General features: G+C 35.5%; 4 protein-coding genes across 4 annotated transcripts in view; 2 read left to right on the top strand and 2 right to left on the bottom strand.

Annotated features, from left to right (window-relative positions):
* The window catches only part of LOC123537275 (macrophage-expressed gene 1 protein-like), a 4,696-nt gene extending 2,079 nt beyond the window's left edge, over positions 1–2,617 (top strand). Inside the window, exons 2-4 of the mRNA XM_045320940.2 lie at positions 51–248; positions 521–720; positions 876–2,617. Coding sequence (XP_045176875.2) covers positions 51–248; positions 521–720; positions 876–2,160 — 1,683 coding nt within the window. The 3' untranslated portion in view covers positions 2,161–2,617. The remainder of the gene's footprint in view (positions 1–50; positions 249–520; positions 721–875) is intronic.
* A 2,372-nt stretch (positions 2,618–4,989) lies between these two features.
* On the bottom strand, positions 4,990–10,466 carry LOC123537282 (macrophage-expressed gene 1 protein-like). Its single transcript, XM_045320948.2, has 4 exons — positions 9,926–10,466; positions 7,259–7,456; positions 6,868–7,067; positions 4,990–6,584 (listed from the first exon to the last, which is right to left on the bottom strand). The coding sequence occupies exons 1-4, from the start codon at positions 10,391–10,393 to the stop codon at positions 5,228–5,230; spliced, it is 2,223 nt and encodes a 740-aa protein (XP_045176883.2). The 5' UTR covers positions 10,394–10,466; the 3' UTR covers positions 4,990–5,227.
* Positions 10,467–17,310: 6,844 nt separating this feature from the next.
* LOC123536486 (macrophage-expressed gene 1 protein-like) lies at positions 17,311–23,102 on the top strand. The gene is made up of 4 exons (XM_045319691.2): positions 17,311–17,930; positions 18,522–18,719; positions 18,892–19,091; positions 19,686–23,102. The coding sequence occupies exons 1-4, from the start codon at positions 17,463–17,465 to the stop codon at positions 21,037–21,039; spliced, it is 2,220 nt and encodes a 739-aa protein (XP_045175626.2). The 5' UTR covers positions 17,311–17,462; the 3' UTR covers positions 21,040–23,102.
* A 15,985-nt stretch (positions 23,103–39,087) lies between these two features.
* On the bottom strand, positions 39,088–69,485 carry LOC128550007 (uncharacterized). The gene is made up of 10 exons (XM_053527834.1): positions 69,386–69,485; positions 68,675–68,836; positions 67,369–67,462; positions 63,014–63,077; positions 56,319–56,422; positions 55,331–55,654; positions 50,498–50,712; positions 49,702–49,792; positions 49,089–49,206; positions 39,088–47,648 (listed from the first exon to the last, which is right to left on the bottom strand). Exons 1-10 carry the CDS (start codon positions 69,482–69,484, stop codon positions 47,450–47,452), a joined length of 1,470 nt encoding a protein of 489 aa, XP_053383809.1. The 5' UTR covers position 69,485; the 3' UTR covers positions 39,088–47,449.
* Between the last annotated feature and the right edge of the window lie 2,604 nt (positions 69,486–72,089).

Below are 72,089 nucleotides of genomic sequence, written 5' to 3'. Positions count from 1 at the left end.
AAATTAGTTCAGCAATGTTGGTTTAATCTTGTTTACCTTTTTTCCTTAAGGCTCGCTATATTCAGTATAATGCAAAGATGGAACCGGATACAGCGGTAAATAAAGTTTTTCAAAGCCGTCTCCGAAAGATAGCAGCTCATCTGACACTGAACCGTACAGATCTTGCACGCTACGAAAGTCAGCTTCTTGTACGAGACTTTGGAACACACGTAATTAACAGCATCGATGCTGGAGCTGCCCTTGTTCAGGTTTATTTTTCTTTATTTTATTATTCATATCGTGTTTCTTTTAAAGCCAATAGAATTAATTTGGAAATTAATATTTCTTTAGTCAGACAGAAGCTTTATCTGCATGTATCAAGGTAAGACACATAAAAGTTTAACATTCGGTCGCAGGTAGTAGTGTGCAGGCGAAATGTACACGTAATTGAACTATCCACTAAGTAATTAAAGGTGAAAATTACACTGACAGCACCGTATGCTCTTACTTACTGCTAAATATCGCCATTTTGATTACACAGGTGGATGAGCTATCCGCGCAGTATATGGAAAGCAAAGAAACACAAAAACAAGACGTTCTTGCCTCTGCAACTGCTAGTTTCTTTGGAATACTAAACTTTGATGCTGGATACTCCAAGTCGTCACAGCAAACTGATGTGGATGGGTACAGACAAAAAAGAACGAGTTCGAAAATAATGACATTTGGTGGTCCTTTGTTTAGGTAACATTATATCTGCCAATTTGTTTTAACAAGAGAACGAAACATGTTGTTCTATATTCCAAAGGCATTTTATCAAAACATCTCGATTGATATCGATTATCTGTATAAATATAACTATATATACTGTCCATTATGTAAATTACTTTCTTCTTCAGGCCTATGAATTTTACAGCTGACAACTGGACCGAGTCAATTCAGACAGATTTAGTCGCGCTAGACAGATCAGGAGAGCCTATCTATAATTTCATAAACGATGTTACTCTTCCCAGTGTACATCGTTCTATAATATATGATGTTTATGAAAAGGTTAAGGATGCAGTTCATTTGTATTATGAGCATAATACCCGCCGTGGATGCACGAATGCAAATTCGACAAATTTCAATTTTCAAGCCAACTTAGACGACGGCACTTGCAACAAAACAACGGAAAGCTTTACTTTTGGTGGTGTTTATCAGATTTGTAAAGCAACAGGTTATGCGGATCTCTGTGAAGGTAGGAACCAGACCAATGTGTTTACAAATGCCTACACCTGTCCACAAAACTACGAAGCTGTCCTGTTGCAAAACAATACGCAACTGGTATCAAGGTCACGTCAAAAATGTAACAGATGCTGGAAATACTTTCACTGCTGTCACTGGACTACTGAAGAAGCACGAGCAGATTATGCAGCGTATTGGTGTGCTGGAACTGGTTCAAGAGACGCTTTCAAAGGTTTTCTTTTCGGTGGACTTTATACGTCTAGTTCCGTCAATATCTTCACTCAAGCTAAAACGTGCCCACTTTATTACTACTCCATTAAACTTTTTACCGATCTCACAGTCTGTATAACCGACAATTACGAATTGGGTACGCAGCATGCGTTACCATTTGGGGGCTTCTTTAGCTGTATTACAGGAAATCCTTTTACCGACGTTAAGAGGGCTAGGTTTGGACTTCAAAACAACAACAAAACTGACCTGGAATCCTATATGCTTGACCAAGGAGTTCAAGAATACATGCATTTTTGTCCGGAAGGCTACAGTCAGCACCTAGCAACAGTGGATGTCGAGTGTAAGATCTATTATTGCGTTAAAAGTGGTGCTATGGCAGGAAAAGGTCTTCCGAAAATACAAAGGCCGCCTTTTATGAACGCACCTAAAGATGGCTACTCTGATCCACTAGACACAGATTTTGTAGTAAACAGTAACGGCGAGCTCTGGACTATCAAGCAGAGAGCAAACAAAGAAGTGCCAACATTCTTAGCTCAGCAAGGATTAGATTACCAGCCCGTAACAAACAGTCCAACATTAAAGCGTAATGTTAACCAACCGAATCAAAGGCCGAATACTTTATCTGATGCAGGAATTGCCGCGATATCGGCCTTGGCAACGATCATAAGTGTTTTGGTTGGAACAGGAATTGTTGTTAGCATAAGACGCAGTTTGAACCGACGATACTGACCTGACCACACCGAGACATTGATATTATGTTTACCGGTCACATGAATGAAAGCGGCACCAAACGTGGTACATGAACTAAACCCATTGAGAAATTATGTATATTATTTTATCAAACATGATATATAATGAAACAATACTTGTAGCTAAATGAACGCAAAAAATCATTTTTATAGCAATAATACTATAATAGGTTTTGACCTTGATTAAAATGCACACACACTTTGTAATCATTTGCTTTTATTTCTTCATTCGAAATTCATACCATTTAGGCAATGTCCTGATTTTACTTACTGTAATATTAGATTGTTTTAGTTTTTGTGCTGATTTTAACCAGTTGCCTTGCAATTTGTCATACTGTGCTGAATTTACCTTGATAAGCTGATTGTACGCCAGTTATATAATGATATAGACATTTGCCGCAATGTAATGATTATTCCCGCAATAAACATAACGTAATTTTGTGCTTTACCTTTTCACATTATGTCTAACATGTCAATGGAACCATGTGACGTTAAGAATAACGACACGAGTCATGTTGTCTTGCGAATGCAATGTAATTAATTTATCATACATACATACATACATACATACATGCAAATATTAGTTATCATCATAAACTGGCTTTTTGTGTTTAAAATAGTATGAAATATTCAGAATACATTAAGCTATTAATTTCAATGTTTCATCATGAATCCCCCGATTCTTCAATCTCAGTCATATTGTTTGGTTCGTCTCAAACGCTGTGGCCTGTTGTCCGAGGAATCACCGTCTGATATTAATATCATTGCAGATTCACAAAAGAAGGGCAATGTATATCATCCTTCCATCCTTCTTATTTTCGTCTTGCTGCTCTTTAGTCGTATGTGGAATTTATGACTGTCTATTCTCCTACTAGCTTCGTCGTTTTGAAGTGCAGAATCAAAAATTTTCCTTCCGAAATTCTTATGAATTTTCTACGCCGTTGAAGCAGTTAAGATTTCAGAATGATCTTTTGCTTTTAAAAAGACAGATCGTAGTCACTTTTCTAGTCTCTTTATGGACGATTCCGTGCATAGTATTAATTATCTGAATATAATTATTATAAAGTTGACCTGATAACTTTGAAATTGGAGGTGCTCAATCCTTACTCAATTGATGTCAGCCACTCATTAAGAACAACACTCATGTGAGGTTTGATCTTAACTAGTGGCACTAGTTAAGAAGATATATTGAAATCGAGAAGCTTACCATAAAAACTGAAACCAGCACAACATTTGAACCATCTGGCCTTGACCTTTAAACACCTGACCCAACACTTGCGGATATATGCCCCTTACAAAGGTCAATCTTTATGTAAAATGTGATGATAATAGGGGCATTAGCTAACAAATATAATGGAAGTAAGAACCTTGCAATATAATTTCTCATGACACCTAATCAAAATCGGAACATGATTGCTATCATGACAATTTAAGAAAGTCCCTAGAATATACACGATATAAGCATTAAAGCGTAATATAGAATAGGTCTACCTATTATACTTATACGTCTAATATATGCTGAAATATTTAATCCAAGGACTTCAAAGAATCCTCATGCGTGGGATGCAAATGGGCCTTTTTCACCAAAATTGATTAAAAATGTACATTGTACGCATAAATAGGGTCAAAATATTTTATACTAAATATTTATAGACCTCAGGTGCCCCTCCGTGCATTATGCCATCTCGAGCGGGCACCTTGGTAGAATAAATTAACTTCAGAAAGCGTACCGGACAGCTTCTTCACATGAATAATTTAATGCCCTGAGTGAGGCTCAGTGCCACATTGATGAGATACAATTGATTTGTAGTAAAAGACCTGTACTACTCAGCCATGGAAACCCCTTTTTATTAGATAGACCGAACGTACCTTGTGATTTTACTTTTAAAGCAAGCCGTGATAAATTCGTCCATAACAAATCGAACTTAATAAAATGTCTCTGACTTTTACATAGTTTTCAATTTCGGCGGACAAATATATACTTTACTTAAATCTATACTTGATACTGCTAATGGCAACACGCACGTATCAAACCTTGCTACATATATGAATCCTGGTTGCTAGATAATATACTTGATTGCAATATAAACCCCTCTTGGAAAATTTTGTAACCATGTATATGAGAAACATGTACAGAGTGCGACACGTAAACGTAAGTGTAAACATCGATTGATAATCTATGGAGTATCTGTATGTGAAGACATATCTCCGTTTTATGATTTCGGCATCCTGCGGCCATTAGAAAAAAATATTTTTCATATCCGGAAAATGCCGAAATCACTTACGAAGATAACATTAACAAACGGAAATTACTGATTGTCATGAGAGGTCCACTACACTGAAGTGCAAAGAAAGTAATGGTTATTCTTTACACTAGGACAGGCAGTACAGATTTATATTCCATCATTGTGCTTTGTATTTTTTGAAAACGTTGCGAAGATTAAAAGCAGATTTATTTCCTAAATATATGTTAAGCAATCGCCACTGACATGCTTTCTAGCTAAGGAATAATAATGCTCATTTCTACCAACTGTACTCGCCAGATTTTGCAATGTGTGTTTTTTTACTTCTCTCGATTTCTTTTGGCCTGATGATCTTCAGAAGTAGTAACTGCCCTTTAAGTAATTAAAAACATATTTTAGAAACTAAACCTTTTACCTATGCGTAAAAGAATTCCGTCATGGTTAGGTTTGACTGAAATGAACTTTTAAGGCATGCATATTTACAGCGTTTAATCAGACTATATTTGATATTATGACATACAAACAAAACAATAGGTCGAGGAATTGGAATTGAACTGCCAACAAAGTTGTATGTTCCTTCAATTTATTTTCCATACAAGCAATGTACACAAGGAGCAAACTAGGACGAGCTACAGCATGAAACATATTTTGTAAAATAGAACCTCTTTATTGTTCCTAAAACGGAGAAGTAATTATTGTTTTCTTCATATGTATTACTGAAAGTACACATGATTTAATTTGCAAGAAAATTATCAGAAAATACCTAAAGAAATAAGGAACGTCAAGTCAATTTTTGTTTATACTTTAAGGCTGTGTATGTATTGTTTTTGGTGTACCACTCATTTTTCCGTAAGTATTAGTTATCAGGATTTGGTGATCGTTTAAATCCGAATTTCGATTCCTTCTACGTCTCATGGTTACAATGATTCCTGATCCCACCAAAATACAAAGAAGGGTTGCTGAAACGGATATAATTGCAATCCATTCGCTAGACAAATTTCTTGGACTCGTATAATGGCCATGCTCCTCTTCGCTAAATGACTGCGTAGGGCTTTGTGTTGTTATGTAGTTGCTCAATCCAAGCTGCTCCAGAAACATAGGTACATCTTTATTTGCCCTTTCTTTGATAGTCCAGAGATCTCCGTCACTACTAACAACGAATGCGGTGTCAAGAACATCCATGTACCCGTCTCTAGGCGCTTTCGTAAACGGTGGTCGCAGTACTTTTGGAAGACTTTTCTCGGACAAATCACCAGTTTTAATACAGTAGTTGATATTGCATTGATTGTCAACCGTAGCCAAATGTTGACTGTAGCCTTTCGGACAAGCATGAGGATACACTCCCGCATTTGTCATATATGATGCCAACTGACTTGTCTTTCCGGTGCTGTTATCAATTTCAAGTTGTGCTAACGGATTTCCTCCCCGGCAAGTGAAGAAACCGGCAAATGCCAGTGAGTACTCATAACCTATTTCATAGTCGTCGCTAACACATACAGTCAGATCTATCAATATTTGGAGCGGGTAATAATTTTTGGGACAACTTCTACTCTTTGTGTAACTGTTGACCATATTGGATGTGTATAGACCGCCGAATAGGTATCCACTGTCTGGTGGCTCTTCCCCAGTGGCAGCACACCAGTACGCGGAATATTCTGCTGTCGCACTATCTGTTACCCAATGGCAACATTGGAAAAACAGCCAGCATTTGTGGCATTCTTGGTTCGATCTCGATTGCTGCAACATGCCTTGATTTAGGAGCATTGACTGGTATCCATTAGGGCAACTTGCAGAACCGGTTTTGGGATTATTTTGTACCATACCTTCACAAAGATCGGTATACCCACTTCCTGAACATTCTTGGTAAACACCGCCGAAAGAAAAGTTTGTCGTTGGAGGCATGCACGTTCCATCATCGTAGTTTGCAGGAAAACTGAAATTTGGTGACTCTGGGTTAGTGCAGCCACGACGAATATTGTGTTCATAATATAAGTTCACCGCATCCTGGACAAGATCGTAAACATCTTGAATTACGGACTGATGAACGTTTGGGAGACTTCTGTCATTGATGACATAATATATTGGATCACCAGATCTGTCCAGTGCAACTAAGTCGGATTGAATAGCGTCAGTCCAGTTATTGGCTGTAAAATTCATTGGCCTGGAAAACAGGAAACAATATACTGATTAGGTACTTATAGCATATTCAAAAATCGACAGGATGGAATTCTTAACTATTTTTTTTAAATGAAAACCTCCATCTTTCAGACTGTAAAACTTGGTATGCATGGTGCGTGACGGAAATACATGCAAAATTTATTATAAATGATTCAAATTCATTCTACGGAAGAGATGAATTTCATGAAATTAAAAAGTTGATCTTTGAGGCTAGTAGATTGCAAGCTCAAACGGGGTATCATAATTAATAAAAAAACATAATGAACCTGAAGATTGGTCCACCAAACGACATAACTTTTGAACTTGTTCGGCTTTGTGCGTACGCGGTAGTAGCGCTTTGCTGTGACGTTTGAGAATATCCTACATCGAAATTGACTATTCCAAAGAAGTTAGCACTTGCTGCAGCCAGAATGGTTTGCTTCGTCTGTTCGTTGTTTTTTACATATTCAGCTGATAGTTCATCTGTCTGTAAAAAATAATCAACACAGTCGACTTTTATATAAAAAGAAACAAACTCATATCAACGTTTTGCTACAATTCATGAATAAAACAAATGGCTAAGGAATGCAATCATGCAAAAAGTTGAACAGAGATACAAGGATACATATTACATTCTTCATGTTTAATCAAATTAAAAACAGAAGTAGAACATGTCACCTGAACTAGAGCAGCCCCCACGTCTAAACTTGTAGTCACGTGCGTTCCAAAGTCTCGAACAAGTAGTTGACTCTCAAAACGAGCCATGTCTGTGCGGTTTAGAGTTAAATGTGCTGCTATCTTGCGAAGACGTGCTTTAAATGCTTCATTTAATGGCGTGTCTGGCTCCATATTAACTGTATATTGAACATATCGCACCTGAAAAATATCATATCTTATTAGCCCTAACCCTGCTAAATTTCGATAATGAACTTTTCAATTTGGAATGTACCATTAACTGTTAAAAGGGGTGCTTACCAAAAAGAGACTGCATGACTGAACAGTGAAGATCATGATCAGATCGGTTGCCCGAATATGCAGGCTGATCATGATCTACACTGGTCACTGTGTCGTCCAGCATGATGAGGATTAATAACCATTCATTAAATGAAGTACAAAATTACCACACTAAGGAACATCCTCTTAGACAGTATTAGTGATTGCATACACTGACTGCTTTTCAAGGTCTGTTACAACCCTTCTTTTACAAGCTTTGCAAACCAGTAGAGGGATCTTGTATTTTATGGTTTCTACCATAAATTGTCAGTTTCTTTGATGTTATGCTAGTAAATTGAGGGTGGTGTTGCACATAACTTTACAGCTAATGTACAATCTTTGTAGTGTTCTATGCTTCTGAAGAATCTTCTTGTAGATTTTATTTGCCTAACAGCAGCAGTGGTAAATTGCCGTGTTGCAGCCGTTAGAAGTTTTCTGGGGTCTCCGTGGCCGAGTGGTTAAGGTCGCTGACTTCAAATCACTTGCCCCTCATCGATGTGGGTTCGAGCCTCACTCGGTGCGTTGAATTCTTCATGTGAGGAAGCCATCCAACTGGCTTAAGGAAGGTCGGTGGTTCTACCCAGGTGCCCGCTCGTGATGAAATAATGCACGGAGGGGCAACTGGGGTCTTCCTCCATCATTAAAGCTGGAAAGTCGCCATATGACCTATCATGTGCCGGTGCGACGTTAAATCCAACAATCAGTATTTTTTCTGATCATTGAGTTTATTTAATGAGTATGATTGGTAGAATTCCATTTGTGCTTAGTTATTTACTACTTCTTATAAACAGACTCAATCTATCATTTTCCTTAATTGTGTTCTGTGCTTCCGAAAGGATATTCTTTTATAATTTTATTATACTTCTTATTTGAATTTTTATGTGACAGATTTTAGATTTGTAATTGTTGGTATTGCTTTGAATGCCTGCTTGAACAGCACATCAATACATTCAGTATCGAATAAGGTCAAGGGAGTTCGTCTGCTCTGGCTTTGTTCGGTGATTCTTTGAGCCCTTCTATTATTTGATAATAGAGATTACACATGAACACCCTCAAACGTCATTTAATTATTGCTATTTATTAAACACAGTGTGAATAAACTGTTGTAGTAAGTACTTTACTTTTTTCAACATATTAAATCTCTAGGTTTTGAAGCAACGAGTAGTCATTTCTGGCTTCATTTGATTTATTTGAACAAGGTGTTGTTTGCAAATAAAGATCAATTTGTAGGTGTACTAGTATGTGCAAAGTTCATAATCAAAGTTATCTACTTTGACTTTGATCAATTTAAAGTGGTGTCAGTTTTGAGTGTCATTACACCTTAAAGATAAAGTTCTATGAACGTGATTATTCAGTCACTTTACTTCATTTGAAAGGACACCCATTGAACCAAGTTTTGAGTTAAAGATAAAGTTCCGTGAATATGATTATTCAGACACTTTACTTTATCAAACATTTGAAAGGACACCCACTGAACTAATTATCATATGACAAACAAATTCTATGTATTAGTTTCCAAATCGGTTGTGTCAACCATTCAGAAACGCCCCCATCCTGCAGTTATAAATCTATCTAGAAGTGGGTATACGGTAATCAGGTTCGGTATCCTTGCACATGTCTCTCCAAAAACATGTTACTATAGCAATTTTAATCTACTATGTATTTATTTAATCTCATGAAGCCTCATTGCAGTAAAGACTGAAACGGTGTTAAACCCAAAACTGACAGAGTCCTTGTAGGAAAAATGTCCACTTTTCTGTAAAAGGGTTTTAAAAATGGAAAATCTGCAAATTATCCTCCTGGAAAATAATTGAAACTATGATTGAAACTTTATGGTCAGAGATAATATGTGATTCAGGGCTTTTAATGAAACTATATACACTTATTTTCAAGATATTTGCCCATTGTCTAATAATACGCTAATTTAAAGCAGTGATGTCATTTTGAATAATTCGCATGTCAACAGTTTTTGCTGTTATTTTATATCTAAGGCAAGAAGACATATTTCACCAGAAATATATTTTCCGTGTATACATTTTCAAAAGTACTGAAATGGGATGACTTCGTCGTTCTCATTGTTGTACAAATTTTACAACTCACCCATATGAGGAAGTCACAATTTGTAAAGTAGTTGGTTCTTTTTTGTTCAAGCAAATTTCTGCAATAATGTCAGAAGAAGTACCAGAGTTCATCCGCTAACATCTAATAGAAGAAAGAACCCATCAAAATTGTGACTTCAACCCAACGGCACAACCCAACGCAGTGGAAACATTCACGGACACAATTTCGGTAACTTTTTCAATAGCGTGACTTAAGACGTTTTAGAACACGAAGAAATATCAATATACATACCTGTAAACGAGTGGTGGCAGTCTTATCATTATATTGTTTACTCTTTACTTCTTCATATTCGTCAGAAAATTTCCCGCTGATTGCTACACCATCATATGCCCCACCAGCTCCCACATTTATTGTCCTTGACAGAGTACTAGTGAAATCATCCCAGTGCTCAATCAACTCTGCGTACGAATCAATTTTACTGTTTTTCTGTGGAACTGTTCGTGTACCATCCGGAATAAGAAATCTTCCGTCTTCGGTTGTTTTGCACCTAGAGTAGTTAAGGCCCATCACCATACCTAGTTCTTTGTTTCTCAAATTGTCCCATCCACCGCCGGGAATAACCTCAAACCTTACAATTTGGCTATTCATGCCCTCAAAACATCGCCTAGGGTCACCGACTGGATAAACGAAGTCATTTATGGCACCTAATATTACCGAAGGCAAACATGCCAAACACAACAAAACGAAAGCAGATTTCATGCTTTTGATGAAGTTTAAACTAAACTGCAAACTTGTTAGCAACACTGAGTTATCTTACGGTTGGTAATTGGTATCAACACGGATAAAGTCTAAAACTTATATCTTATACTTCAAAGGTGTCTGTAGATTAGATATAATACTTAGAAGGCCTAGATGTAAAATTAACTGAATAATGGATTAGAATGCAGCATTAGCGTTGAACGCGTTTGATACGTGATGGAAAGTTTGTTACAATTTTGCGCATGTTGTTATGAAAATATATGTTAAGATAACCTTCCAACGATGTAACAAAATCATTTTAAAGTCCTATGCTATTTAAAGGGTTTCCAGGATTTGCAAAATAAGTTCTTATAGGCCTAGATCTTGGTAGTGGGGCAAGGGATTTCTGTCTACATTAGCACAGTCAGGGGCTAATGACTATCACAGTATGGTTCCAATAAACGAGGGTCATAACTTTATCGCCTTGGTCAATATTGTCTTCTGCTGGTGAATATCACATCATATTCAATGCCTCAAGAATCAACAGTTGTTTCATTATATCAAAGTTCTTTTAGGCTAAGTGGTAGGAAGACAGAAATACTTTTAATTGTTAATTTTAAAACTTAATATATTTAATAAGTATCAGGAAACAGTAATAAATAAATCTTGTTGCTTTCTTTATATCGAAAATCTTCTTTTCATTCATTTTTCTCTTCTCCGAAACTGCTAATGTCGTCTGTTTTGATACTCAGTTTGATAAACACAAGTCAACGAACACTTACTTAATTACAGTCAGCCGAACGGTACACATGAGGGCCATGATGGCCCTAGATCGCTCATCTGAGTTATACCGCTTTTGTAAGATGGCTTTGCAAGGAAAATGTCTGTGGAATTATTTTGAAATAGTGCCATGGTTTATTGACAAGAATATTTCTAAAAGTTTCTACTAAATGAATTCGGGCAAGTAATGAGTGCTTGTTGGTGCGGGTAGGGGATGACGACCTAATATACTAAGAGATAATATAATGGCGGTCATATTTTTTGACGAATCGGCATAATGTGTACAATCTTCGTAAAGTGTCACCAAAGACACATTTGAGTAAACCTATCTTAAAATCGGACCAGCAGTTTCTAATGATGAGATTTTTAAGGTTTCCAGGTCAATAATGCAAATCCTTCTTTATTTCATATAAAAAACGACAACTTCAGGCCGCATTTACGTATCTTTATACAATATCACTTTTTCCTACACTTATTTTTCATGGACGTTCTATCATAAATTAACGATAAAAATTTTAAACAAGAGGACCAAGATGACCCTAGGTCGCTCACCTGAGAAACACAACATAACACACCATAACAGTGTAAACATGTTTGACCTAGTGATTTCATGGAAAAAAATATTCTGACCAATTATCATTAAAATTGGAGCAAAAACTCTTGAGTATAAGTAAGTATTTTCTTTGATTTGACCTAGTGACCTAATTTGTAACCCCAGATGACCCATATTTGAACTTGACCTAGATTTCATCAAGGCAACCATTCTGACCAAATTTTATGAAAATCCAGTGTAAAATGCAGCCCCTATTGCATACACAAGGTTTTTCCTTGATTTGACCTAGTGACCTAGTTTTTAATCCCAGTTGACCCATATTCGAATCTGACCTAGATTTCATCAAGGCTATCATTCTGAAATTTTTTTATGAAGATCAGTTGAAAAATACAGCCTCTATCGCATACACAAGGTTTTTCTTTGATTTAACCTAGTAACCTACTTTTTGACCCAGATGACCCATATTCTAACTTGACCTAGATTTCATCAAGGCAATCATTCTGACCAAATTTCATGGAGATTAATTGAAAAATACAGCCACTATCGCATACAGAAGGGTTTCCTTTGATTTGACCTAGTGACCTACTTTTTGACCCAGATAACCCATAATCAAATTCAACATAGATTTAATCAAGGTAATCATTCTGACCAAATTTCATGAAGATCAATTGAAAAATACAGCCTCTATCGCATACACAAGGTTTTTCTTTGATTTGACCTAGTGACCTACTTTTTCATTCCAGATGATCCATTTTCAAACTCGGCCTAGATTTTATTAAGGTTATCATTTTGACTCAATTTCAGGAAGATCAATTGAAAAATACAGCCTCTATCGCATATACAAGGTTTTCCTTTGATTTGATGTAGTGACCTAGATTTTGACCCCAGATTATTTATTTTTAAACTTGACCTAGATTTTATCAAGGCAATTATTCTGACCAAAATTCATGAAGATCAATTGAAAAATACAGCCTCTATTGCATACACAAGGTTTTTCTTTGATTTGACCTAGTGGCCTAGTTTCTGATCCCAGATAACCCATTTTCAAACTCGGTCTAAATTTCATCAAGGTAATCATTCTGACCAAAATTCATGAAGATTAATTGAAAAATACAGCCTCTATCGCATACATAATGTTTTTCTTTGATTTGATCTAGTGACCTAGTTTTTGGCCCCAGATAACCCAGTTTCGAACTCGGCCTAGATTTTATCAAGGTTATCATTCTGACCAAATTTCATGAAGATAAGCTGAAAAATACAGCCTCTATCGCATACACAAGCTAAATGTTGACAGACAGACGACATACGCCAGACGACGGACGCCGGACATCGAGTGATCAGAAAAACTCACCTGAGCATTGCTAGGGTGAGCTAAAAATGGGAGGCTGAATATGTCGAAGTGAAATGCCAGTCAGTGTTGCTCTGCCCTTGTCCGCACAGTGACCCCCCTACTTTCGGTTTCGATCTGCAAAACTCGTTGGTGTATAAACATGAAAACCGTCTCATTATATGCAGATTGTATCTTAGCAGTGAAAAGGTGTGATTAAAGCATTCGTTCTACATTTGCGCCAAAAAAGGGGGAAAATTAGGATCTATTTACTTTGGATTTCTTTCGAACACCACGGAAGCACACTTTCGACGGAACTACTGACCTTATTCCTATACGTTTAGGAAAAGTGGCCACGCCTCCTTGCCTCTATGCTTTAACGAATCAGTATAATTTGAACAATCTTCATAAAGGGTCACCAAAGGAACAGTTGTGTAAAACTATTTTAAAATCGGACCAGTAGATTCATATAGAGTAGATTTTTAAAGTTTTCACTACTTGCATATAGGGAAAAGTGTCCACGCACCACTGGCGGTCATGTTTTTCGAAACGTTACAGAAGGACCACCTGTGTGAAAGTATTCTACAATCGGGCCAGCAGTTTCACACAAGAATATTTTTAAATTTTATACTATATACATATACAGAAAAGTGAACGTGCCCCCTGTAGGTCACACAAGGACCATTTTATATGGATTTTGTTTCAAAATCGGACAGGCGGTTTAGAAGAAGATGTCGTTTCAAGTTTTTGCTATTTTATCACTGGCGACCCCTTTATGCAACCAAGCGGATCCGTACGCATAACTTTCGAAGAAGACTACCCAAGGAACATCCAGGTCTAGTTAAATTAACTTCCATCACACGGTTTCTGAGGAGATGTCGTTTGAAGAAAAGTGTTGACGGACGAACGGACGGTGGGCGATCACAATAGCTCACCCATAGCACTTTGTGCTGAGGTGAGCTAAAAGCGGATTGATAACGGAACAGAACATAACAGAAGTTTATTTTTGCTCTGAGGCCACTGGCTCATGCAAACGTATTTACAAAAGACCAAAATACAAGGCATACGCACATTCATGTACAAAGTAAAAGAAAATGACATATACAAAGTAACAGAAACTGACAAATATCATACACAAAGTAACAGAACCTGACATATATCATGTATAAATAATATATTAAAGTTTTAGCAACTAAACATTAGACTTTCGTTTCTCAAAAGCATGATATAAGAAAGTAGCAATGGACCATATCAAAGTTTCATTTTTTGTTGACATCAGAATATTAAATTTGTTATGCGTTGGACTACAGTAGTGTTTTTAGGTAAATACATCATTCTTAATTCCGAGTAAAATTCATAACAAAGTAAAAAATGGATCATCTTCTATAATATTCTTATCACATTTTCTACACAATCTATTTTCTATTTCTATTTTTCTAATTTTCTATGTCGACCAGTTTCAATCTCAAGATCGTGAGAACCTATTCTAAAATTTGTGTACATAAACCTAATTTTTTTGATGTCTAATATATCTAAATACTTTTCATATGAGAAATGTTCTTTGAACATCATATAAAACGACATTTTTTTATTTGAACTAACTGATACACGCCATTCTTGTAGGTGAATATCTTTTAATCTATTTATAAATGCTAATAAAAAGTGTTTTTTCTTGAATCAACTGATTGGTTTTCCCAAACATATCCAGAACCATGTTTTTTGCAGATTATCTCTTACAGCAGATACCCAGTTTTTGTGGCCACTTATATCATCATTATACATCATTAGATAACACATCTTAACTAATCTACTGTTTGGCATTTTTAAAAATTTTAACCAATATTTTATACATCGTTTACATGATTCTATATCCAAAGGATATCTGCCACAATCACCAAGTACCGCAGCATTAGATGAATTTTGCCTAGAACACATAAAACGTTTGCAGGCATAATACTGGACACGCTCAAGTTCTTCAAATTTAGTTATACCCCATAAAGTAACTGAGTGCATATTTTAGTGTCAAACAGTTTAAAAAATACTGTTTTCTTGAACTGGCCGCAATCATATAAAGACTTTAAAATTGATACAAGAACTCTCTTTCCTTTAATACATAAGTCATGTACCATACTACTTATAGAAAGTTGTCTTGTAAAAGTTAAGCCAACATAACTAAATGCATTTACAACCTCATGAACTTTGTTTTTATACATCCATTTTTCAGTTTTAGCAAGTGCACCACCATTTTTAAAAACAACAATTTTTGTTTTAGTTTCATTCACTTTAAGCTTGTATGTGTCACAGAAATTAGATAAAATATTTAATTGCTTTTGCAAACCAGTAACAGTATCAGATAATAGGGCAATATCATCCGCAAACATCAATGATAAAAGCTGTAACTCAAATGGATGTAACTGAACTCCTCGTACATCACTTGCATCTAAGACGTGCTGTAATTCATCTATATAAAAAGGGAAGAGAATCGGACTGGCCAAACATCATTGTTTTAGTTTTATTGAACTTGTTGTTGTTGTTGGATTTAACGTCGCACCGACAGATGATAGGTCATATAGCGACTTTCCAGCTTTAATGGTGGAGGAAGACCCCAGGTGCCCCTCTGTGCATTATTTCATCACAAGCGGGTCCCTGGGTAGAACCACCGACCTTCCGTAAGCCAGCTGGATGGCTTCCTCACATGAAGAATTCAACGCCCCGAGTGAGGCTCGAACTTATTATATAATCACTTCTTACATTATTATATGGAATTAATTACATCTTCTGAACATACTGCATAGTCAATGACACTACATCCTAAAGTAGAGGTATGTAAAATGACCATTATCTTTATCCTGGCCAAAACGTCCATTCAAAATATATAAAGAATACACCTTACACAACTCTATAAAAAGTTTACCTTGTGAATTAATTGTTTTATCACAAGATGAACGTATCTCATCAACCGGGCTCTGAAGTAAAGTAAGTTATTATACTCTTCCAGTTGGAAAATGTTATGATCGACATTTATGCATTCACTAAGTTCACCGCATCTGGTATTCAAATCGCCCATTATTATAAGGTTGCAATCATGATAATTACTAAAGATAGAATTTAGAACTTGTTCTAATAAAGTGATACCTTTAGATATTTTATTGTCATTAAAAGGAGAGTTCAGTGGTAGTAGATAAGCAAAAAACAAAAATGTATCTTTAGCCAGCTGTGTAAATGAGTTTGAAATTTTCAATATAATGCCTACATCACATTCAGGGTTAACACGTGTTTAAAATTTAACAACTCATTTTTAACATATACAGACATACCTCCTATGGCTCTACCAAACACTACGTTTTTAATTGCTGGTAAAAAATAACAAGTATGTGTTCCAAACAAACCTTGTGTTACATTATTTTTCTCTTCCCAAGTTTCAACCAATGCAAAAATTTCAAAGGATGATAAGTAAAGCATAAAGTCATGAAAATCAGTTTTAGGTAAAAAAAAACCTTCTATATTCCAGAAACACAATTTCACTTCATGTTTGCTTGAGCTTTGACCTGATCCCTAGTCCACATCTACCCGACCCCCATCCCCATTATGTACTACTGTCGTGTCTAATTGGCCCTGAGGATTTTTGCGCTTAGCGTTTACAAATGTTCTGTTAATATTGGTATTAACATCTTCAGTCGGTATATGTAGTTTGCCCTTCTGAAAATACCCAATTTTTCCTTTACTTTTTAAATCTGCTAATGTAGATCTTTGCCGTGACGTTAATTCTTCTGATATCCTAATACCATTTGCAAGCAAATTCTCTCGGCCTTTGAACAATTTATGCTTATAACTTTGGTCAAGGAATTTCTCATTTCGTTCGACCGTTCCATACCCAACCTATATACCTCCGATATACAGTCAATACTCCATGTATCATCCGAACAGGCCACTCGTAACACTTTATCTAATAGTTTTGATTTAAGTGAATGTTCAGTTTCATCTTTATTCTGTGGTAGGCCAAATATTCTCAAATTGTTTTTAAGATTTTGGCGCTCAAGTTTATCGACTACATCCCCTAGCTTATCAAAATCAAAACAGGAAGTTATTTAATACGACGCAGTGTTCTATATTTAAGAAACCCACTGTGCTATTTTTGATCTTATATTTCAAATATAATGCCTGGTTGAAAGCGAACCATCCATTGGATTGAAACAGGTAGAGTTGACCAATCGAAGAAGTCTATGACTATTGACTTTTGTTTCCCGGCTTCTCCTATTACACTAAACTGCATTCTGGAATGCAAAATAACGGAAAACAATATATGTCCGTTTCATGTGACTTTTTTTCTTATCTTTAGAATTACAAACCCTATTATCCTAATCGAATGTGTCATTGCTACAGGGCCGACTGCGGACATCAGTTTTGATTTTCGTTGTATACTGTACAAAATGGAGTTTGATTTGTCATTGCTCGGTGTCTTTTGGCTCCTGATAAATCTTGCTTCCTCTTTAGATACTGACGAAGTACATCCTGTTGGTGACCCGCGGAAATGTTTCGTCGGTAAAAATAAGATATTTAGGTTTGAAGTCATTCCCGGCGGCGGATGGGATAACTTGATAAATAAAGACACCGGTATGATAATGGAACTGAATTACTCGCGATGCAGGACTACCGACGATGGTAAATTTCTCATCCCCGACGACGTGTACACCATCCCTATAAAAAGTAGTAAAGTGGAGACGTACGCGGAGTTAATTACACACTGGGACAACTACACTAGCACCTTATCAAGATCGGTGAATGCTCACGGTGGACTACATTTTTCGTCGGTATCAATCAGTGGAAAATATTCCAATGAGTATAAGAGTGTGAAATCACGACAATACTACGATAAGTCGATGACGACCCGAGTCCAGGTAGGTACCTTTCTTTATTATTTTATCTCCTACTATGTTATAATGCCTAAACATATTTCTTGTTATAAGTGCACCGATTTAAATATGCTGCTTATTGCAATAGTGTATGATTTGTTGCAGATATGCTATAATTTGTATTTATAGGCTATAAAAATACATTTATATCCAAAAAATGTGATTATATGTAATGATTTTCTATTTATATTCAATGATTTTTTATTGATATGCATATTTTGCAAAATTACATTTATATTAATAAACCCGTCAATTCTATAGTCTTCTTGGACTTTTGAAGATTTTCGGGCATATTCATGTATAGCCAAAGCAAAAAAACGATAACGTGCCAAAACCAGAAATCTTGCCTTTTCACCCTGGCGCACGCGACAAAGCGAAAAGACGATGTTGGCAGAAATCAGTCACCGTCGCATAGAATATTCAAATTTTGTATAATTATGTCCCTTTTCTTCTTAAAAAAAAACAAGAAAGATCGGTCAGAATATATGAAAAATGATTAAAAAAATAAAAAAAGAGTATCTAGTTGGTAGCCAGACTACTAGCTGGAAGCTCTACGTTACAACTTATTTACTTCAGGCTCGATATGTTCTGTACACAGCTATGATGGAACCAAGTGCCGTTATAAATGACGCTTTTCGATCACGTCTGCAAAAGATAGCTACTTATGTAACTCTTAACCGTACAGATCTCGCACGCTACGAGAGTCAACTTCTCGTACGAGACTATGGAACACATGTGATAACGAGCATAGATGTAGGAGCTGCTCTTGCCCAGGTATGTTAGATAGCAGATATGTGCGCCAGAAAAAAGATATATAATGGCAAAACATGCATTCTGTATTTCTTTCTTTCCAAACTCATCATTTTGTTTCAACTTTCACTTTAATTCGAGCCTTTTCAAATTGGGAAAACAATGACCAGAACTGATGTTTGTTCGTTTTTTACAGATAGATGAGGTATCCGCAAATTATGTGAGGAAATATGATTCACAAAAGCACAAGGTAGTGGCTTCTGCCAGTGCAAGTTTCTTTGGTGTTTTTGATTTCGGTGCGGGATATTCTGAAACTACTACAAAGGCAATGATTGATGAATACAAAAAAGAACGGACATCATCAGCTGTAATCACGATTGGTGGTCCTTCATTTAGGTATCTTTTAAATTATTTATTACCTCTCTATACATTTTCCGTTCATATACAAAACATCTTGCATCTTAATAAACTCGGCATTTTCTGGACCCATATCATTCTTAAATTCGTATCATCATATTCTCAGTGTTTCTGAATCCGTATCTCTCTAGTCAGTCTGTTTGATGATAAATAAACTTTTATTTTCCTATCTGGAAAATATTTTGGGAAAATGCCGTTTTCAAGGCCAGATAACTCTTTCAGTACTGGTGACCTATGACTTTTATTGCATATTTTGTTTCTTAGATGATTATTCTTCAATATCCAATGTTTGAAGAAATTCTGTTATTGGGAAAAAATCCGCCCATCTCGTATACAGAAACTCTAGCGTACACCTTTAAAAGGCTTCGGAATTTTTCGAAGACATTAAACCAACATAGAAATTAAATTTCGGAATGAACACATGTGACGCCTCGAATTGCGGTAATGAATAGGTTGAACAAATTTGCATAACCTTGACTTGCCATAACCATGATTCTTTATTTTGTGTACAAATCAACTATAAATCTTATTTCTGAGTTCTTTGTAAGCATTCCATTTGTTCTGCATTTTCAGACCTAAAGACTTTACTGCAAACAACTGGACAGACTTTATTGCAAATGAAATGGTTGCGTTAGACAGATCCGGGGAACCGTTATACAGCATCATACGTGACTCAGACTTTCCTAATGTCCCTCAGTCCGTAACTTTTGACGTAATTGATTACGTAAAAGAGGCAGTGCATATATACTATGAGCATAACTCTCACCGCGGATGTACAAACCCCGATTCGCCAAATTTCAGTTTTCAAGCAAACATGAATGATGATTCGTGCCATGCACCAATGACAAATTTTACATTTGGCGGTGTTTATCAAACGTGTGAAGCAAGTAGTTTCCCTAAAAACCTGTGCAGTGGCAAGACTCAAAAGAACCCCCTGACAGGAAGTTATAATTGTCCATCTGGTTACGAGGCTGTGCCTCTCCATCGGGAAAATACACCGGTGTGCCACAAGTGTTGGCTTTTCTTCACGTGTTGTTCAACAACAAGCATTTCTGCTTACTGGTGTGCGGCAAGCGGTCAAGTTGCAATGAACAGCGGTTTCCTGTTCGGAGGACTTTTTACATCCACCGTAGTAAACGTTTTGACACAGCACCAGAGCTGTCCACCAGAGTTTTATCCTCTTAAAGTTCTCGGAGATCTGACAGTCTGTGTGAGTAACGATTATGAACTAGGATACAGATACTCTCTACCATTTGGAGGGTTTTTCTCCTGTAACGCGGGCAACCCACTGTCACTAAAGGAAAGGGTGAATTCTCTTCAAAGCAGTGGAGAAGTTGATTTCTTGACAAAGTTCATGATGGAACAAGGTGTAGAATCATATCCTAAAACCTGTCCAAAAGGATACAGCCAACACTTAGCTGTTGTTTACGAAGAGTGTAGTATAAACTACTGTGTAAAGACGGGAGCGCTGTCAGAGCAAGGTCTTCCAAAGGTACAGAGACCTCCATTCATGAAAGCTCCTAGAGACCAGTACACAATGATAGACGACAAGGACAGTGTATTCAGCGATGATCAAAATTTTATGGCAAGACTGAAAGAGGTTGTGCTAAATGCAATCTCAGAAGAAGGGCTAGACGGTCAGTACACAGAACTGACCCCAGCAATGAAAGGGTTTAAAGGCAGTGAGAAAACAACGGATACAAGAAGGCTTTCAAGTGGTGGAGTTGCAGCGATATCAGTTTCCGCGACCCTCATCTGCGTTTTGATCGGCACCGCCATCGTAATTACGATAAAGCGCCGCAAAAGTAGACCGTATAAAGAGGTTGATCCGTGGGCTAGCTCAACGGAGGACGGGAGAATTTTACTGACCGGTACAAGAAATTACAGTCGTATGGATGATACACCAGTTGTTGTTTCTAGTACTTAGGTCTAAATGTGGCAGTTTATCGCAATAGTAATTGAGACAAATTCCTTAGTTGCATAGCTCTCTCTCTCTCTCTACTACAGTGTCTGCACTATGACCTAGTTGTTGTTTTATGAAAACTATTGTGATCGGTCTTAATATTATAAATGACGAAATAGGCAGAACTCGGAAGAAATTTAAGTTGTGAACATGCACTAGTATTAGTAATTGTTTCAGTCAAGTATGTTTAGATATGCATGTCATCGTTGAATTTTTTTTTAATTTGCATTCCTTTAGAAGCATTTAAATTTGGCACTTCTCTGGACTTTAGTACGAAAGAATATATTGACCGAAAAATCGTTATTCATATACACAAACGTAAAGACGAATTTAGTTAATCAAAGCAAAAAGCAGGACGGATATAAAGACATACCAAGATAACATAAATTTGCTCCGCATTCATGGTATTTACACCATAAAAAGAAAGGGGAATTTAGAAAAGTATTTCCCCTTTTTAAACCACTTATTAAACGGAAAACCTAAAATCCATTTGATATCATGGTAGTTTTCTTCCGCATTACATATTTTCTCCACTTCACGCTATTTGCTTAAGAAAAGTTATTGATCAGTTGAATGTTTGTCGTTGTGCAGAAAAGCACGCGTGTTATACTGTATGTCATAAATGCAAGAAGAAATATTTTAAGGTGTCCGATCCACAAATAAGCAAGTTTTATATACCAGTGCTATCAAGATATATCAAATATTGGTACCTGGTAAGCTCATATAATTTTGGTATTATTTGAAAATGTATTGTCTACTGAAAAAGGAGAATATAAATTACATGACAAAAATATGTGATAGAATTTTTATTTTTTTACTTTCTTGTCTTAAATATACTTCAACAGAAATCCAGTTATTACAGTGTAAGATTTATCATTTCGCAGTCAAAAAAAACATGACTGTACTGCTTCATGCATACATTATTATGGACATCTTATTCACTAATTTTTGTTCAGCAGATACACCTCTTTCAAATGATACTAAAAACACATTAGTACGGGGGCCAATCAGTTCTACCATACCCCCCCCCCCCTCACCCCTTAGACTTTTTTCATAGGCAGGACCAACTCTTTCAAAATAAAAAATGTTCCCATGAAAAAACTCTTTTGAACTATATATGATTTCATTGTTTCCATGGCAACCGTTCATTTTCTAAGTTTCAAATCAATTTAAATGTACCAAACAGCTTTGATCTGGTCATTAAGTCTCTCAAGTGTTCTTTAATATATTATTTTGTTACTCTTGTGGTATTTTTTATTTGCTAAAAACTGGATGTACTCTGCTAATTTGCATAAAAGGAACCAGTGTCACAAACAACGGAAAAAATTCTGAGACCATAAAACTGAATACAAGAGCTGTCCGTTGGACAGCGCGCTCAACTATTCGGCGATTTGACATTAAAATGAATTTATGTCTCAATAAGAGACCTCTATTTAAAAAGGAAAATACACCAAGATATAAAAAGACCCTACTACTCATAGGGGTTAAAAGTCAAGTATGAAAGGGGTACTGATGATGATGGTAAAAATGTATTTTGAGTTTCAAAACATTATCTTATATATGTAGTACCAAAGTTATGCCCAGAAGATGAAGTTTGATAAAAACTTTAAGTATAAAAGGGGCATAATTTGGTCAAAAATACAAATCAGACTTATGGAGATTGTTATCACACATGCAGATATGATGATTAAGATACATTTTAAGTTTCAAGTCAATTTAATTCAAATTTTTCATTATATGGCCTCCGGCCCAAATACAATATATACAACATGAGATAAACATAATGCATGAGGTTATGACATAAACAGCTAGACAACATGGTCAATGTTAAACCACGTATTATAGTTAACAATACATATCAAAAGTCATATCTAACTGAACATTTCTAAATATCTGTTCCTCTCTTTAAAAGAGTAGTAAAGATACATGGCAACTTTTCTATATAATTAAATTCACATTTTCGTCTGAAATCAAAGCATAAAACTTTTGTATGGTTGGATGTTGACAATAATACATAGGTAGATATCTCGCACGAATATTAGCATATAAAGGGCATGATAACATGAAATGATATTCATCTTCCAGTACAGTTTCACACTACAGACATACTCGATATTCTCTAGATATGTTATAATGTCTACCTTTTTCTATCATTAAACAATGTGAAGAGCTACGGAATCTTGCCATACGATTTCTAAATTTCTCAATATCTATAGCAATAATAATTTTTTCAACTCCAAAACAATATTTATAGTTACAATAGTATTGCAGTTTAATATTGTCTCTACACCTTGACTGCCAGTTTTGTATGAACTGTTCTTTTAAAGTTTGAACATACTGAATCAAAAATAACCTTGGGTTTGCAACATTTTGTGTTTCCCATACATATCGAAACCCATTACTGTATAAGTTACGCTTAACATCAGTAACCCAGTTTTCATACCATATATTGTCATAATACATAAGCATTTCATAACACAATCTTGTATATCTATCTTTGGAAGATTAAGTAAACTTAACCAATATTTAATAAATCGTTTTGAAGACTAAATGTGCATAGGACATCTCCCTGTATCCCCAAGCACAGTATCATTACCTGCAGAGTTATATACATTTAAAAGTCGTTTGCAAGCATACACCTGTACTGTTTCTATGCATTGTGTGTGTTTTAAACCCCAAAGTTCAGAACCATATAACATAATAGATGCAATTTTCGAATCAAAACGTTTTATATGGCAAACGAGAAAATGTTGAAGAGAACTAACAAGGAGCTGCGTTCAATAAACGCTTGATGACCCCGGTGGCATCCTTGTCGATAGATTTTACATCTAAGTCCAAAACGAGGTCACGGTCAAGGTCAAACTGAGGTCAGGTGATGTTTGAAGATGAGGAATGGTCACAGGTTACATCTGTATTAGTATCAATTCATTCCTGTAAGGGGTATTGATGCTAGACGAAACGGTCCCATTTGGTTAACCAAGAGATGGCCCATATAAAGTCCAAAATGAGGTCAAGGTCAAACTGAGGTCAGGTGATGTCTGAAGATGAGGAATGGTCACAGGTTACATCTGCATTAGTATCAAGTCATTCTAGTAAGGGGTATTGATGCTAGACGAAACGGTCCCATTTCGTTAACCTCGTACGAACGGGCGGACGAACGAACGGACAGGACGATCACTATATGCCTCCCGCATCAGTAGATGCCGGGTGCATAAAAATGTACATAAGTACCTTCTTCGTTTTCACAGACATGTCCTCTGCCATTTTATACATTGATAATCTATTTGAAAGAATATACCGACATAAGTAAAACTATTGACAATTTCAAGCTGTTTGCCATTATATAACCATTTTTCTCTTCTCGCCACCCTTCAATCTCGTTTAAATACAAGTACTTTTGATTCGGTGATGTTTACAATTAGTTTGCTCTTTAAACAAAACTCATATAAAACATTTAATTGTTTTTGTAAGCCACCAATAGTATCAGAAATCAAAGCAATATCATCAACAAACAAAAGCAAAAAAATTTCAACAATATCTGGAAATAACTGAATCCCTCTGATGAAACGGGGCTTAGGCTACAGGCCTGACCTTAATATGTCTGATACACCCTCGTTGGTTCTTACACATGCTTTGACTGATGAATAAATGCCTTGTATTGACTTGTATAAGTGACCCTTTACACTTTACAATTTCGTTTTAATACATTATACAAAATCGACCGATCAACTGAATCAAGGGCTTTTTGAAAGTCTATGAAAGCTACATATACAGGTTTCCCTTTCATACATAAGTATTTATTAACAATTGAATATAAAATAAAAGCATTATCAACTGTAGTATAACCCGCCCTAAAACATGCTTGGGATTCCGAGAGTTTGTTATAAGCCTCAACATAAAACGTAAGACTTTTAGTAATTATTGATATATACACTTTACTAAAAACATCTAGTAATGCTATACCCCTGTAATTATCAGGGTTGCTATAACTGCCCTTTTTGTGTAGTGGTATAATGACTGATTTTGCCCAGTTATCTGGAAATTCACCTGGGTTTTTGGTAGATTTATTTTCTGTTTAAATATCAGGCTATAAATAAACATGAATGAGAAACAAATACAAATTTAATGTGCCTCATATCTAAGATGAACTCTGCCTGACCTAGCTTGTGATGTAACCATGGGCCGGAATACCTTATCATTGATAGATCTTTTATAATCTAAATGGTCAGTGTGAGTGGATACAGGTTGAATAAGAACTGCTTGTTCATTGATAATTCATCCGTATTGTTCATGAATGGGACTATTTTGTGTAGCACAGGAACATCCTTTGGATGTGATTCGGAATAAAATAAAGATGCTATATGATTGTCAGAAATACACTTGTAACTTTGGTAGCGGGATAAACACGCAACCAAAAATTAACTTTTCAATATCATCAAAATTTGTATCTATATCAAAAGTGACACATACATTGTCACATACATGGTTATTTTCTACAATATTCGAAAATAAATTACTAAAATGATCATACCATTTGTCCAATGATATATTCTCTGATTTAGGTTTATTTAATACCCGTTTGATTTCACTCCAGAATTTTTTGGAGTTATTAACAGAGGACTCGACTTTATTTAAGTATTTTCTGTTTAACAACATTCGTTTATGTCTACACACATTTTTATATCTAAATTTACTTTGTACATAAGCATTCAAATTCTCATCACACTTGTCTTTCCTGAATCTTTTCAAAAGCTTTCTAGTAGTACGTTTTGCCTGCTTACATTCTATTTCAAACCACTCATTGCATTTAATTGGTTTGCCTTTTCTTCTAACCTTTTGAAAACTAGTACTAAAGTAGTACTACTGTTGCAAATCACAGTTTCAAATTCCTGAATTACTGAATTTATATGTGTTTCATCATCTGACAACATGGTTTCTAGATTTGTAAAATACCCATTTAGGATGTTTTCAGATAAACAATTTAAGTACTCCGCACAATTATCCTGATTTAGGTCATAAAACGTATCAGTACGTTTACAATTATTAACAGGTATGTCACCTTGATCTATCTTCAAACCCAACGATAAAGGAACATGACTACTTTCAGTGCACGAACTGATCTCAAACAATGTAGTTATATCAAACAAATGTTTCGTCACAATATAATAATCTATGACACTACATGCGTTATTGCTAATAAAAGTGAAGCCATCACCTCAATCATATCTACCAAAGCGGTCATTCACAATATAACATGAGAACACTTTACAAAACTCTAACAACTCCAAATTTATTAGTTTTGGTGTCACATGATACCCTTTCAATGCCAATATCACTGTCAATTATATCGCTAAACTCTTCTGACTCTGGTATATTGTCCGGACATACTGTGTAGTCAGGGAGACTAGCAGTTCTGGAATTAAAATCGCCGCATAAAAGTAAAGCAGTGTCTAAAAAGTTATTACTTATAATATGGTCTTCCAGGTGTTGCAACGCAGACATGACAATATTATTATAAACTGGTGAATTTTCTGGTGGTATATATAACGATACATAAAGTACATCTCGATCTAAAGACAGTAACTTGCTATATTTTAATATTGTACTAAAGATATTCCTGAAAGCAAAGATTGCCAAAAAACTTTAAGCATGAAAGGCGCATAATTCTGTCAAAAATACAATTAGAGTTATGGAGATTGTAACCACATATGCAGATGATGATTATAAAGAAATGTTTTTAATTTCAAGTCCTTATCCTTTAAAGTACCAAAGATATGTCTATAAACAAAGCTTTCGAAAAATTAACATGAAAATAATTCCAAGTAGAACACCTTGGTGACCTTGACCTTGGGTATAATAAGCCCAGCACCTGCACATACTTTGTTTGTATGCTGGACAATGTTTATGTGAATTTACAGTAAGATATAAGCAATAGTAACAAAGATATGACAGAAAAACAAAGGTTGCCGGAAAACTTTAACCTTAAAAATAACCTCAGTATAATACCTTAGCGACCTTGACATTGGGTATAATGGGCCCAGCCCCTGCACATACTTTGTTTGTATGCTGGACAATGTTTATGTGAAGATACAGTAAGATATAAGCAATAGTAACAAAGATATGACAGAAAAACAAAGGCTGCCGAAAAACTTTAACCAAGACAGCTCATGCCGACGCCGGGGTGAGTAGAATAGCCCCACTATTCTCCGAATAATGGAGCTAAAATGATATAATTAATTGTTATCAATGAAATAACATTTTTTATGTGGCCTATAATGTTTGCAGACATAGAGTTAACACTTTATTGAAGGAAGAATAAAAATGTAACATACATTACACACGTTTTGTTATCATTTCAACAACCTTGTTGTATTGCATCAATTATTTAAACAAGAGCACCACCTTGCGGGGGCTGACGCTCATCTGATTTTTTTTGTATAATAGAAAAATTGTCCTACCCATGATTTTCTAAGTCCAAAAAGGGCCATAATTCTTGCAAAAAGCAGGATGGATTTATGTTTCCTGATGTACAGAGTCAGCTTATGACGGTGAACAACTGTTGCAAGTTGTTTCAAAGCAATAGCTTTGATAGTTTAGGAGAAAAGTTGACCTAAACATAAAACTTAACCAAGAAATCTGATTTTCTAAGTCCAAAAGGGGCAATAATTCTTGAAAACAGCAGGATGGAGTTATGTTTCTTGATGTATAGAGTCAGCTTATGATGGCGAACAAGTGTTGCAAGTTTCAAAGCAATAGCTTTGATAGTTTAGGAGAAAAGTTGACCTAAACGTAAGACTTAACCAAGAAATCTGACATTTTCTAAGTCCAAAAGGGGCCATAATTCTTGCAAAAAAGCAGAATGGGGTTGCTGTACAGGGTCAGCTATTGATGGTGAACAAGTGTTGCAAGTTTCAAAGCAATAGCTTTGACAGTTTAGGAGAAAAGCTGACCTACACATAAAACTTAACCAGGCAAAGCCGACGCCGACACCGATCAAGTGATGACAATAACTCATCATTTATTTTCCAAAAAAATCAGATGAGCTAAAAATATTCCAGAAACATAATTAATATTGCTTATTTCGTACTATAATAATACAATATGCTTCTTTTCTTGTCAGACATTGTGATTTATTTCCGTAACACACTTTAAAATAAGTTACCACTACCATTGCTTTTTAAAAAGATATTTAAGAAGAAATTGAAGCCCAAATTGTCACAAACTGATTTATTTAAACTGTTAGCGGTAAGTTTTAAGAAGGTTTTCTTCTGTTATTTCAGAAATTGTCTGAAATGTATATTGCACCATCCATGTAACTATAATTTTAGATGGAATTTCAATAAAACATACAATAATATTCATCTGTGCATTCATAATATTATGATCATACAGCTGATATGTGCAGTCTTCCTGTGAGTAAAAAAGTCGTATAAAAAGTATTTTTTTTTGAATTTTAGAAATAGTAGCATTATTAGAACATACACAAAACCAACCCTAGCTCGATAGGACGAACCATAGGGTCTTGAGTCAGATATCTGGATGAGACCTTTGCTCTCCATGACGATTATATAAAGATATCGTGTCTGAAGTCAATAGACTTACACCTGTATAATATGGAGAACTTAGCACTTGCCTGTAGAGAACTGAGTATTTTCGGTACAGAATCCAGGGACACTTGTTAGGTTAACTGCTCAACATTACATGACTGAATTTCTGTTGCAAAGTGGTGCTAAACCAAAACTAACAAACAAAAGAAAATATGCAGGTATTTAAGTAAAAACTTTTGATTTAAAACTTTTACCAGGTTGACAAAACTGTTTTAGTGATACCAAATCAAGATATAAGAAATAAACAAAACTTTATAGATATGAATTAAAGAAGACTATTGTAGTCATTTTTAAACATTTACAAGAATGACAGAATGTACAAAATATTTTTTTTAATATTTTAACTTGTACAGACAAGGACTAAATTGTATTATGTGATTGAATATTCCTGGATATACCGGAAAATAAAGAGAAACTCTACTAAGAGAAACTATGCATCAATCATAACAAATAAAGGTTGATTATCAATTAAGTTACGTACCAAAGTTTATGACAAAGGCATGACCTGTCTTTGTCAAAAGTTCAAACTGTAGCAAGAAACTCGAGAGCATGATACAAATTGCTTTAGAATCAAAGTGTAATCAAATGTCATTCATAAAAAAAAGTGATTTTTTAATACCCTATGATCTTCTTTTGTCAGTTGCTTTCTATTTTATAAATAATATGTTATAAAGCAACATATTGTTCATAACAGCTAACCAACAAGAGAGCAAGTATGCTATATTAGGTAACATTAAAGTGAAAGTATCGTAAGTCACATCTTAATCAAGGCACGCAGAATGTGATTCTTGTAGCACTGCTGCCTCAAATTGTATGCAGTTCAAATTTTTCAGACTTTCCATCTGATTTTAGATTTAGATTTTAACAAATCCATACAATTTTACTATAACTGAACACTGTTTAAGCTAGTGCTAGGGGTGTGAGGGCTATTTCACTACATCTAACGAACAGACAGTCAAATCAAGCCAGCTGTTATTTTGCTTGGTTGTGTTGTTATGCTTCCAAAGGATCATCTTAAAACAAGAAATATCTTTAAAAATGATGGTCGGCGAATTGAAATAAGGAAAGAAGTTTATGAATTTTTCATCTAACATTCATCTTTCATCTAACATTTTTCAAATTGCAAAACTAAACACCGCACTTTAACAATTTAAATGGTTCTCTTTTAATTTTTCGCAAAGGTTTCGTAGGGTTGCAATTTTGTTTCGTTTATCCTTAGACAAATAATTACAGCAGTAGTTTGATGAAGATTCATGAAGCGGTTCATGAGAAGAGGTCATTAAACGTGTTTATATTTTTAGCTAAATTGGTCCCCATCCCCATTTGTAACAAAAAAAGGAGACCTTACAATATTGTTACACATCGAGTTTGATAAAAATCCATTACATTTTAGTGGTTAATGCGAAGAAAGGCATATCTACTTTTAGCTATAGTGGTCACTAATAGGGCCCAAGTTCCTATATAAATTAATTTGGAAGAGGACCTTATAATGATGCTCCAGACCAAGTATGACAAAGATCCACCAAGCTGTTCATGAGATGCTGTATAAAGGCATTTTTAGTTTTAGCTCTAGCAGGCCCTAAAAGGGGTTAAATGTCCCAGCTGAACAAAGTTGGCTGCGGGCCTAATAAAGATGCTACAAATCAAGTTTGATCAGAATACATGAGAAAAAATCAATTAAAGGATTTTTTTATTTATTATTTTCATTTATTTCTAAAATAGGCCAACTGATCCCGCTTTAACAAATCCATATTTGCTATTCATGAATCTTTGGACAATGATGTCACACCTATAAAAAAGTGAAGGTCAAGCAAAACATACAATTGTAATTATTTCAATATTTCTGTTTCATAAGCAAAGTTTGACCGTAGTCATACCACATAGATAAACTGTATACAGCTTACCTTCATTTCAGTGTAATGAGATTCAGTCATTATATAGCATATATATAATAAAACAGATTTCAACTGAGTTCAATATTTGCATACCATACTAAAGAAAAATATTCATATATAATAAAATCAGTTAGTACTCATTTTAATATGCAATCTGAATAAGTCACAAAAGCAAGAAACCTTTTCATATACAGACGACAATTGTAACAAGGAAAATCTTTTAAAAAGCACTTCTCTACATAAAAGACTCTTATTACACCCTTATTCATGTGATACGCAGACCGTATTCAGCTCTTTCTTTAATTTGATATATGTTGGTATTTGAACAGGTTTTTATCATATTTATTAAACTTACTTATCATTTTGAGATATATCAATATTCTTGCTAAATATACTGAGCCAAAGTTAGCTTTAAAACTGTGAACAGCGTCGTTTAGGATAAACGTTGTGTCTACAGTTCACTCAGCGTAGCACAATCAACAGTGTGAAAGAAATTGACACTCTCGTCCAATCAGGCAGAGTGTTGCATAAATCTTCCATTTTGATAAATTATCTATAATGCGTTATCAAGTAGTTTGATTTGCAAACTGAAGTCACGTGCCATAGGTAACGAAAACGAATTTAGACGGCGTCGCCGAAAAATACTTGCTATCACAAAAAAAGTCCTTAAGTGCCATGTGATGGTTGTAAATAGTCTACTCATACTCAGTTTGAGTGTTGTTAGATTTTCTGGTCCTTTTGGACCATGTTTACTAAAACAGAATTCCTCTTAAGCCAGTGCTAGGGGGCGTAAGGTGTGTTTCACACTTCATTACCTCTCATAAACAGACTTGATCCAACTGAGTTTGCTATTTATTTGCTTGGTTGCGTTCTTTGCTTCTAAAAGATCTTCATAAAGTCTATTGCAAAACTTTTGAATAGCATTATGTAATTGTTTTCTTAACAATTTTGGTTTTCAAGCACTTAATATTGTTCACATTCTTGACAGCTTTTTGCAATTTCATAAGTTTGAATCTAAAGATTACTTAAAGTACCTGAATATTTCATTTTGTTTTTTAGTTTTTGTTCAGTGCTGCTTTTCAAAAGTGAATATTTTATTAATAAGCCCATAAGTATCTCAATTCAATGCATGTTTTTCTGAAAGTCAAAAACAAAATGCTTTATTTCCCACGTAAATAACTGCATAGATACACTTCACAATCACACAAAACAAGATAAATATTCCATTAAAAATACATAATCAATGTAAAATGTAATTATTGACAACAGTATGGAAGCCATCAAATAAAAGAACAACATAATTAAGAAACTGATATTAGTATAATTAAACTGATAGATGCATCAATTCAAAATGAAAATGGAACATTGAATGTGTAATGAATGTTTAAGATGATTTCTTGGTTGACAAAAGTAAAGAAAGAATGTTAGAAAGAATACTTTTAAAGTTTTAACAAATCAAAGATATCATAATATTGATAACAATGATTCAAATTTCTTCCTACATACTTCTAAATACAGCAAAATACAGTGGTAACGTATTTTAAAGCGCCGTTATGGAAAAAATCTCAGTGCTTGAGAAGTATGGAACTAAACTATTTTGTAAGAGTATTTAATAATTTGATAACTAAATATTCCTCTACTATTTTCTGAGAAAACAATGATACAATAAAACAAGATTACTGGAATGGTAACGTACATGTGTAAAGTATGTTACAAACAGATTCCTCCTTCGAATAAGTATTTACACTCTATTTTCATATGATATAGCTCAAATAACAAAAGTTTATTGATCACAGTTTATTTCATCATGTTGCTTCAGTTTTAGTTATATCTTGTTTCCAGAGATGTCTGTTTTACCAGATTAATTTTATGCAAATTAGCTAAAATATCTAATGTAGAAAAATTAATTACCTTCAGAGTAACAAAATACTATTCTAGAAAACACTGAGAGACATTAAGACCAGACCAAAACTGTCTGATCTATATTTTCTACATAATTGATGTAATAAAACAAGGTTATTGAAATGGTAAGTAACATGTGTAAAGTATGTTACATACGGATTCCGCTGGCTTCGAAAAAATGGTTCGGCCATGGGATGTCGAAGGCGTCCCGCGAGTGCCGAAGGCAGGAGAGTGGGGAGAGCAGGAGAATGGGGTTATCCCCCTCTCGTAAGTGGGGTTTGGTGGGTCTCCCCCAAGAAAATTTTAAGATTTGGGATGCCCGTAAGTGCGTTTTCCTTGCATCTTGAAAACATTTTCCATTAAGATTTTCAGTCAATTTTATAACAGTTTTCAAGGATAACTATCTGACATTTGCGTAACACTGACCACGGCAATTGTTCACAGACAGATTCATACGAAGAAGACAGTCCTCAATTGTCTTTGTTAGGGTATCCAAATCAATAGTCTACTTTATACAATCCAATAAACAACTCATGGGCTATAAGATCATCATCGACATGTCTTAGAACTAGCAGAAACATCCGTAGTTTCATCAGCCATGGTAGAAAAAAACACTGAGTTTCTAATATCCTTCGCTACGTCCCTCAGTATTGCAAGTGCCATAATCTGTAGCATTTCGTTTTGAACATCTGCGCAAGTGTACTTTTCATTCTTTTGTTTTAACCATTCTAACACACGCGAATCATCTTCGCCGCGAAGCTTCAGAAGCTGAATATAATTCCCATCATTCTCATCTCCATCACCATGAGGTAATCCTTGACGACTGAGGAACTGTAAATTTGACAAGATATTTCTTAAACACTCACGATTATCACTCTTTCCTTCCGCGTGGGCATTGACAATGTTTCAGCTATGTCCTTAGTCACTTTTGGCAACGTATCACTTTCTCTACCGACTCATGATGGCACCCGGACGACTCATGCTTTTTGAACGAAGTTAAGTATACGGTTTCAGAATTTTGAGTAGATAGAAACGAAGTTTACATTTTTTTATAGTTGGGATGTACGTCGGCATTCAATTTTATTTAAAGCAATTATTTAAGATTATTCAAAATAATTAGAAGAAACTAGCTTTGGGTTAGTTTTGTTTTATTCTACCGCAAAAAAAAAACAACACAATTGTTTTCGAATTTTTTTAAACATACAACTATTTTTTTCCATCAAAGCAATTATTATAGATTATGAAAAAATCGCCCTTTAGATCATAACGGATTAAAGATATATCAGATAAGCTTTTAATTATGATTAATCCAATCAAGCAGGGTCGATACGTTTGACACGAAGTGTGCTGAAGTTTTCACACCCCGCGGGCAATCATGACAGATACTGCTCTTTGCGGATAATTAGCATGGCAATATTTCGGCACTTTTAATGTAAGCAAAAGCTGAAATTTTATGCGAAAAATCTGGTACAGCCGATATCATGCTCGGCCATAAACGTGGTCCAGCCGATATCATGCTCGGCCAAAAAATATCATGCGACGGCTCTGACTTCAAACAGGTTTTTAAACTACATTTCCAAACAATATAGCTCATTTCCGTATATGAAAACTGTGTATGTCAAGCTATTTAATATTGTTTTTACTTCTGGTATTGTACCAAAGGATTGGACAATTGGATTAATTAATCCAATTTACAAAAATAAAGGTGATGTATATGATCCCTCCAATTATAGACCTATTACATTATTAAGCTGTATGGGGAAACTATTCACTGCAATTTTGAAGAACCGCTTGCAAACATATAGTGAAAAATATAGTTTAATCAATGAATACCAGGCAGGATTCCGTAAAGGGTATTCTACTCTTGATAACATGTTTGTGTTAAATACTCTGATCAAAAAGTAAAAAGAAGTTATTTTGTGCCTTTATTGATCTTAAAAGTGCTTTCGACACAGTTTGGCGCTCAGGGCTTTGGTGCAAATTATATGCTTTTAACATAAATGGTAAATTCCTGAATGTGGTAAGAAATATTTATGAAAATGCGAAGTCTTGTGTAAGCACAAATGGTAGTAAATCTATTTATTTCCAATGTTCAACCGGGGTAAGACAAGGTGAAAATTTATCACCTATCTTTTTTTCATTGTTTTAAAACGACCTGCATGATTTCTTTTCCGAAAGTGGACTAGTAGAAGGCGTCAGTTATAACATAGATGATCTGAACGAAAATTATATGAACTTTTAAAACTTTTTGTCTTATTGTATGCAGATGATACTGTTATTTTAGCTGAATCTGCCAAAGATTTACAGGAAGCTTTAAATGTATATGGAGCATATTGTGATAAATGGAAATTAGTATTAAACTCTACAAAAACAAAAATAATGGTGTTTGCAAAAGGTAGAAATGTAGAGTATAATTTTAGTTTCAAAAACGAAAATTTGGAAGTTGTAAATGAATACAAATACCTTGGTATTACTTTTAGTAGAAGTGGTTCATTTTTAAATGCAAAAAAGCACATAGCCAAGCAAGGAACTATTGCAATGTATACCTTAATAAAAAGGCGAAGTCTTTATATTTACCTATTGATATGCAAATTGATCTCTTTAATAAAACTGTAAAGCCCATTCTTTTATATGGGTGTGAAATTTGGGGATATGGAAACATAGATATAATTGAAAGAGTTCAGCTTAAATTTTTGAAATACATTTTGGGTTTAAAATCATCCACTTCTAACACTATGGTGTATGGTGAAACTGGAGTAAAACCACTCTCTTTAGACATTGAAACAAGGTTAATTTCATTTTGGTCAAATTTAGTTTTACCTAAGAGGTTTAAATTGACACATGTTATATATAATTTTGTACTTCGCAACTTTTCAGTGTTACAGCCAAATAGTAGATTCCAATGGATAAAATGTATTAAGAATATACTTTTCAAATGTGGAATGAACAATGTTTGGAATACACATACGTTTCCAAATTCAAAATGGCTGATTGCAGCAGTCAAGCAAAAACTATCAGATCTGTTTTTAAACCAATGGAATTCAAGTTTAGAAACTTCTAGTAAATGTAAAAATTATAAATTATTTAAACATAAATTCGAGTTTGAGAAGTATATCATAAACTCAGCCGAAGTTATTTAGATATCTGGTAAAGTTTAGAACACGAAACCATAAATTACCCGTAGAAACTGGATCTTGGCATGGCATAGACCTTAGACTGAGAAAATGTACACTATGTAACTCCTCAATAGGTGATGAATTTCACTATCTTTTTGAATGTAGGTTTTTTGACAATCAAAGGAAAAAATATCTTAAAGCTATATATTATAAACGACCAAATATTCATTGTATTGATATGGTTATATACATAAACTGCCATACCATCCCAGAGTATAACAAACTATGTTTGATTATTAAAGACATTATTGAGACATTTATGTAATAATAATATGCCTTAATATTGGTGTGTGCATGTGCACATGTATTCATTTGCATGTATGTATATGTCTGTGAATGTATATGTGCGAAGTTTCATTTTTTTTTTCTTATTACTATTTCATCTTATTTATTTTTTTTTTGGAATGGAATTTGTTTTTCGGTACTCTCCCGTGTCTACTCTTTTTCTTTCTTTTATGGGTATGTAATTTTGCTTAGAGAAAAACTTTTCACATTGTGAGCCTTGTAATTTGTTAACAATTGTTTGCCTCATGTTGTCAATATCTTGACCTGAGTGAAATAAAGATATTTGTTTGTATTTGATATCATGCTCGGCCATAAACATGGTCCAGCCGATATCATGCTCGGCCAAAAAATATCATGCGACGGCCTTGACTTCAAACAGGTGTTTAAACTGCATTTCCAAACAATATAGCTCATATCATTGTTATTTTATTGATAACAATTAATTATATTATTTTATCAAATTTTAGTGCTATCTTGTTTCCTGAGACGTTGGTTGTGGTAGTGATTATTTTTATGCAAATTTGCCAAACATACCTATTTTGGAGTAAAACAATTACCATCAGTGTTACAAAATACTATTTAAGAAAACAATGACAGACTTTCAGAACAGATCAAAACTGTTTGGTACTTTTAAATTGATTTACAACTTAGAAAATATTATTTTCTAATAAAATTCTGTCATTTTGTAACATTCTCATTAATATTCATGAAAATGCAAATTAGTTAATTAACATAAAAATGCTTCTATTTTAAGGCCGATGTCTTACCTTCATTTTGATACCAATTTTATTGTTTTATCACCAAAGCTGACCAAGATATGACTGATTATCAACTATATGATTGTCCTTTCCAAAAAATGAACAATTGCCATGGAAACAGTGGAATCATATGTAGTTCAAAGAGTTTTTTCATGGGAACTTTTTTTTTATTTTGAAAGAGTTGGTCCTGCTGAGCAATTTGGTACCTATGAAAAAAAGCCTGGGGGGCATGGTAGACCTTATTGCCCCCCCCCCCCACCTCCACACACACCTACTTGGGGTAACCAGGCATCGAAATGTTACCTATTTGTGGATCGAATACCTTAAAGACCTGCTCCAGTTCTACCTTTTAACCTTAAATTGTCACTGAAAAAGCATGAAAATCCTGACTATGAACAGTGACGCCTGTCAAAAACAGAGTCTACTATATGTAAAAATCTATATAAAATACCTGTGGTTTTGCGTGCCAAAGTGTGGCGCGTGGCCGTTAACTGTTACCTATTGTAATCATAGGTTGCAAACACATAATAGAATTTGAATAGGCGCGGAGCAGTGATTTAACAAAAATCCACATTACAGTAGAGAACATATTGTTAGGCTGACCTCCGATTTTGAAGAAACATGTATCCCATCCAAATCCGCGACTCTAGTTACCTGCATGCCACAGTAATATAGGACAGTGATAATTACGTTACGAGTTGGGACTACATATAGCCTAGCTTTTGAATGCTGAGGTGAACTCTTCATTTCAAATATTGTTATCATAGAAAGATTAAGTTTTACTGTTTCCCTATAAACATATGATTAGAAATCAGTCTTAATCCGTGACTCTAGTTACCTACCCTGACCGTCCGCGTCTGCTGTAATATCTGTTGGACTACATGTACACTAGCTGTTTAATCCTTGTCTAGAGGTGAACTATATACCTTCAGAGCGTTATTTTAATAAGGTTAGCTTTTAGTGAACTAAAGGGATGTTTTCCTTTAAAGTAATATTATGATAAAAATCATTTAAGTGTTGACTGTATTAATGTATAAATGGATATTTATCCCTTTTATAATACATAACTCTAAACTAGTAGTAGAAAAAATAAGATTAATTAGTTAAAAAATGTTGCAAACTTATAGTAAAGTTTTTGCTAGGGGGAAAGTACGGTCACTAACTTGCCTGTCCGCATACTAGTCTCCTTTAGAGAACACCAACTTCCAAAGAAATACCAAGTAACAAACAACACAAAAACACGTTAAAGTAAGAACCTTCGCCTGGTCCGTAGATGACAAACGATTAAAGTCAAAATGACTTGCCTATCTGTTGATTACATAAAATATTTAAGGTCAGACAGCCTGCTACCTTGAATATCATACTTTTACACTAGAGCTCGACAAGGGCCGTTATATCAGTTTTGAAAATTCAAATAACAAGACCTTTGAAATATTTCATCAGAAGATGCTTTTGTTCATAGTACATTAAATTTCAGTTAAGATCTACGTCTTTTACATAATTGCAATTAGATTTGTGACTAATAACGGATGTTTTTCAACAAAAATTAAGGTTGACTTTCTTTGTACTAACTTCTTAAAGTGGAAACCTCAATATTTGAATTTGGCTTATTGGTTTATCAATGTTCTTTAAAGAAATTAGATACAGACGGCAGACGCACCTCTAACGTTCTTTAAAACTCACCAGGATCACAACACAGGCTAAAATAGTTTTTCTGGTTTGTTTGCATATTAACAGACCAATCACGACTGACAATTAGTACTGTTGAGATGATTTATTTATTTGGGTTTTACGGCGCACCAACACAGTATAGGTTATATGGCGCCAAACAGGACTACAAATTTTGGTTTCACATCTCATTTACATCGAAATAAAAACATGAGGTATGGAATCAAAATATGCATACCTGCTGGAATCACAGAGTTACCACAAAACCAAGTGTTAAGACCCTAATAGTCGCCTCTTACGATCATGCAAGGGTAAGGCAGTGAAGTCAAAAACTTCTTAGCCTACTATTATAGTCCTTTAATGGGTTGATCGTCTCCAAAGACATAAACGTTGCCTGAGTGTATCAAAGGTCAAAATAATACTTACTAAATGAGCCAGAATAATAATGTACACTTATTAAACGGCAATGACAGGGTTGAAAGGTTATTAGCACGACTAAACCTATATTGCAGGAGTGCCGATATAGGTTTAGGGTGCTAATAACCACGTAAGGAACATCATTGCCAATTCACAAGTTGTTGTTTCACAAGTTGTTTATTATATACCTGAACACAATAACGATTACTGGATTGCAAGACATATGTATCTTTGGGTTCCTTTTAAATTTCATGGTGAAGCGATCCAGACAACACGACACGCTAACAGAAAACAAAAGGTTCAGTATAAAACAATAAGATATATATATTGTTTAATGTAACAAATAACTGAAATATGTTAAAGAATATCTATATAAATGAAATATATAACAAGAGCTATTAGAAAAGCCCATATGCCCCAATGATGGCCTGTCGGACGTATTAAGCTTTGCAGCTGACCTTTGGCAAAATGCAAGAGCTGTCATCTACAGACCACAGAATATCTGGTACGCCAATGTAGTTTGACTGTTGTGTGACTGCTGCAGGTCCAATAGAACTCTGAAACAATTTTAAGTTCCAAGGTCACTGTCATCCTGACTTTTAACCCAATGACCGTTAAAACTGTAGAATCATCTGTCAACCGCAGACTGTACCATTATTTACCGACATGAACAAAATTTAGATACATTTGTACTTCAAATTTTTCAAAGAAAGTCATAAAAATACTGTGGGAAAAGGTGACCTGTATGATGTAACAAATAGAAATGAAAATGTTAGAGATATTACTTATTATGCTATAAATAATCCAACTAAATTATTTATTTAGAATATTTTATATATTTCAACAATACTAAAAAACAACAACAAAACTGAGGTAGTCATTAAAATGATCGAACAAATATAAAAACTAACAAACATACCAAGCAATATGCATATCAAAATTACGAACCATAAGTCAATTACTGGGTGGAACTAAATTGTCATAGTTTTTTTGTACCAACAGACCCCGACATAAAAATCAATAAGGGTCAACCATTACCCATGTGCAATATACCTGCCAAGTCTGAGGATCGTATGTCGGGCATTTTAATGACGAAGAGCAGAAATAATCTTTAAGTTAGCAGTTACTGTGATCTTTCACCCACTGACCTCAAAATCAATTTGGAACATGCACTGCCCATGGGAATGTGCCTGTAAGTTTGAGGACAGTAGGTCAAAATGTTCTTTAGATATCGAGAGGAAACGGTTTTGTACTTATAGTCCCTGTGACCTAGACTTTTGACGTCAAAATCGATAGCGGTCATGCACTGCCCGTGAGCTCTGAGCAATATGCATCTCAAGTTTGAGGATTATAGGTCAAAACCTTCTTAAGTGACTGAGCAGAAACGAAATTGTAAACAGATGGATGACCTTCGCTATCACATGATTATGTTGTAATACAAACAGAATTCATATAAAGCTATTATAACAATCACATTATCATCAGGATTTGAAATGCAAGATCTAGTGCTCACCAAAGAAAGGTTGGTCTTGCATGTAAAATAAACCTTTTACCCATTTTGTAGTTCTGCTCCTGAATACAGCCTGTATAATGTGATCTGTGAATTAAGCTATGAACACAGCCTGTAAATCAGGCGGCGAACAAAACCTCTGTAATGTAACATGTAATTCAGGCCATGAATAAAACCTGTATAACGCGATATGTAAATCAGGCCATGAGTAAAACCTGAATAATGCGATATGTAAATCAGGCCATGGGTAAAACCTGTATAATATATTATATGTAAATCAGGCCATGAGTAAAACCTCTGTAATGTAATATGTAAATCAGGCCATGAGTAATTCTGTATAATATATAATATGTAAATCAGGCCATGAGTAAAACCTGTATAATGTAATATGTAAATCAGACCATAAGTAAAACCTGTATAATGTAATATGTAAAACAGGCCATGAGTAAAACCTTTATAATGTAAATGGTAAATCAGGCAGGCCATGAGTAAAACCTGTATAATGTAAATTGTAAATCAGGCAGGCCATGAGTAAAACCTGTATAATGTAACATGTAAATTAGGCCATGAGTAAAACCTGTATAATGTAATACTGTGAAATCATTAATATTCGTGGGGGATTAACTTTCGTGGATTTCGTGGATGAGTCAATCCACGAAATTTAATCCCATCGAACAAGTGAAATTCTTTTGACCTCAAAATCGATAGCGGTCATGCACTGCCCATGAGCTCTGAGCAATATGCATCTCAAGTTTGAGGATTATAGGTCAAAACCTTCTTAAGTGACTGAGCAGAAACGAAATTGTAAACAGTTGGCCGACCTTCGCTATCACATGATTATGTTGTAATACAAACAAAATTCATATAAAGCTATTATAACAATCACATTATCATCAGGATTCAAAATGCAAGATCTAGTGCTCACCAAGGAAAGGTATTTGGTCCTGTATGTAAAATAAACCTTTTACCCATTTTGTAGTTCTGCCCCTGAATACAGCCTGTATAATGTGATTTGTGAATTAAGCTATGAACACAGCCTGTACAATGAGATATGTAAATCAGGCAGCGAACAAAACCTCTGTAATGTAATATGTAATTCAGGCCATGAATAAAACCTGTATAATGGGATATGTAAATCAGGCCATGAGTAAAACCTGTAAAATATATAATATGTAAATCAGGCCATGAGAAAAACCTGTATAATGTAATATGTAAATCAGGCCATGAGTAAAACCTGTATAATATATAATATGTAAATCAGGCCATGAGTAAAACCTGTATAATGTAATATGTAAATCAGACCACGAGTAAAACCTGTATAATGTAATATGTAAAATAGGCCATGAGTAAAACCTGTATAATGTATATTGTAAATCAGGCAGGCCATGAGTAAAACCTGTATAATGTAACATGTAAATTAGGCAATGAGTAAAACCTGTATAATGTAATACTGTGAAATCATTAATATTCGTGGGGGATTAACTTTCGTGGATTTCCTGGTTGAGTCAATCCACGAAATTTAATCCCATCAAACAAGTGAAATTCCCATTCATTTTATGTTCAAAAGTTGAAATCCATAAATTCATATCCCCACGAAATTGCCATTCTGACCAAAACCATGAAATTTCATGCCCACGAAATTAAATAATTTTACAGTATGTAAATCAGGCAGGCCATGAGTAAAACCTGTATAATGCAATATGTAAATCAGGCTAGAACAAAACCTCTATAATGCAAAATGTAAATCTGGCTAAGAAAACAAACTGTATAATGTGATATGTAAACCTAGCTAAGAATAAAACCCGTATAATGCGAAATGTAAATCTGGCTAAGAATAATACCCATATAATGTGATATGTAAATCTGGCGAAGAACAAACTCCATATAATGTGATCTGTAAATCTGGTTTAGAATAAACTCTGTATAATGTGAAATGTAAATCTGGCTATGAAGAAAATTCATATAATGTGACATGTGCCAAGTGAGTGTTGTGACTTTTTAGATAACAAGATTCCTGGCAATTTTTAAGCATCAGCTCTATTTAGTAGTATCTCAAACAGCAAATGTCATTACATCAGCAGTTTGTCAAAAGGAATGTTTTCATCACAGTTTGTTCATTTAACAGACTGATACAATCAAAAAGCATAAAGCTAAAATGTCTTAAATATAATCAACTAAAAGAAAAATAAAAGAAAAGAATGTATTTACTTGGAAGTCTGAGCAACTTAAATCTCAAAATAAGTGAACATATGCGGTAACAAGAGGGCCATGATGGCCCTATATCGCTCACCTGAGTACCATTGCTTTAACCAAAAACAAAAAGAACAAGGCAGTCTGAAAGACAGCTAAATCCCCCGCCACTGCTATGGATAGTGAAAGGGTAAAACCTTTGATTTTAGCTGTGACCCTGACCTTGAACTGACATGGCTGACTCATGAATTCTGCACAACGTCTTGATGAGGTGATCATTTGACCAAAGTTTCATGAAAATCCTTCAAGGGGTTAGGAGATACAGAGCTGAAACCTTTGACCTTCAGTTGTGACCTTGACCTTGAGTTGACATGGCTGACTCATGAGTTCTTGATGAGGTGATCATTTGACCCAAGTTTGATGAAAATCCTTCAAGGGGTTAAGGAGATACAGAGTGGACACCAAAAGGAAGGCTCAAACCTTCGACCCTTAGTTATGACCTTGACCTTGAGCTGGCATGGTTGACTCATAATTTCTGCACATCGTTCTGATGAGGTTATCATTTGACCCAAGTTTTATAAAATTCCTTCAAGGGGTTTAGGAGATATAGAGCGGACACGAAATGGAAGGCTCAAACCTTTGACTTTCAGTTGTGACCTTGACCTTGAGCCGACATGGCTGACTCATAAGTTCTGCACATCGCCTTGATGAGGTGATCATTTGACCCAAGTTTGATGAAAATCCTTCAAGAGGTTTAGGAGATATAGAGCGGACACAAAATGGAAGGTTCAAACCTTTGACCCTAAGTTGTGACCTTGACCTTGAGCCGGCATGACTGACTCATGGGTTCTGCACATCGTCTTGATGAGGTGATCATTTGACCCAAGTTTTATAAAATTCCTTCAAGGGGTTTAAGAGATATAGAGCGGACACAAAATGGAAGGATCAAACCTTTGACCTTGAGTTATGACCTTGAACTTGAGCCGGCATGGCTGACTCATGGGTTCTGCACATCGTCTTGATGAGGTGATCATTTGACCCAAGTTTTATAAAATTCCTTCAAGGGGTTTAGGAGATACAGAGTGGACACAAAATGGCAGGCTCAAACCTTTGACCTTGAGTTGTGACCTTGACCTTGAACCAACAAAGCTGACTCATGGGTGCTGCACATCGTCTTGATGAGGTGATCATTTGACCCAAGTTTCATGAAAATCCTTCAAGGGGTTTAGGAGATATGGACCGGACACGATTTTGTTACGGACGGAAGGACGGATGGAGACCATTCCTATAATCCCTCCGCCACGGCGGGGGATTAAAAAATTCTTACAATGTACAGATATGTCAAAATACACCTAAACATTGGAGGTACCATCCATGTTGTACTACAGAAAAGTGGTCTCGGTTTTTTCCTACGGCCAATAATAAAAAAGTTACTAAATAAGCTATTTAAAGTAACATAAAAGGGAAGTAATTAAAAAAAAAATATTGTAAGCAAACAAAAGAAGGATCTGTCAAATAAAAACAAGAGCACTGCAATGCAACGCAAATGCAGAGCAATATTCACACAAAACAAAGTCATATGACCTTTGACCCCTAAGTGTGACCTTGACATTGAAGTGAGCCATCGGAAACATGCACTCTGCAAATCGTTTCAATGAGATGAACATTTGTGTCAGGTTTCTTTGAAATCCATCAAGCGGTTCAAGAGTTACAGAGCGGAAGGGAAATTGCTAACCAACACACAAACAGACAGACAGACACCGAGGCGATAACATAATACGTCCCTGTGGGTGTATAAAAAGGAATCGAGATCTTATGGTGATACAAGTTGTGTGCAAGTTTGGTTAAAATCAAATCAAAAATGAAGCTGCTATTGTGCAGACAAGGTCAAAATAGCCAATTTTAGCCCTTTCAGGGGCCATAACTCTGGAACCCATTATGGGATCTGGCCGGTTCAAGAAAGGAACCAAGATCTTATGGTGACACAAGTTTTGTGCAAGTTTGATTAAATTCAAATCATAAATGAAGCTGCTATTGTACAGACCAGGTCAAAATAGCTAATTTCGGCCCTATCAGGGGCCATAACTCTGGAACCCATTATGGGATCTGGCCGGTTCAAGAAAGGAATCAAGATCTTATGGCAACGCAAGTGTTGTGCAAGTTTGGTTAAAATCAAATCATAAATGAAGCTGATTGTGCAGACAAGGTCAAAATAGCTAATTTTGGGCCTTTCAGGGGGTATAACTCTGAAACCCATAATGGAATCTGGCCAGTTCAAGAAAGGAACCAAGATCTTGTGGTTATACAAGTTGTGTGCAAGTTTGGTAAAAATCAAATCATAAATAAAGCTGCTATTGTGCAGACAAGGTCAAAATAGCTAATTTTGGCCCTTTCAGGGGCCATAACTCTGGAACCCATGATGGGATCTGGCCAGTTCAAGAAAGGAACCGAGATCTTATGGTGATACAAGTTGTGTGCAAGTTTGGTTGAAATAAAATCATAAATGAAACCAATATCGTGCAGACAAGAAATTGTTGACGCACGCACGCATGGACGGACGGACGGACGGACGAACTGACGACGGACAAAGGGTGATATCACAAAAGCTCACCTTGTCACTATGTGACAGGTGAGCTAAAAATACTATCAAATGACAGGGCACTCAACTATTTGAAGCCCTTCAACCTAATACTTGCTTACATGCGAAAGTTTTAGCAAAATTTTCTACACTGAAAATAGGGGCACGATTTTATTAATAATACATCAGAGATAAATGAACTCTAGTTCAGAATACTAAATGCTGAAGACTTATGAAGAGTTTGAAAGTAAACAGGTCCTGAGAAATCTGCTTATATGCAAAACTTTCACGAAAACTTGTACTTGAAAAAAAGGGCATAGTTTTGCCAAAATGTAACACAGTTATTGAACCACCCATGTGAGGTCATTTTCGTATGCTAAAAATGTGTAGAATATTGAAGAACATGATTATATGCAAAACTTCCAAAAAATGTTAAAAGGGCCTATTTTTAAGAGTTGTATAACCTGCCCTGAAAAGTCAACTCATTTATGTGGAGTCTGAAAGCATTTGGTTCAGTAACTTCAACATGCTAACATGCAGAATTATAACAAAAATATATCAAGTTGAAAAAAAAGCCATTATTTTAACAAAATAAAAGCTAGTTGTGTAACTTGTCCTGTTAATGGCATATCATGATTTCAAAGGATTAAGCCAAATGTGACAGCTGATCCAAAAGCAATGTCACAAAGGCCACATAAACATGTATAATACAAAGAAAGCAGCAAAAATTCATATGCAAGTAACTTAATCTAACCTTAAAGGTGGATAATCAGATTTTGGCCATGTAACGGATTTGTTTGAAACTTTAGCATCTGATCATTTACACTCATTTATGTTCACTTAACACTTAATACAAATTAGATTTTCACTGTAGGTATTTTTAAAATTTCATTTCCCTATCCTGGTTGCCCAACCAAGATAGAGTTATTTTATCATAAGTATAAATTTGATAAACATACTTTGCCTAAGGAAATGTATAAATATTAGACATATTGTAATATATTTGTAAAATATTTGCATTAAAAATTATGTATTTAGATGGAATTCATTAGAAACGCAAGTTTGAAAAATTATTATTACCTCCCTTTGCCTATCTTGGTTGCACAACCAAGATAGATTGGAAATAAATGAATTCAGAAGCTACACACAGCTTTAAAACTTGCATTTTGGTTCAGATTGTTCAATAGTTGATATGTCTATCAAATGCAAATGTAAAACTAGACATTGTATCGAAATAAAAAGAAATACCCAGCTTTTTATATACTTTCATATTAAAGGGGAGTAATTACAAAATTTTATAAAAATAATAAAATATACATTTCAAATAGGAATCTAACTCTATGTAATCAGTCTTTTTGTTCCTTAAATAATTCTCTACCAGAATATACAAAAAGTAAAAAATGTCATTAAATGTTGATTAAATGTGATTGACCACCTTTAAAGTATTTTGCATACTGAGATATAAACTTCTATTAAGAGCATAGTAACGACAAACACCAAACATCACTGATGTTACCGACGTCAGTTTGTTTGTTTTGTTAGGTTTAACGCTGCACCAACACAATTATGGTTTATATGGCAACATGCAAGCCTCGATATGGAGGAAAACCCCATGTGCCCCTCTGCGCATCATTTCATCATGGGCAGGCACCTGGGTAGAACCACTGACCTTCCGTAATCCAGCATGAAGAATTCAACACCCTGAGTGAGGCTCCAACCAACATCAGTGAGGGGCAAGTGATTTGAAGTCAGTAACCTTAACCACTTGACCATGGAGATCCCATACTGACCCCAGAAATCATAGTGTTAGCACTACTTTGAAAACTTAAACATGAGATGACACCATTACAGTTTTATCTGTATATGGCAAAAAAAATGTTACTTCACAAAATCATTACAATAGTATATGATTTTGGGCATTGCTTTGGGTTAACTGATGACTGTCTTAGTTTCTTTGTATTTATGTGCTGGGGTAAACTTTGAATTTTTGTGTATTTCAAACCAAACAACCCTAGATAAAAATATTAACTGGTGTAATCTGGATGGAATAAGTGTACATTTTGATATAATTTTCATGACAATACAACACAACGGATGCAGTAACATCACTTTTGCATCAACTTTTGTAGTTTTAGAGAATCCTGCTTACATGCAGAACTTTAAAAAAAACAGTTAAAAAGGAGCATAATTTAAACAATATAAAAACTATAGGTATGTTACTTGTCAAAAGAGGTCAGCTTATGATGCCAAAGACATGTGTAAAGCTTGAAAGCATTTGGCCCTAAAGTTTTAGAAAAAAACCTGCTTATATGCAAACCTTTTGTGTCGTCAATCAAAGGGTGACAACAAAATCTCTCAATATAAATGAAAGCTAAAAATCATACCTCATCAAAATGGTTTGCGAAAATATCTTAATGTAAAGTAACCAAGTGCCCTAAATATAATTGTAAACAACAATAATGCGAGTATATACTGCCAGTAGGACCAAGTCATATCATAATACTGTAGAATCTGATTGGAAGGAATCTCTGTCACATTAGCTGACTGACATATAGTGAATGCTGAATTTTCTGCTGGAAGAAGACATCTGAAAAACAAAAATTTCTTTTAAAATCCAATTCTGTATAAGTGAATAGTTTGCGTAACAAAAATTAAACAAAAACACCAAAGCCAGATGTTTAGTGTGCTGTAAGTCTTGTATTTCATTTTCTTAAGATGTTACATAAATTGAAAGCACAATACTATCGAAAAATAATTGGCTGAGATTGCATATCTTGGGTCCAGGGTGATAAAACTGAGTTTGGAGCACAGTATCAAAACTCGAGCATCTGATTTGCTGTTTCTCAAATAGGAGAAGTGGATTCTGAAACCGATCTCCGAACTAAGGTTTATAACCTTGCAGACCACTGCTACTGAAACATTCTGTTCATTATAACAGTATCAGTATAACATGCTGTGGTCCATTAAATTCAAACATTTCCAAATATTGATGTTATTTGAAATATGTAATAAACATTACTGAAATTTGTCACTGACCATTGAACCTGACCTTTACACAAGTTGATATAAAACGGTAAGTCGGATATTCTGAATGACTTGGTCATACTTGGACAACCTTATAGAAAATTTCATATTAAATCAGCAGAGTATTTCATAATATCATGTGTGTGCTTGAATACACCACTCTAATCTATCAAATGCTTCGATCAGATGACACAATTTTAAGGATTATATTTTATTATAAATGTTTGTTGTTTACTAACATAGCAGAATATTCCCATATCTAGGAATATTCCAGATTTTAAATTGCACTTACAACTCAATACGCAGTGACGACTTGCCTATAACTTAAGTAAACACAAATATCCCTTCCAGTGAATGCCTCAACAATTATGAACAACCAGTCTGTGGAGTTATATTGGAAACACAGTTACCTCAATATATTCTCATAACAATTTTATCTCCTAAATAAGCCTTTGTTTTAGTTCTATAACCCTTCAACAACCACAAATGTTTATTACTTTCTATTAGGACAGGTAACAAGTTTTGTGAAATCCTTTTATTCCCTTAGCATAAAGTTTGAACTACTGACCCAAATGGATACAACTTGTGGTATTAAAATACATTACAAATTTTAATTGTTCACTTAGATTATATTCCATAGATACACCTAACCATTAAGTAGACAGAAATTGGTCCCTCAAGTATGTCAAGATTTCAAATCTTAACTGAGCCGTGCCATGAGAAAACCAACATAGTGGGTATGCGACCAGCATGGATCCAGACCAGCCTGCGCATCCGCGCAGTCTTGTCAGGATCCATGCTGTTCGCTAATAGTTTCTCCAATTCTAATAGGCTTTAAAAGCGAACAGCATGGAGCCTGACCAGACTGCGCGGATGCGCAGGCTGGTCTGGATCCATGCTGGTCGCATACCCACTATGTTGGTTTTCCCATGGCACGGCTCAACTATTTTACCATATTGCAAAACTGATTTCCTACTTGTTACAACAAAAGGTATACACTTACTCTACAGGCTTGCCATCTGTAAACTCGAGTACCATCAAGGAATGAAAGGAATAATGGAGAAATGACAAATACTTCATCCAGTCCAGCCACACTGGAATATTTCTTGTAAACAGTCCACCTAGGCAAAAAAGAAAGACATGCCGTTTTAAACAAAGACAAAAAATTCTCTTGCGTTCATATTATGCATTCATATATTTCTAAAAGCTCCATAAGGATTGTTTCCTATAAATCAGAATCAATAATGATAAAATCATATACTTTCAACCAATACCAGTACCAATCAAGGGCTAATTATGCCATTTACCAGATGAGTCATTTGCTACAATTTAATTTAAATGGCTCAAACTTTAAAGCGTTTTGCTGCTTAAAATGAGGCTATGTTCTTAAAATCAAGTATCAAAGTTTTTTGTTGTTCCCATAGCAACCAATGTATCGATGGTATTAACTCCATTTGTATAAACTTTAGATGACCACCTGAAAGCTGGCAACGTCTAGGCCGAGTGTCTATAGATGTAGCTAATATTTTGTGAGTTCTGGCAGTTTTCAACTCTCATGACGAGAGCAATTTTGTATTGTCTGCAATACTTCTTTTAAAATAAATTTTCATACAAACCTAATAACATTATTGCCATCTGGAAGGTGATAGACACTGTCATTGCCTGGTTTATCTGCATACATGCTATCCCAATAAACAGCCCAAAACTCTGCAAGTATATACAGTCAAACTTGTAATAAGCAGCCAGTCAAGAGAGCGATTTTATCTGACAGCTTCAGGCAGGTGGCTGTTTAAGAAAATTTGAATTTAGAAAAAAAACCAATCCATTTTGAGAAGTTAGCTGACTAGCCACTAAGACAAGTTCAACTATAATGGTATCATTTACTAATCATATGAGTAGTCGGTTTTCCTGTCAAAAACAACCCTTGGAGCTAACAGTCATATTAATTTTTCACTAAATCTGTGTAAGTTTCATCCCTCATGAAATCATAATTGACAGGACTGTGTCTGTATAAATGGTTTTCCCCCCAATGCATTTTGACTTTCATTTTTCAAATGTTTCTCAAACAGATAAATTACGATAAATCAGCGCAAATTCAGGAAATTATATTTGCATGAATTTAAAGTGTTATATAGTATACCATCAGATTGTTGCATTCAGGGTATGCATAAATTTCTTTTCAAGTCCAAGAAGCCCTTGAAGTAGTGTCAGATTTGAAATACATTTAAATTCATAAATTGGTATTTTACCATTTCCTAAAATCACAAATATTTGCAAAACTATGCGCTGCCTAACAGCCATCTGTTAGTCTTTGTAAAGATTATATCAAGTAAAACAGTCACAATTTTAAATAAAAATTTCAACATTTACAGCAACAAAACAGTTTATAATTTACATAAGCTGAATATTTACCTGCCCAGCTATAGAGTCAATGAAAACTGTGCCAAGTGTACTGAAGAATGCTTCAATTCCATTCAGACCTATGACCCAGTATGCAATGATAACGAACACAGTCGGCTGTATAAGGATAAGGACAAGTTCACTAGACATCTTGGCAAGATAGTATGCTGACAGTCTGTACCAGTGCGCTGATCTCTCCTTGTTGATAACCATCCTCTCCATCGGAACTTTGAAACAGAAAACTTTCTGCTAAATCTCCAAGTCATAACAAAAGCAAGTTTGATTAACCCTTACCGTGCTAAATTTCTATAATGAACTTGTCCATCTTCCAATTTGGACAGTACCATTAACTTTATGAAAAGGGCGCTATATAAATCTGGTATAATAATAATAACTGTTAAAAGGGGTCTTACCAAAATGATACTGACTGAATAGCGAACAGTGCAGATCATGATCAGACTGCATGGATGTGCAGGTTGATCATGATCTACACTGGTTGCAAAGGCAGAACCAATCGTGTCCAGCATTGTAAGGGTTAAAATGTGTCATTTATTTCAGCCTGATTAAATACTGTAAACCCTTTAGTAATTTTGCTTTACTTTAATTTCAGGATTTGATAGACAACATATATGTTTCAATTATTAAGAATTTGTACTTTAAAGTTGTTCATACTATGTGAGTATTTACAAGAGTTTAAGTTTGTTGTTGTTCTGATAATTCTGTAAATGTAAGCAAAACAGGAATTTTCACCAATTTTACCTGATCTACTGTACAAAGGTTGAAGCTTATTTAGTAAGTTTCCTTAAAGAGGCACCACAAAATAACTGTATTCTTTTGTATTTCCATGATGGTAATTATACATGATTTGCATGAAAAATATGAGATATACAAGAATTTAGTTTCAAATTTACAGTGACTTATAATAGGCCAAGACAATGTGTTTACTGTCTTAACATTTTATTGAATTAATGTAATAATATGAACATGAATCTGTATATTTAGTTAAATTTCAATCACATTTTGTTTCTACAGTGTAAGACAGTTCTTCATCTATATTCTTAAAACTTTGCTGAAAAGAGATTGACTGAGTAAGTTTGCAGATAAAGTGTGAAAACACATTAATTCAGGAAGGGCCTTAATTTTCCATGTGAAAACTTGTATTTACTGTATTATATGAATGAATTTCATGAAATGTTTGTGGGCAAAAAAAGTAGGCCACTAGGTCGTGGTGAGTCTTTAAGAAAACACTTGCTAGGTCTAAGTTTAAAATAGATTTTAAGATATCCAAAAATATTTTATTCGTTTGTTTAATAATATCTTACATTTGTTTTGTGATACACAATTGTGGACATCACAAAACAGAATTAAAGATATCATTCAACTCAATTTAGGATATCAAACTAGAGGGCCATAATGACTGTAAGTCACTCACCTGAGCTTAACTACATTGTATATGACTCTGAATATATATATGACTCAGTAAATTATTAATGACAACAGGACTGTATACTATAATTAAGTGTGGATAGACAGAAGATGGACAGACAGACAGACAGATGATGTATTGCAGATGTTGAGCAATTACAGCAGCTTGCCCTCACCATTTTGTGCTTAGGACAGCTAAAACAATGACCTTCAGATTTTACTCCTGTAAGAAACACTGGCAATGCCCGCAACAGCCAAATTTTAATACAAATATAGATAACTTTAACAATTTTAGCAGAGGTCACTGAAAAACATTTTTGTGAAATCATTCAAAAATTGGACAAATGGTTCAGGTGAAGGCGTTCAAAGATTTTTCTATTTTAGGCTCAAGCAGCATTTGAGTGTAATCATTTTAACATCAAGTAAGCCGTTTGTGGCAAGAAGAAGTTCTAAGTTACCATTATAATACATATAGGAAAAAGTGACAATGCCAAGTATTATGACAAATCAGTATAATCTGAACACCATCTAGGTAGAGCGAAATCATGTCAACAGTTTCTGACAAAAAAGCTTTTAAACTCCTGACCATATTCATATCGGGAAAAGTGACCTGCCATGTTTGTAACAAATCGTAGTTTGAAAATCTTGATAGATGGTAAAAATGTTTGGGTAGAATTGTTTCACAATCTTGCAAGCAGTTTGCAGTGAGGAGCAGGAGAGATGATGTTTGAAGATTTTTTTGTAAGTTATGGTGGCCGTGTTTTGATGCCATGATTTTTGATAAATCAGAATAACTTGAACTATTTTGATAGTCTGTCAATCAAAGACCATTTGCATGAAATAGTTGAAAACTGACCCAGCAGTTTCTGATAAGATTCATGTTATAACATATAGGGAAAAGTGACCTCTCCACCCTGGCAGCCATGTTTCTGACGAATCAGAAAAACTTGAACAATCTTGGAAGTGGATTACAGAACATTTCTGTGAAATGATTATGAATTAGGCAGGTTCAAAGTTGCCACTATATACATATAGGGAAAAAGACCATGCCCTCTAGCAGCAATATTTTTCTACAAATCTGAATTATTTGAATAATCTTGGCAGAGTGTAACCAAGGAATATTTCTATCAATTTTTCCAGCAAGTGGATTCTGAGTAGAAAATGTTTTCAGCTACAATGGCACCATAGTTCTGTGTGGAATAAAATTCTTTGAATAATTTTGATAGTGGACCATCCAAGGAATATCTAAGCAAAGTTACATTGATGAGTTATTGTCTGAATAAAAAGTGTGGAAGGACAGACAACGGACAATGTTCAGTTATCACAATAGCTTACCTAGCACACTTCATGCTCAGATGAGCTAAATTAAAACTGATATTACAATATCAAATGAATAAATTATAGATATCTATAAGTCATTTTGTGATATCTTTAAATCACACCTAGTGATATCCAAAAATAACTACTAATATCATAAGAGAGCCATGATGGCCCGATATCGCTCAACTGAGTAGAGTTGTTTGCTAGAACAGATTTCTTAGCTAAAGTTTTAAAAACAAGAAAATTAGGAGAGTGGGTCAAGGTAAAGATTATGCAAGATTACTTTTGAAATCTGTAAAAATAATATTACAGGTGGTCCAAATCCTTTTGCTGCAGCTTAGAAAACAAGAAAGTAGGTCAGTAGGTCAAATTGATGATCACTGAAAGTCTGTTTAAAAATCAGCATGCAAAAATATACATGTCATCCAAATATCAAAGCTGTATCTTAAAAAACAAGAAAGTAGGTAAGAAGGTCAAATTCAGGGTTACTTAAAATCAGTTTTAAGATCGGTGTGCAAAACTGTACATGTCATCCAAATTTCAAGGCTGTATGTTTAAAAGCAAGAAAGTAGGTCAGTAGGTCACATTCATGGTCACTGAAAGTCGGTTTTAAGATCGGTGTGCAAAACTGTACACGTCATCCAAATTTCATGGCTGTATCTTAAAAAAACAAGAAAGTAGGTCAGTAGGTCAAGGTTACAGTCAAGTGACCCCTAATTACTTGAGGTCATCAGGTAATTATAATAAAACAGTCTAGGAAATATGATCAGATAATTTTTTAATTATTTTTTCCTATATAACTCTTTTTTCCTATGTAAAACTTGAGACCCCCAGGGCAGGGCCTCTTTTTATCCCAGAGGCATAATTTGAACAATCTTGGTAAAGGACCACTAGGCAATGCAACATACCAAATTTCAAAAGCCTAAACCTAGCAGTTTCAGACAAGAAGATTTTTTAAATTTATTTTCCTATATAAGTCTATGTAAAACTTGGAACCCCCGGGGCAGGGCCTCTTTTCACCCCAGGAGCATAATTTGAACAATCTTGGTAGAGAACCACAAGGCAATCCTATATACCAAACATCAAAGGCCTAGGTTTGTGGTTTCAGACAAGAAGATTTAAAAAAAAAATTCCTACTTAAGTCTATGTTAAACTTGAAACACCCGGGGGGAGGCCTCTTTTCACCCCAGGGGCATAATTTGAATAATTTTGGTAGGGAACCAAAAGGCAATGCTACATACCAACTATAAAAGGCCTAGGTCTTGTGGTTTTAGACAAGAAGATTTTTTAAGTTTTTTCCTATATAAGTCTATGTAAAACTTGGGACCCCCGGGATGGGGGCCTCTTTTCACCCCAGGAGCATAATTTGAATAATCTTTATAGAGGACCATTAGATGATGTCACATGCCAAATATTGAGGCTGTATGCCTTGTGGTTTCAGACAAGAAGATTTTCAAAGTTTTCCTTATATAAGTCTATGTAAACCATGTGACCCCCAGGGCGGAGCCATATTTGACCCTAGGGGTATAAATTTGAACAACCTTGGTAGAGGACCACTAGATGATGCTACGTACCAAATATAAAAGCCCTATGACCTGTGGTTTTGGACAAAAAGATTTTAAAAGTTTTTCCTTTTGGTTGCCATGGCAACCAGAGTTCTGTATGAAATTCAATTCTTTGAACAATTTTTAAAGAAGACCATTCAAGGAACATCCCTGAGGTGTTTCATCAAAATTGGTCCGATGGTTTAGGAAGAGATGTTGTCTAAAGGAAAGTGTGGACGGACGGACGACGGAGGGCCGTACGCTGGACGGTGAGCGATCACAATAGCTCACCCCGAGCCTTTGGCTCAGGTGAGCTAAAAATGAAAACGACATATCCCTAAATGTGTTTATTTAATTGTATCACAAAATGATTTTTTGAAATCCGTAAAATGAATATAGGGTATCACATGAATTTACAAAATCACTAAATAGTGAATAAGCGATAAAACAGTTCCCCACAGGTTCTATCTCTATCTGGAATTCCTTTAATTTTACACAATACAAAACCAAAGTGTTAAGATGGAATTATAATGTTAAGGAAATACATAAAACTTACATGATGTAACAGCATCAAATAAGGGTATAAAAGCCCAATGAGCAGCAATGAAGAACACGGCTCCCATCCTATCCCGTAACGTATCTTCATTACGTGGAAGCTGGAAAAATATCAGGCTCACAAAGCCACAGATCAACAGATTTTCAAGTAATTTTGTTTTGTCAAGTATTCTTCTACGAGATTCTCGAAATGTTCTTAGTGTCAACTGGCTATACTGAGTCCAGAAACCTGTTGGCCATTTTCGTTCTGAGTCTACGCTATGAATTTCAAGTTCATTTTCTGGGCTTTCCAGGTCAAGAAGACTCATATGTACACTGCCTGGATCTGGAAAATAACCATAAAAAATGAATAAATGATATTACCCAAGATAGAAGCCCCATAGCTTTCAACATGACAAGTATAATTTGTGGCATGAAGGAACTTAAAAAAATGTTTTAGTATATTTTTAAAATAAAAGTTTCTAGGTTTTACTTTTTTCTTTGAAAAAAAAAAACAAAAAAAACTCCTGGCCAGTAAAACTTCTAGTCAAAAAACATGTGACCAGATTTAGCAGTCTTAGATACTATTAAACAAGGTGTCCTGTCTAGTTCTAGAAGGTAAGAATTTAGTATCAAATGATTTTATTTACACTAAAACATCTTAGTAATATTACATTTGAAAGTCAATCTTTCTGCTTAAATTTTGGTGATGTACAGGCAGAAAAAAACAGGGACATAACAACTGGAAAATCATTTAAGTTTGTTGACATGAAATTTCATGAGAATATGACTTAAGTTAATCTTAATTTTGAAGATTAAATGACTGGGAATACTAATAATTTTACAATAAGTGGATCTCAAATTTTAAAATTAATAGGCACTTAATCTGTTTGTTGAGATCAAATTTTGTTGATTGGCAAGAAATAAAAAAAAAAGTTTCCAATGAGTATTAACGAATTTACAGAGTTTAACTATTTAGGATTTTACAGTGTGTAACTAATCACACCTACCCATATCACTAAATGCAACACCATTAGCTAATTTTTCATCCACTTCTATGCCACCAGAAAAATTCAACATTTCTCCATCTCTATATTGCACCCTGTGGATATAAAAAGAACAACATCAGATTTGAATACTGATTTGACTATGGTAGTCTTCTTATTTATAATTTCATAAATTGAGATTCTCTTTGAGATTACCTATATATGAAATTGCTAAAAAGCTAGTGGCAGCAGGACTTGATTTCCAGTAAGAATAAGGTTCTGAGAAGATATCAAACAAGAGGACCATGATGGCCATAGACCATTCACCAGAGCTTCACAGCTCAGACAGGTCTCAATTGTGGTTTGTTTGAATTGGGTTTAGCACCATCAGTAGTATTTCAGTTATGTAATGCAGTTAGGCTAACCAGTGTTACTGGAAACTGTACCAGTACACACCAGTTCCAAGAAAGTAAAAGCAAATTTTACCACATAGATCAGAGGTAAAGATTAAATGATTTCAGAAACAAAGTCTTCATCAAAATATCACAGAGAACTGGCTTGATGGTAAAACTCACAACCCAAAAATCCTCAGATCTGCACTCTTCCAACTGAGCTAAGAAGGCAGGCAAAAAATTTGATCAACAATCATCAAAAAACAAGAGGGTCATGATGACCCTGGATCGCTCACCTGAGTAATATGAGCTACATGTTTCAAATGTCAAACTGATGATAACATATTAAGACAGTCAGTAGGTCACATTCATGGTCAATGAAATTCAGTTTTATGATTTGTGTGCAAAACTGTGTATGTCATCAAAATTTCAAGGCTGTATCTTAAAAAACAAGAAAGTAGGTCAGTAGGTCAAGGTCACAGTCAAGTGACATCATATTACTTGGGGTCATCAGGTAATTATAATTAAACAGTCTTGGAAATAGGATCAGATGATTTTTTAAGTATTTTTCCTATATAACTAACATAATAACTAAGTGACCCCAGGGCGGGGCCTCTTTTAACTCCAGGGGCATAATTTGAATAATTTTGGAAGAGGACTACTAGACAATGCATCATACCAAATATCAAAAGCCTAGGTCGTATGGTTTCAGACAAGAAGATTTTTAAAACTTTTTCCTATATAAGTCTATATAAAACTTGGGACCCCCAGGGCAGGGCCTCTTTTCACCCAAGGGGTACAATTTGAACAATTTTGGTTGAGGACCATGAGAAAATGCTACAAGCCAAATATCAAACGTCTAAGTGTTGTGGTTTCAGACAAGAAGATTTTTAAACTTTTTTTCTATAAAAGTCTATGTAAAACTTGGGACCCCTAGGGCGGGGCCATATTTGACCCTAGGGGGATAATTTGAACAATTTTGGTAGAGGACCACTAGATGATGCTACATACCAAATATCAAAGCCCTAGGCCATGTGGTTTTGTACAAGATGGTTTTCAAAATTTTCCCTATATAAGTCTATATAAACCATGTGATCCCCGGGGCGGGGCCATATTTGACCCTAGGGGGATTATTTGAACAATCTTGGTAGAGGACCGCTAGATGATGCTACATACTAAATATCAAAGCCCTAGGCCATATGGTTTTGTACAAGAAGATTTTCAAAGTTTTCCCTATATAAGTCTATATAAACCATGTGATCCCCGGGGCGGGGCCATATTTGACCCTAGGGGGATTATTTGAACAATCTTGGTAGAGGACCGCTAGATGATGCTACATACTAAATATCAAAGCCCTAGGCCATATGGTTTTGTACAAGAAGATTTTCAAAGTTTTCCCTATATAAGTCTATATAAACCATGTGACCCCCGTGGCGGGGCCATATTTGACCCTAGGGGTATAATTTGAACAATTTTGGTAGAACACCACTAGATGATGCTACACACCAGATATCAAAGCCCTAGGCCCTGTGGTTTTGGACAAGAAGATTTTAAAGTTTTTCCTTTCAGTTGCCATGGCAACCAGAGTTCTTCATGGAATTCAATTCTTTGAATAATTTTGAAAGGGGGCCACCCAAGGATCATTCCTGTGAAGTTTGGTGTAATTCTGCCTAGTGGTTTTCAAGAAGAAGATTTTTTTAGGAAATGCTGATGGATGGACGACGGACATTGAGTGGTCACAAAAGCTCACCATGAGCCTTTGGCTCAGGTGAGCTAAAAATACTGGTGCTAAATTACTTTGAAAGAGGGGAAAGGCCAACAGACTCAGAGATTTTAAATGTTTTCCTCATAGGGAAAACTAGCCAGTACCCTCCCTCCTTCTCCATAGTCAATTATTTGGCAAATTCAGGATCACCTTTTTGACAGACCTGTTATTCTTGACCTCTGAGGCAGTATGTTCTTACAACCCTGAGAATATTTAAATGTTCTCAAAACTAACAAGGCGATCGGTAACACCCACAGATGCTCCCTGAAATTGCTGTCACATGTGGCTTTTCAGTCATGGAGGTTGTATTCAGGTGAAATGTGGTCAGCACTGATCTCTATGAATATGTAAAGTATGAAGTCAATATATCTCACCTAGTATCCGATTATGCCCCAGACCAGGTTTTCAAAAAAGGGAGATAATTCAAAACTGGGACCATCTAGACTTGCGGTTTCTTGTCACTGACTTCTATTAATACAGTATGAAGTCAACACCTTACATAGTATTCAAGTTATGCTCCCAACAAGATTTTCAAGAAAGGGAGATAATTCAAAAAAGGGACCACATAGAGTTACTGCACTTTCTCTCAATGAGCTCTATCATTGTATGAAGTTACAGATGAGTTATACTCCAGACAAGAAGTGTGATGGATGGACAGACAGACAAGGTGGCGACTATATGCCACACCCGTTCGTGGAGCATAAAAACATTCAAATGTTCTCAAAACCAAAACATTCAAAAGCAAGAAACAAGACCTAGTCCAAATGAATCTAAAATAAGTCTGAAGAAAACTGGAAGATTCAGTTAGTAAAATTGGACATGCAATGCCAATTTTTTCTCACCAAGTTTGCTGAATACTTGTCAAAAAATATATTTGATGGGACAACAACACAAAACTGGTCATACAGCAGTTTTTAAGCTTTTAATGGAGAAAGAAGACCCCTGAAAGTTAAGCAAAGCATCTGGGTGGAACCTTCAACTATCCGTTAGCCTGCTGAATGACTTTCTCAGATGAATGAATCCATAGTAGTGAAAGACTAGTGATTTGAAATTACACATATTAACCAAATTCTCAGCAGTGAGAGGCTAGTGATTTGAAGTCACACATATTAGCCAAATCCATAGCAGAGAAAGGCAAGTGATTTGATGTCAAAGATCTTAACCAAATTCATAGCAGTGAAAGGCAAGTGATTTGATGTCACACATATTAGCCAAATTCACAACAGTGAGAGGCAAGTGATTTGAAGAAACACATCTTAACCAAATTAACAGCAGTGTGAGGCTTGTGATTTGAAGTCACACATCTTATCCAAATTCACAGCAGAGAGAAGCTAGTGATTTGAAGTCACACATCTTAACCAAATTCACAGCAGTGAGAGGCTACTGATTTGAAGTCACACATCTTAACCAAATTCACAGCAGTGAGAGGCTAGTGATTTGAAGTCCCACATCTTAACCAAATTCACAGCAGTGAGAGGCTAGTGATTTGACGTCCAACATCTTATCCAAATTCACAGCAGTGAGAGGCTAGTGATTTGAAGTCCCACATCTTAACCAAATTCACAGCAGTGAGAGACTAGTGATTTGAAGTCCCACATCTTATCCAAATTCACAGCAGTGAGAGGCTAGTGATTTGAAGTCCCACATCTTAACCAAATTCACAGCAGTGAGAGGCTAGTGGTTTGAAGTCCCACATCTTAACCAAATTCACAGCAGTGAGAGGCTAGTGGTTTGAAGTCCCACATCTTAACCAAATTCACAGCAGTGAGAGGCTAGTGGTTTGAAGTCCCACATCTCATCCAAATTCACAGCAGTGAGAGGCTAGTGATTTGAAGTCACACATCTTAACCAAATTCACAGCAGTGAGAGGCTAGTGATTTGAATTCCAACATCTCAACCAAATTCACAGCAGTGAGAGGCTAGTGATTTGAAGTCACACATCTCATCCAAATTCACAGCAGTTAGAGGCTAGTGATTTGAAGTCACACATCTTAACCAAATTCACAGCAGTGAGAGGCTAGTGATTGAAGTCCCACATCTTATCATCTCATCCAAATTCACAGCAGTGAGAGACTAGTGATTTGAAGTCCCACATCTTAACCAAATTCACAGCAGTGAAAGGCTAGTGATTGAAGTCTCACATCTTAACCAAATTCACAGCAGTGAGAGGCTAGTGATTTGAAGTCCCACATCTTAACCAAATTCACAGCAGTGAGAGGCTAGTGATTTGAAGTCCCACATCTTAACCAAATTCACAACAGTGTGAAGCAAGTGATTTGAAGTCCCACATCTCATCCAAATGGACAGCAGTGTGAAGCAAGTGATTTGAAGTCACACATCTCATCCAAATTCACAGCAGTGTGAAGCAAGTGATTTTAAGTCACACATCTTAACCAAATTCACAGCAGTGAGAAGCAAGTGATTTGAAGTCACACATCTCATCCAAATTCACAGCAGTGTGAAGCAAGTGATTTTAAGTCACACATCTTAACCAAATTCACAGCAGTGAGAAGCAAGTGATTTGAAGTCCCACATCTTATCCAAATTCACAGCAGTGAGAGGCTAGTGGTTTGAAGTCCCACATCTTAACCAAATTCACAGCAGTGAGAGGCTAGTGGTTTGAAGTCCCACATCTCATCCAAATTCACAGCAGTGAGAGGCTAGTGATTTGAAGTCACACATCTCAACCAAATTCACAGCAGTGAGAGGCTAGTGATTTGAATTCCAACATCTCAACCAAATTCACAGCAGTGAGAGGCTAGTGATTTGAAGTCACACATCTCATCCAAATTCACAGCAGTGAGAGGCTAGTGATTTGAATTCCAACATCTCAAGCAAATTCACAGCAGTGAGAGGCTAGTGATTTGAAGTCACACATCTCAACCAAATTCACAGCAGTGAGAGGCTAGTGATTTGAATTCCAACATCTCAACCAAATTCACAGCAGTGAGAGGCTAGTGATTTGAAGTCACACATCTCAACCAAATTCACAGCAGTGAGAGGCTAGTGATTTGAATTCCAACATCTCAACCAAATTCACAGCAGTGAGAGGCTAGTGATTTGAAGTCACACATCTCAACCAAATTCACAGCAGTGAGAGGCTAGTGATTTGAATTCCAACATCTCAACCAAATTCACAGCAGTGTGAGGCTAGTGATTTGAAGTCCCACATCTTATCCAAATTCACAGCAGTGAGAGGCTAGTGATTTGACGTCCAACATCTTATCCAAATTCACAGCAGTGTGAGACTAGTGATTTGAAGTCCCACATCTTAACCAAATTCACAGCAGTGAAAGGCTAGTGATTGAAGTCTCACATCTTAACCAAATTCACAGCAGTGAGAGGCTAGTGATTTGAAGTCCCACATCTTAACCAAATTCACAGCAGTGAAAGGCTAGTGATTGAAGTCTCACATCTTAACCAAATTCACAGCAGTGAGAGGCTAGTGATTTGAAGTCCCACATCTTATCCAAATTCACAGCAGTGAGAGGCTAGTGATTTGAAGTCACACATCTTAACCAAATTCACAGCAGTGAGAGGCTAGTGATTGAAGTCCCACATCTTATCATCTCATCCAAATTCACAGCAGTGAGAGAGTAGTGATTTGAAGTCCCACATCTTAACCAAATTCACAGCAGTGAAAGGCTAGTGATTGAAGTCTCACATCTTAACCAAATTCACAGCAGTGAGAGGCTAGTGATTTGAAGTCCCACATCTTAACCAAATTCACAGCAGTGAGAGGCTAGTGATTTGAAGTCCCACATCTTAACCAAATTCACAACAGTGTGAAGCAAGTGATTTGAAGTCCCACATCTCATCCAAATTCACAGCAGTGAGAGGCTAGTGATTTGAAGTCACACATCTCATCCAAATTCACAACAGTGTGAAGCAAGTGATTTGAAGTCACAAATCTCAACCAAATTCACAGCAGTGTGAGGCTAGTGATTTGAAGTCACACATCTTATCCAAATTCACAGCAGTGTGAGGCTAGTGATTTGAAGTCACACATCTTATCCAAATTCACAGCAGTGAGAGGCTAGTGATTTGAAGTCACACATCTTAACCAAATTCACGGAAGTGAGAGGCTAGTGATTTGAAGTCCCACATCTCATCCAAATGGACAGCAGTGTGAAGCAAGTGATTTGAAGTCACACATCTCATCCAAATTCACAGCAGTGTGAAGCAAGTGATTTGAAGTCACACATCTTACCAAATTCACAGCAGTGAGAGGCAAGTGATTTGAAGTCACACATCTCATCCAAATTCACAGCAGTGTGAAGCAAGTGATTTGAAGTCACACATCTTACCAAATTCACAGCAGTGAGAGGCTAGTGATTTGAAGTCACACATCTTATCCAAATTCACAGCAGTGAGAGGCTAGTGATTTGAAGTCACACATCTTAACCAAATTCACAGCAGTGAGAGGCTAGTGATTTGAAGTCACACCTATCATCCAAATTTACAGCAGTGAGTGGCTAGTGATCTGAAGCTAGAGACCTTAACCACTATGTCATTTCAAAATGAAGCATGCTATTGACTGGACGTAAAGAATCATAACATACCTGTTGCTCTTCGAAGCCGACAATAACTTTGTTCTAACTTCTTCACTCTCTGACAATGCTTCCACTGTAACAGTACATGAAAAAATATAAAAAAAATAGAAATATGTCCACAGAACACGAATCCTTCTGCTTTATGTCAGAACATGGAAGCTTGAGTCCTGTGTGTAATGGCACTTTGACAATAGAGTTTTTGTTTTTGTTTAGTTTAACGCCGTACCGACACAAGTATAGGTCATATGACAACTTTCCAGCTTTGATCATGGAGGAAGACCCCAGGTGCCCCTCCGTGCATTTTTTTATCATGGGTGGATACCTGGGTAGAACCACCGACCTTCTGTAAGCCATCTGGATGGCTTCCTCATATTTGACAACAAAATATGTTTACTAAAGTCATGGACTGGAAAAGGAAAATGACTTTACATTTCTACTGCAATTATAAACTATTATTTTATGTTTTTCGGTGGTTTATCGAAATATAACGGTGAATTATATCCTGATAAACTCACTGGCCACTCAGTGAAAATTATCAAATCTGATACCCGGATTAACGTCAAAAAGTTTACCGAGCGTACTGAAAGCCGGAAACAATATGACGATGACGTCGTTAAAATGACGTCATCTTTGCGATGCTTCCTGATAAAATTTCCCGCAAATTTCGACATTTTATTGAAATAACCACAACAAAAGTAGAGTTTTAGACATAAAATAAACAGAAAAATTGTTGGTATCGATGTAATATCACGGTAATTTCACTCGTGAACACCAAAAGTTGTTATTTTCACTCGTGGCTGCGCCACTCGTGAAAATATCACTTTTGGTGCCCACTCGGTGAAATTATAACGTGATATTACACCGAAACCAACAATTATCCTCTATTTAAATATTTCATTGTATTATAAGTTATTTGAATATCATTCTATGCATTTAAAGGTGGTCAATCATATTTTGATCATGTGATAAGATTTTTTTGAGACTTTTATCATCTGATAATTTACTCTTATTTATACTAAATTGGCGCTTAATGGACATTAGACATTCACAGTCAGGAGGTATTTTCAAAATTTGATAGGAATGGTATCATTTTAAGAATAACTGTATTACATTGGTCAAAAATTAACATTTAGAAAAAAAACATGTTTTGGTGAAGTACATTATAAAAGCAAGTTTATTGAATTATTATAACTCCCTTTTGCTTATCTTGGTTGTGCAACAAAGACAGAATGAAAATAAATTATTTTTGAAACTGCTTAAGTTTTAAAACTTGAACAAGACAAGTCAACTTGTTATAGTGAATGTGTCTTCCAAGACATTTGAATATCCAAACAATCATGAAAAATTACAGAGCAAACAATAACAGAACAAGAGCTCCGCCAAGCGGGGCAATATACATACGAAGGGTTACATCAGAGGATGGGAGCAAAATTTAAAGAACTTGACTGTTGAAGCCTAAAGACAGGAACAACAAAGGGAAGAAGTTTAGAAAAAATCTAAGTCCACAAAAAAATCCTTACCAGGTACAGGTATGTCAAAAAACAACTAAAAATTGGAGGTACCATCCATGTTGTACAACAGGAAAGTGGTCCCAGTTTTTCCCTATGGCCAATAATAAAAAAGTTTGAAAATAAGCTATTTATAGTAAAATAAAAGGGAAGTAATTCAAAAAAAAATTATTTGTAAGTGAACAAAAAGGGATCTGCCAAATAAAAACAAGAGCACCGCAATGCAGAGCAATATACACGAAGCAAAGTCATATATGACTTCTGACCCCTAAGTGTGACCATGACCTTGGAGCAAGTCATCCGAAACATGTGCTCTGCATGTCGTCTCGGTGTGGTGAACATTTGTGCCAAGTTTCTTTGAAATCCTTCAAACAGTTCAAGAATTACAGAGCAGACACAACACAAACTGATATGACCTTTGACCCCTAAGTGTGACCTTGACTTTGAACTGAGACATCCAAAACATGCGCTCTGCATGTTGTCTCTGTGTGGTGAACATTATTTCAAGTTTCCTTGAAATCCTTCCAGGGGCTAGTTTAGTTTAAACATATTTTTATTTCTTTCGATAAAGTTACATAATTAAATACATGTGCCAAATACATTTGTGAAATGTTGGATTGGAAAACAAGCAAGTAAGTGCTTATATTAATTCCTTTCCATGAATAGCCATAATGTTTTGACTCAAAGTGTGACTTTGACCTTTAAGGAAGTGGTATGGGTCTTGAATGCTACAACTAATGGTAAATGTCTGTGCAAAGTTATTTCAGTATCTATGCATGTATACATTTAAAAAAAACAACTGCATTGCTGCCTAATGGAAAGAAAAAAGGTATTGATAAGCATGAACTATAAAACATGTTTATAATTCTATATTACTCTAATATAAAAAAATATATATATATATATATATATATATATGTAGCAAACACATGTAACACTTTTAAGATGAATTTTGGTTATCTTGGAAGTAAATTGCTTGATTCTTTGGAAACTGAGATACAAACTGTATTTGTACAAAGTTATTTAACAAGAAGGTCATTGACCCTAAAGCGTTCACCTGTGTACAAGGCTTCAAGTGTGTTTCTTCTATGTTAGCCTATATTATATACATGTCACATACACTTTTGAACCTAGGGCAATAATTATTGTAGACATTACAAATCTGATATCACACACCAAATATCAAGGCTCTACCTATTATTGATTCAGAGAAGAAAAGTGACCACGCAATCTGGCAGCCATGTATTTTGACGAATCGGAATGATTTGAACAATCTTGGTTACACAAGGACCATTTGTGTAAAATTATTCTAAAATCGGGCAAGCAGTTTCATACAAGAAGATTTTTAAAGTTTCCACTATATACATATAGGGAAAAGTGACCAAGCCCTCTAGTGGCCATATTTTTTGACAAATCGGTATAATTTGAATAATCTTGGTAGAGGGTGACGTAAGGACCATTTGTATTAAATTATTTCAAAACCCAACCATCGATTTAGGAGGAGATGTCGTTTGAAATGTTTTCTATTTTTAGCTCTGGCAGCCCCTATGTGCAACCAAGCGGAACAACTTTGGTAGAGGACCACCCAAGGAACATCCTGGCCAAGTTGCATCAAAATCTATTCATTGGTTTTGGAGGAGATGTCATTTAAACACAAATGTTGACGCCGGACAGACAACTTGACGGTTGCATGGACGGACGCCGGACACAGCATGATCACAATACCTCACCATGAGCACTTTGTGCTCAGGTGAGCTAAAAATTCTTCAAGGTGGTAAAAAGATACAAAGCAGTGTAACTTTATGACAGACAAATACACTTCTCAGTTACCGCAACAAGAGCTCTTAGAACACAAAATACCCCCCTTGATGCATTCAGTAACTGCACAAGGAACAGAAATTATTTGTTCACTGTGGATGTTTAACATACAATGTACTGACCTCAAATCAATGATTATGGGTCATTTACCAGGCGTAAGTGACCTCCGTATCAAATGTGATCTTAGACCAAAGCATTTTATTCTTATTTGGCAAAAAAAGTTCTACTGTTCTGGATCAATGTGACCTTAACCTTTGGCCTACTGACTCAAAAGCAATAGGGGTCATTTGCTGGTCATGATCAACCTCCCTATCAGGTTTTGTGACTCTAGGCCCAAGCATTCTCAAGTTATCATCTGGAAAGGATTTAACTGTTCTGGGTCACTGTGACCTTGACCTCTGACCTACTGACCCAAAAAGTCAAAAGGGGTCATCTGCTGGTCATGATCAACCTCCTCCCTATCAACTTTCATGATCCTAGGCCCAAACATTCTCAAGTTATCGTATGAAAATGGTTTAACTGTTCCAGGTCACTGTGACCTACTGACCTCAAAAATCAATAGGGGTCATCTGCTGGTCATGACCAGCCTCCCCATCAACTTTCATGATCCTAGGCCCAAGTGTTCTCGAGTTTTCATCCAGAAACCATTTAAATGTTACAGGTCACTGTGACCTTGACCTTTGACCTACTGATCTCAAAATCAACAGGGGTCATCTGTTGGTCATGACCAACTTCCCTATCAACTTTCATGATCCTAGGTCCAAGTGTTCTTGATTTCTCATCAGGAAACCACTTAAGTGTTCCATGTCACTGTGACCTTGACCTTTGACCGACTGATACAAACTGATCTAGGGAGCTACCGACCCACAAACCTACCGACCGAGATGCAAAACAATATACCCCTCCTTCTTTGAAGGGGGGCATAAAAACTGGAAATGTAAACCTCTATGTATCTTTAAGTCAGTTTTAACTTCTGACAAGTTTCGACAAAACTCTTTACAAATGAAACTTTCTTCTTTACAAACATTGATATCTTACATATGAAATCTGCAGGGTTGTAGTTCTCTTCAACTGCAATACCAACAGACTGAAAATGTTGTACTACCTGGCTCGTCTCTCCAAAATATGCTACCTGAAAACCAGAAAGTATAAAATTACTGTCAGTATGTCAGTTATTATGTCATAGTATCATATGTCATAGTGGTGCACTGAAATTGAATATGACAAAAAACTGGCAAATATCTGGCTAGAGATGAAAATGTGTTATCAAGACAACTACTATCGGTACTCCAGTGTTTGCAAGAGTTTTTGTTTATACACAATGCAGTTCTTTAGCTGTACTTTACAATGCTTATTAAGCTGAAGGTTTCAAGTAAATTTACAATATGGAGGTTAATCTAAAAGCAATATTTTTGGGGGTCTTTTTGTTTGTTACACTGACACAAATAATGTCATATGGTGACTTTTTCTAGAGTTTGATGCTGAAGGAAAACCACTGGCACGCCTCCAGGCATTGTTTCAAGCATGGGCAGCCACCTGCGTACAACCACTGACCTTATGTTAGCCAGCTGGAATGAAAAATTCTACACAAGAAGCAATGTTTTGAACTCACATTGATGAGGAGTAAATGATTCGGAATCAGACATGTTAACCACTTGGACATGGAGGACCCCCTTATATACTGCATCCTCTCAAGGGCCTTCGTCAATGTGTAAAATTATAACAGAATTCCTTGAATTATTCCAAAGTTCTGCTCTGAATAAGAGTGTTAGGAGAAAATTAAATACAGGGAGACAATTAAAAAAGCTCAAGAAAGTACTTTTGGTTCTTATACACTTGCACGTCCTCTCTATGGTCCCTCTGTCATTGAAATAGTTATAACAGAATCTCTAAAACAGTTTTGGATTAATGCTCCAACAAAGTGTTATGATTAAATTAAATAAAGGGTGTTACTTAAGTTTTTCTTCAGCTAGATAGTTCTTGTACACTAGGCCACTGCCATTGTGTAAAGTTTTATCCTTTAACAGGTTTGGTTTAATGCTGCAAAGAAGGTGCTATGAGTAAAATTATACAGGTAGATACTTCAAGATGAAAGAAAGATTCTGGTTTATGCACACGGCACTTGCTCTAAATGGCCTTTGTCATTGTTAAAACAAATGCCCTTTAAGAGTTTTGCAGTTATACTCCATACAACTGTTATAACTGGACATTTTTGCCATATACCCCTTAGCTTTTCAGGGGGAGTGGATGGGGAGGGGGGATAATTATATAAAGGCAAAGAAAGTGTAATCCATATTAAAGTAGTTCTTGAGACCTAATAATGTTCATTCAAAAACTTTCAAACCTGCCCTCCAGTTAGTAACATGAGTTTATCAAACTGAAAGAAATTCTGCGACGAAGGTTGGTGTATCGAGGCTATAACCGACTTGCCGCTTTCTGCTGCATACGTCTTCAACAGTGATATCAAACTGGTGGTCGTACTCGAGTCTAAACCAGTAGTTGGTTCCTGTAAAGTATCGAAAACATATACATAATGCTGTTTTTATACTGTATGCAAACAGTTATTGACTCTTCTTTAATGCCATTTGAAAAGCAATGTAAAATGACGTATACAAGTAACAGGGATAGATTTTAACTTGGCACAACTCTAGATTCATTTCAAAATATTGCTTTTGATTGTAATCAGTAAGTTCTAGGCAGTATTTAAAATATAGTAAAGCACTGATTGCTCAAAGCCACAAAAGGATGAACAAAATTAGTTATCAAGGGTACTGAGCGCTCCAAACATAGAAAATATACGGAAAACTGCTGGGACAATATAATATATATATACTCAGGTTTGACCTAGTATTTCAGCCATTGATGCTTGATTAAGCAGTGTTTCATTGTATTAGGAAAAGCTGTCTGGTGTGCTAGTCACACAGATATTTTTTAGTTTAAAACAGAAGGAATCTATTTACCTTAATCATACGCCTAAGATATAAGTGTCTACCTACTCCTAGGCCAAAAATGTATTTAATAAAAAGAAGTTTAAAATGACCTAAAAGCAACCCACATCAAGAAATATAATGTCTGGGTCCCGTATTAATTCACAAGCAATACTGGCTCTCTTCATCTCCCTTCCAGATAGTCCAGGTGTGAAAATACCTCCCATCTCTGTAAAATTATAACAATAAGAAACAAGAGGGCCAAAATGGCCCTAGGTCGCTCACCTAAGAAACACTCCATAACAGTGTAAAACATGTTTGACCTAGTGATTTCATGGAAACAAATATTCTGACCAATTTTCATTAAGATTGGACCAAAAAATTGGTCTCTTGCGATAAAACAAGCATTTTCTTAGATATGACCTAGTTTTTGACCCTAGATGACCCATGTTCAAACTCGACCTAGATTTTATCAAGGCAATCATTCTGACCAAAATTCATGAAGATCAACTGAAAAATACAGCCTCTATCAAATACAGATGTTTTTTCTTTGATTTGACCAAGTGACTTAGTTTTTGACCTCAGATGACCCATATTCAAATTCGACCTAGATTTCATTAAGGCAATCAACCTGACCAAATTTCATAAAAATCAATTGAAAAAAAAAGTCTCTATCGCATACACAAGATTTTTCTTTAATTTGACCTAGTGACATAATTTTTGACCTCAGATAACCCATATTCAAAATCGACCTAGATTTCATCAAGGCAATCACTCTGACCAAATTTCATGAAGATCAATTGAAAAATAAATCCTCTATTGCATATACAATGTTTTTCTTCGATTTGACCTAGTGACCTAGTTTTTGATCTCAGATGATCCATTTTCGAACTCGGCCTAGATTTTATCAAGGTTATCATTCTGGCTAAATTTCATGAAGATCAGTTAAAAAATACCGCCTCTATTGCATACACAAGGTTTTTCTTTGATTTGACCTAGTGACCTAGTTTTTGACCCGAGATGACCCATTTTCAAACTTGGTCTAAATTTCATCAAGGTAATCATTCTGGCCAAAATTCATGAAGATCAATTGAAAAATACAGCCTCTATCGCATACACAAGGTTTTTACGTGATATGACCTAGTGACCTAGTTTTTTACCCCAGATAACCCATTTTCGAACTTGTCCTAGATTTCATTAAGGTTATCATTCTGACCAAAATTCATGAAGATCAATTGAAAAATACCGCCTCTATCGCATACACAAGGTTTTTTTTTGATTTGACCTAGTGACCTAGTTTTTGACCAGAAATGACCCATTTTTGAACTCGGCCTAGATTTCATCAAGGCAATCATTCTGACCAAAATTCATGAAGATCAATTGAAAAATACAGCCTCTATCGCATACACAAGGTTTTTCTTTGATTTGACCTAGTGACCTAGTTTTTGACCCGAGATGACCCATTTACAAACTCGACCTAGATTTCATCAAGGCAATCATTCTGACCAAAATTCATGAAGATCAATTGAAAAATACAGCCTCTATCGCATACACAAGGTTTTTCTTTGATTTGACCTTGTGACCTAGTCTTTGACCTGAGATGACCCATTTTCGAACTCGGCTTAGATTTCATCAAGGTTATCATTCTGACCAATATTCATGAGGAAGAATTGAAAAGTACAGCCTCTATCGCATACACAAGGTTTTTCTTTGATTTGACCTAGTGACCTAATTTTTGACCCGAGATGACCCATTTTCGAACTCGGCTAAGATTTCATTAAGGTTATCATTCTGACCAATATTCATGAAGATTAATTGAAAAATACAGCCTCTATCGCATACACAAGGTTTTTCTTTGATTTGACCTAGTGACCTAGTTTTTGACCCGAGATGACCCATTTTTGAACTCGGCCTAGAATTCATCAAAGTTATCATTCTGACCATTATTCATGAAGATTAAATGAAAAATACAGCCTCTATCGCATACACAAGGTTTTTCTTTGATTTGACCTAGTGACCTAGTTTTTGATCCGAGATGACCCATTTTCGAACTTGGCCTAGATTTCATCAAGATTATCATTCTGACCAATATTCATGAAGATTAATTGAAAAATACAGCCTCTATTGCATACACAAGCTAAATGTTGACAGACGACGGACGACAGACGACAGACGACTGACGATAGACGCCGGACATCGAGCGATCAGAAAAACTCACCTGCTCAGGTGAGCTAAAAAAAAATCTGGTGGATCTAGGATTTTAAACAGGTAATGACTAAATCTTGTTAACTTATTTTCATCAAAATTATCCCTACTAATGCAGACAGAAAAAAACCAGATTTAAGACCGAATCAAAACATGTGAACAATAGCAGCCATGGTTTCAACAAAATTTAAAGGTCTAAGTTTATGTTTACTAGCACCTACAACTGCCCTGATGGGGGACACATCTAAAAGAATGCTGATTACTTTAGGTTTTGAAGGATAGTGCGGGATACAGAAAACACTCTGATTCAACAAGCTTCTACTAATATTCTAACATGCCAGGGTAAAACAGAGTGAATACTTGTATACTGACTTACCTGTATCTAGACACTTGTTTAAATCTAATGCATCTATTACAGACTGAAGTCTCACTTTTTTTTCTTCAACTGACAATTCATCTGGTAATCTTATCATTGCTGTAAACTGTAATATATTCAGGCAATCATATTTTAACTTTTACCCTGCTGAATTTCTAAAATGGACTGGTCCATCATTCAATATGGGCAATACCATTTATTATTTCAAGGAATGTTTTCAGAAAATTTACTGACTGAATAGCGAACAGTAC

Source organism: Mercenaria mercenaria, chromosome 17 (genome assembly GCF_021730395.1).
Source record: "Mercenaria mercenaria strain notata chromosome 17, MADL_Memer_1, whole genome shotgun sequence".
NCBI lineage: Eukaryota > Metazoa > Mollusca > Bivalvia > Venerida > Veneridae > Mercenaria > Mercenaria mercenaria.
The sequence above is the reverse complement of the archived record's forward strand: the minus strand, read 5'-3'. Positions and strand labels throughout refer to the sequence as shown.

What these genes read in the sequence shown, in the direction of transcription:
- LOC123537282 (XM_045320948.2), bottom strand. Translation starts at nt 10,393, where the DNA reads ATGAAATCTGCTTTCGTTTTGTTGTGTTTGGCATGTTTGCCTTCGGTA. An exon ending in CTGCCACCACTCGTTTACAG is followed by an intron (nt 7,457 to 9,925) that starts GTATGTATATTG and finishes GATATTTTTCAG; the next exon opens with GTGCGATATGTTCAATATAC. An exon ending in TTTGGTGGACCAATCTTCAG is followed by an intron (nt 6,585 to 6,867) that starts GTTCATTATGTT and finishes CCTGTTTTCCAG; the next exon opens with GCCAATGAATTTTACAGCCA.
- LOC123536486 (XM_045319691.2), top strand. Translation starts at nt 17,463, where the DNA reads ATGGAGTTTGATTTGTCATTGCTCGGTGTCTTTTGGCTCCTGATAAAT. An exon ending in TAGGAGCTGCTCTTGCCCAG is followed by an intron (nt 18,720 to 18,891) that starts GTATGTTAGATA and finishes CGTTTTTTACAG; the next exon opens with ATAGATGAGGTATCCGCAAA. An exon ending in ATTGGTGGTCCTTCATTTAG is followed by an intron (nt 19,092 to 19,685) that starts GTATCTTTTAAA and finishes CTGCATTTTCAG; the next exon opens with ACCTAAAGACTTTACTGCAA.
- LOC128550007 (XM_053527834.1), bottom strand. Translation starts at nt 69,484, where the DNA reads ATGGGAGGTATTTTCACACCTGGACTATCTGGAAGGGAGATGAAGAGA. An exon ending in TGTTGCATTTAGTGATATGG is followed by an intron (nt 55,655 to 56,318) that starts GTAGGTGTGATT and finishes GTTATTTTCCAG; the next exon opens with ATCCAGGCAGTGTACATATG. An exon ending in ACAGATGGCAAGCCTGTAGA is followed by an intron (nt 47,649 to 49,088) that starts GTAAGTGTATAC and finishes TTTGTTTTTCAG; the next exon opens with ATGTCTTCTTCCAGCAGAAA.